This window comes from Panthera onca, chromosome C2 (genome assembly GCF_046562875.1).
Source record: "Panthera onca isolate mPanOnc1 chromosome C2, mPanOnc1 haplotype 2, whole genome shotgun sequence".
Taxonomy (NCBI): Eukaryota; Metazoa; Chordata; class Mammalia; order Carnivora; family Felidae; genus Panthera; species Panthera onca.
In genome coordinates this window covers 71973016-72045104 of record NC_138347.1, presented here as the reverse complement: position 1 = coordinate 72045104, position 72089 = coordinate 71973016, and the positions used below count along the sequence as shown (strand labels likewise).

The following is a 72089-nucleotide window of genomic DNA, read 5'->3' as shown; positions in this document are numbered from 1 at the left end:
TTGCTGGGGAATGTGGGGAAATAGCAAGGGTGGAACCCATAGTTTGCTGTGGGAGAGGATATTTTGGAGAAGCATAGATTGTTCAGAATAAATTCTAAAGTAGTCACGTAGGAAAACTAGTGATATTATCAGTGGAAAGTATTAGAGTATTAGAGTCAAGAATGAAGCCCAAGTTTTTGGTTTCAGTGACTGGGTGGATCCTACGGCCGTAATTTCAGGTAGTGAGCACAAGAGGATGGGCAGGTTTGACTACTTAGACCTACCTAATCTGCCCTGACTGGCCCTTGCCATTCTGGTGTCATGACCATCATCTCCAAAATGGCATATAGGTGTTGTTATTAGTTAGGAGTCTGGTTGCACTGGAGAGGTCGGGGTGATTTGGAATCTTACTGGACTCCTTAAGCCAGAGTGGGAACTAGGCAGACATTTTCTCTTTGTTTCCCTTAAACCTTTTACTCTTAGACTTGCTCCTTTCTTAATAATATACTCTAATTTTCTAATTGATGTTACTGCTATTCATGAAGCATTACTTTTGTTTGGTTCTTAGAATTTTCAAGATTTTCCTTTCCTGCATTGCTCTGTAGAGGTTCAGCGCCCTCTAGAGATATAATCCACAATTTTCCTGGTTGTCAGAGATTTTGATAGCCTCAAATTAGTCAAATAACTTGATTCATCCCTACCTGAACTTTCTTGGTAATAACAAATTCTTCATGGCTCTAAGTAACCATTATTTAAATTTAGATATCAATTTAAAATTATTTTTTGGTCTACTTAGACCCCTTTAAAATTATATTTTGAACTTTCAAAAGTTTAAAAAATTATTTTCCAAAAAACATTATTTTCCATGGTTATGGAATCCTTGGTTATTATTTCTGAAATGTCATTCAGCTCTACTATGCTACCACATATTTTCATTGTCTATGATATTCCCATCATTAGATATGGCTGTTTCTTCAAAGGATGACTTTTTCTTCAAAGCTTGTGTCCTCTGAGATGAAGGTGTCTTCATAATCTTAACTGCAAATCAGATTCACCAATGCAGATTTTTAAAATATCCAGATGTCTGGGTCCTATCCCACAAAACCCAATTCAGCACTGATTATAAAGGTTAAATATGTTGCAGGTCAACTCACCCTCCAAAATTACCAAATAATTTGGGGACACCAGGCTGGCTCAGTCAGTGGAGCATGTGACTCTTGATCTCAGGGTTGTGAGTCTGACCCCATGTTTGGTGAAGAGATTACTTAAAAAAATATCATTAAAAATATACTAAATAATCTGAATGAAATATTTTTAATTGATTTGCATGCCTGTAAGAATGGCTAAAATAAAAAATTTGGTGACAACACCAAATGCTGGTAAGGATGTGAAGAAATTAATCTCTCATCTGTTGATGGTGGGAATGTAAAATGGTACAGATACTCTGGAAAACAGTTTGCATTTTCCTATAAACAAAATATGCCAGAACCATATGAGCCAGCAGTTGTTCTCCTGGGCATTGAAACATACGTTCACGTAAAAACCTGTGTACGAACATTTATAGCAACTTTATTCATGATAGCCCCAAACTCGAATTAGCCCAGATTCCTTACACAGATAAATGGTTACACAATCTGCGGCATATCCATACTGTGGAATACTACTGAGAATAAAAAGGAACAAACTATTGATGCATGTAGCAAACTGGATTTCATGTGTATTTTCAAGCTTATTGTCATGAATTTGTTTATAATATCCTCTTTTACTGTTCTTGTCAGGAGTTTTTTAATATTTATAGCCCTTTCAAAGAACCAATATTTGTCTTTGATAATCCTTTGTTTTCTGTTTATTTGTTTTTTGTTTAATTCCCGCCCTAATTGTATTTCCTCCATTCTGCTATCTTTAGGTTTAATTTGCTCTTTTTCTAACACTTTGAGATGGATGCTTAGTTCATTGATTTTTTAGCCCTCCTCCTTTTTGGTGTATATGCATTTAAGGCTATAAAATTTCTTCTAAGTATGGCTTTAGCTATATCCTTCTAGTTTCATATGCCATACTCATTAACTTCCAATATAACATTTTTTTCAATGTAACATTTTAAATTTTCATTGTGATTTATTCTTTGATACATGGATTATTTGGAAACATGGCAAATATTGACACATTTCTCCCTGATATTGGGCACAAGAGATGAAGGATATGTTCACCATTATTTCTATTTGACATTCTACTGGAGGTCCTAGAAAGTACAATATGATAAGAAAAAGAAATTAAAGCCATAAGATTAGAAAGTAAGAAGTAAAACAGTTATTTATAGACATGATTCTGTATGAATAAAATCAAAAGAATCTAGAGATGGATTGCTAAAATTAAAAATGGATTTAGTAAGGTTGTTGAATAAAAAGATAAATATACAGGGGCACCTGAGTGGCTCAGTTGGTTGAGCATCTGACTTCGGCTCAGGTCACGATCTCACAGATTGTGAGTTCGAGCCCCACATCGGGCTCTGTTCCTACAGCTCGGAGCCTGAAGCCTGCTTCAGATTCTGTGTCTCCTTCTCTCTCTGCCCCTCCCCTGCTCGTGCTCTGTCTCTCTCTGTCTCTCAAAAATAAATAAATGTAATAATAATAAAAAGTTGACAGTACCTAGTGTTAATGAAGCATGGAGTAACTGGGACTCACATACAACTGTACATGAGCATGAAAGTTGGTACAACTATTTCGCAAAATTAATTGGCAATATGTATAAACCTGACTATATGCATAATCTATCCAGCAATTCCATTTCTAGACATATGCCCAACAGGAGTTCATATACCAAAGGACACGTATAAGAGTGTTTATAACAGCATTATTTACAATAGCTCCAAAATGGAAACTACTCAAATGTCCAACAATAGAATATATAAGTAAATTGTGATATATTCAGTTATATAATACCATATAGAAATAAGAAGTGAGCTAAATATTTCACTCAACAATAAGCATGAATCCGCAAACATAATATTGAGCAAAAAGGGAGCCAGTCAAAAAATAACACACACATCTAGCCATGACAAAGTAACTGGTACCAGACTAACTCTCCTGTCATACACAACTGGATAACTGTACCATAATGTGAAATAGTTATTCTCCGTCATTGGACCAAGGCAGCACAGGACAGTCATTACTGAGAGAAGGGGGAACAAAATGAAGTGAGTCCTACGGTTTCCTTAGCTGTCTTCCTGATGTCGTTTACCAAATATCAGCATAGGAAGGAGGATCCCAAGCAAGGCATGGCAGACTTGATGATCTGAGGAGAAAAAAGAGCCTGTAGAGACTGAGACAGCTAAAAGTTATAAAGCAGAATACCAGAGAGATGGGAACTATACAGAGAATGAGATTCAGAAATCTGCACGGGAGTTTCCCTGTCTTTGGTCAAATACAAAGCTGTACAAGAGTAGAATGGGACCCTATGAGGCTGAGCAAAGAAAACCTACTGGAGAACTGCAAGCTGAACAGCCATCAGAGAGACCTTGGTATTAAGAGATCTTGTTGGGAGACTGGTGTTGAGAGACTTTGATGACCTGATGCATTCAGTAGGACTAAGTTAGACCTATAGAAAAGGCTACTCTAGAGCTATCATCACAAAGCTTAAAAATAGGGGTGCCTGGGTGGCTCAGTTAAGTGACCGGCTTTTGGTTTCAGCTCAGGTCATGCTCTCACATTTCGTGAATTTGAGGCCCACATCAGCGCTATGTGCTGACAGTGTGGAGCCTGCTTGGAATTCTCTCTCCCTCTCTCTCTCTGCCCCTCCCCTACTCGTGCCCTCTGTCTAAATAAATAAATAAACAACTAAATAAAAGAAAAAGACGAAACAAACAACAAAACCCAGAAAGGTTAAAAACAAGCCTTGAAAGGACCACTCTGATTTATACTAAATAGCCTACCAAAATAAAATTCAATATTTAAAAAAAAATTTTTTAATGTTTATTTATTTTAGAGAGAGACTCATACAGAGTGTGAGTGGGGGTGGGACAGAGAGAGTGAGACACAGAATCCAAGGCAGGTTCCAGGCTCTGAGCCGTCAGCACAGAGCCTGACTTGGGGCTTGAACTCATGAACCATAGTTCATAATCTGAACTGAAGTTGGACGCGTAACCAACTGAGCCACTCAGGCGCCCCTAAAACTCAGCATTTTAAAAGGAACACAACAAAATCCATAAATTCAACAATGTAACAGACATAATGACCAGAATCCAATCAAAATCACTAGATAATGGCAAGAATAGGCAAATTTATAGAGACAGGAAGTAGATTTGTGGTTGCCTAGGGCTGGGGGGTGAAAGGATTGGAGAGTGACTGCTAATGGCATGGTATTTCCTTCTGGGTGAATGAAAATGTTCTAAAATTAGATTTGGTGATGGTTGCAAAACTTTGTGAATATACTAAAATCTATTGAATTGTCACTTCAAATGGGTGACATTTTAAAAAAATCCTCTAGATATTGAAGAATCAAGAAAATGACCTATATTTAGGAGAAAAATTAGTCAGGAGAAACAGAAGTTTATATGAAATATATGATAGAATTAAATGACATTTAGTGTCTGTTTTTATATTTATTTATTTAAATATTTTTATCTTTTTTTTTGTTTTAAGTAATCTCTACCCTCAATGTGGGGCTCAAACCCATGACCCCAAGATCAAGAGTCACATGTTCTACTGACTGAGCCAGCCAGGGGCCCCTAAAATCTTTTTTTAAAAGAGCTATTATAAATGTTGTAATAAATAATGTAATATAATGTAAATATGTATATAATGTAAATAATGTAAATAAATAAATGTAAGGAGGGGCTCCTGGTAGCTCAGTCAGTTAAGCGTCTGACATCCGCTCAGGTCATGATCTTGTGGACGGATTTCAGCTCCAGTCATGATCGTGGTTCGTGCGTTCCAGCCTTATGTCAGTCTCTGTGCTGACAGCTCAGAGCCTGGAGCCTGCTTTGGATTCTGTGTCTCCCTCTCTCTCTGTCCCGCCCCCACTCATGCTCTGTCTCTCTGTCTCTTTCTCAAAAATAAATAAACATTAAAAAAAATTTTAATAAATAAATGTTGTCAAGGATTTAAGGAAAAGATGAACAAATAAGGACAGAAATGAAAACTATAAAAAAAACTGTTATGAACTGAATTGTTCCCCTCAATATTCACAAATTCACGTGGTGAACCCTTAATTCCAAATGTGACAGTATTTGGAAATAGGGATTTTATTTATTAAGTTTTATTTATTTTGAGAGAGAGAGAGAGCATGAGCAGGGGAGGGGCAGAGAGAGGGAGAAAGAGAATCCTAAGCAGGCTTGTGCTGAGGCTGACAGCATGGGGCTCTGTCCCACAAACCGTGAGATCATAACCTGAGCTGAAATCAATAGTTGGACGCTTAACCAACTGAGCTACCCAGGCATCCCTCAAAGTAGGGCTTTTAAAGAGGTAATTAAGGTTAAATGAAGTCATAAGAGTGGGACCCTAGTCCAATATGATTACTGTCCTTATAAGAAGAAGAGACACCAGAAAGATGAATATACAAGAGAAAAGGCTAGGTGAGGACACAGCAGGAAGGCAGATAGATGTCTGCAAGCCATGGAGGATTTCAGGAGAAATCAAACCTGTAAAACTTTAATTTCAAATCAAACCTGCAAAACCTTAATTTCAGACCTCCAGCCACCAAAACTATGAGAAGATGAAATGCCATTCAGCCTATGTGTATTCTGTCATGGTAGCCACAGAAGACTAACACATATGGCTAAACCACATTTTACCTATTCGTCAACTGATGGACAACATCTGGGTTGTTTCCACTTTTTGGTTATTGTGAATAATGCTGCTATGAATATTCATTACAAGTTTTTATGGTATATATTTTTGATCAACCATGTTGAGTATAATTTACATAAGTAAAAATTTAAGTATATAGCTCAGTGAGTTTTGACAAATGTTTACAACCATTTATCTGCATTACTATCATAGAACCACTATCTCTCATGATAGATTAGTTTTGTCTATTCTTAAACTTCAGGAAAATGGAATCATACAGTATAGCCCCGTTTTTGCCCTTGGTATAATGATCTTGAGATTTTCATATTTTGTTATATTTATCCATAGGATATTCAATTTTTTTAATATTATTTTTTATTTCTTTAAATTTACATCTAAATTAGTTAGCATATAGTGCAACAATGATTTCAGGAGTAGATTCCTTAGTGCCTCTTACCCATTTAGCCCATCCTCCCTCCCACAACCCCTCCAGTAACCCTCTGTTTGTTCTCCATATTTATGAGTCTCTTATGTTTTGTCCCCCTCCCTGTTTTTATATTATTTTTGTTTCCCTTTCTTTATGTTCATCTGTTTTGTCTCTTAAAGTCTTCATATGAGTGAAGTCATGTGATTTTTGTCTTTCTCTGACTGACAAATTTCACTTAGCATAATACCCTCCAGTTCCATCCACATAGTTGCAAATGGCAAGATTTCATTCTTTTTGATTGCCAAGTAATACTCCATTGTACATATATACCACATCTTCTTTATCCATTCATCCATCGATGGACATTTGGGCTCTTTCCATACTTTGGCTGTTGTTGATAGTCCTGCTATAAACATGGGGGTGTATGTGTCCCTTCGAAACAGCACACTTCTATCCAGTGGATAAATGCCTAGTAGTGTAATTGCTGAGTGGTAGGGTAGTTCTATTTTTAGTTTTTTGAGGAACCTCCATAGTGTTTTCCAGAGTGGCTGCACCAGCTTGCATTCCCAATGGGATATTCAATTTTAATGGTGAGTAATATTCCATTGTATGAATATACCACATTTTGTCAAGCTATCCACCGATTGGTGGAAACTTAGACTTGTTTCTAGTTCAAGCTATTATGAATAAAGCTGCTGTAAACATTCATGTATATTTGTAGATATACATTTAAATTGTTCAAGGGACACATGGCATATTAATTTCTTAGGACTGCCATAATGAAGTACCATAAACTGAGTATGTCTTAAGAATTTTCTGGAGGCTAGAAGTCTACAAACAAGGTGTCATCAGGATCTGAAGCCTGTAGGGGAGAATCCTTCCTTGCATTTTGCTAGTTTAGCAATCCTTGGCATTCCATGGCTTATAGCTATAGGATTACAATCTGCCTTTGTTATCACATAAGAGTCTGCCCTTATGTGTTGTCTGTGTGTTTATCTCTTCTTTTCTTATAAAGATGCTTACTATGGTCTGAATGTGTCCCCCTAAAATTTACATGTTGAAACCTAACCCCAAAGGTATTAAGAGGTGAGGTCTTGGGAATGTGCTTAGGTCATGAGGGTGGAGGCCTTATAAATGGGATTAATACCTTATAAAAGAGACTCCAGAGAAATCCCTAGCCTCTTCCACCATATGAAGACACAAGAAGGCACCAGCTATAAACAGGAAGAGGGCCCTCACCAGAAGGCAACCATGCTGGTGCCTTGATCTTTGACTCTACAACCTCCAGAACTGTGAGAAATAAATTTCTATGTTTATAAGCTAGCCCATCTATGGCATTTTTTTAATAGCAGTCTGACAGGACTAAGACAATACTAGTCTTACTGGATTAAAGTCCCACCCTAGTCCAATCTCATCTGTTTTGTTTGTGAATGTCTTTTTATTTCACCTTCAGTTTTTAAGGTTATTTTTGCTGAATAGAGAATTGTAGGTTGGTAGGCTTTTTCCCTTTGCTTTTGTTTTGTTTTATTGTTTTCAAATGTCAATCCAATTCCCCCTGGTTTGTATTGTCCCTTATGCGAAATCAGCAGAAATGTTTATTTTTGTTTCTCTGTATGTAATGCATCTTTTTTCTTTGGTGCTTTTTTTTTTTTAATGTTTATTTATATTTGAGAGACAGAGAGAGACAGTGCGTGAGCAGGGGAGGGGCAGAGAGAGATGAAGACAGAATTTGAAGCAGGCTCCAGGCTCCGAGCTGTCAGCACAGAGCCTGACACGGGGCTCAAATTCACGAGCTGTGAGATCATGACCTGAGCCGAAGTTGGACACTTAACTGAACCACCCAGATGCCCCTCTTTGGTGCTTTTACAATGTTCTCTCAATCACTATCTTTCAACTATTTGATTTTGATGTGCTTTGGTATGGTTTTCTTTCTTTTTTTTTTTTTTTTCAGTGTTATTGACAAATAAAATTGTAAGATATTTAAAGTGCACAATATGATGATTTGATATACGCACACATTGTCAAAGGATTCTCTCCATGTAGTTCATTATCACGTCCATGACCTTATGTATTTAATTTTTTTTCCCAATGAAAACATTTAATTTCTACTCTCTTAGCAAATTTCAATTGCACAACAGTGTCATCGACTATAGTCACCTTTGGTATGCTTTTCCTTATATATATGATGCCTGGGCTTCTTTGAACTTCTTGAAATTACCTATGTCATCAAATTTGGAAATATTTCTTTCATCAAATCTTTTTTCTACCTCCCTCCCTCTCTTGCTAGAACTCTAATATAGAAATGTGAGAACTCTTGATATTGTCTCACACATCACTGAGACTCTGTTAATTATTTTTCAGCCTTACTTCTCTGTGCTTCAGTTTAAAGAGTTGTTATTGACCTGTCTTCAGATTCATGGATCCTTTCTTTTTCATCTCTAGCTCCTAATTTATCCAGTGCCTTTTTAATTTCAGATGTGGCACATTTCAGCTCGAGAATTTCCATTTGTTCTTGTATTAACCTCCTAGGGCTGCCATAACAGAATACCAGAGACTAGATGGCTTAAAAAACACAAATTTATGTGTCACATTTCTGGAGGCTGGAAGTCTAATATCAAAGGGTTTGTAGGTTTGTTTCTCCCAAGACTTCAGTCCTTGGCTTGCAGGTGGCTGCCTCCTCATTGTGTCCTCATATGGCTTTTTCTCTTGTGCATGCACATCCCTGGTGTCTCTTTTTCTTATAAGGACACTAGCCTTATTGGATTAGGCCGCTACCCTTATGACTTCATATAACCTTAATTACCTCTTAGAAGTCCCTATTTCCAAATATAGTCACATTGGGGGTAAAGGTCTTAACATATGAATTTTGAGGGATACAATTTAGTCCATCACCACATAATGGGATATTATTCAGCAATAAAAAGGAACGAAGTAGATATATGCTATAGTATGGATGAACCTTGGAAACATTATGCTAAGTAAAAGAAGCAGTCACAAAAGACTACATTGTATGATTTCACTTACATGAAATGTCTAGAATAAACAAATCTACAGAGACAAAATGTAGATAAATGGTTGTTGGTGCTGGGGCAGGGATGGGGGGATTAGGAAGAAGGGAGAGTGCTGATGAGTACAGGGTTTCTTTTTGTGGTGATGTAAATGTTCAAAATTGATGGTGGTGATGATTGCACAATTCTGTGAGTATGCTAAACACTCTTGAATTCACATTTAAAATGAGTCAGTTGTATGATATATGAATTATATATTCATAAAGCTATTAAAATATGTACCATATGATTCCATTTACAAAAAGGTCAAAAATAGGCAAAACTAATGTATAATGAGACATGGTAGTTATCTTTTGGGAAGAAAAGGAGAGCAATAGTAGGGAGGGGCCGTAGCAATAGTAGGTCCGTGCCTATTCTGGCATGTAGGTAATATTTTATTTCTCAACTTTGGTTAAAGTTACATGAGAGTGTTCACTTTGTAATAAATCATTCAAAGGAAAAACACCCAAGCTTAATACTGTGGCACCATATGTGTGGGGTTTTCCACACCAAGCAGTTCTCCAGTCCTTGGTGATACTGACGTGTCCTACAATTTAATATAATTCTAAAAGTAACTCCCCAGAGTTAGCACAGATCCCAGAGGTTAAGAGCTCAGTCCGACAAGACTGCCCCCACTTCAGAATCCAGTCATAAGTCCCAAGTTGTCGTGTGTACTTCTGACTGATTATAAATCAGGGGTTCCCATTACCGCCTCCTCAAATTTGATAATTTATTAGCATGGCTCACAGAATCCAGGGCAACAGTTTACTCATTACTGATTAATTACAAAAGATATATTAAAGAATATAAATGAATAGCCAGGTGAGAGATACCTAAGGTGAGGTCCAGAAGGGTCCCAAGTATGGGAGCTTCTGTCTCTGTGGAGTTTGGGCTACACCACTCTCTTGACATATGGCTGTGTTCTTGTCCACCAACCCAGAAGCTCTCCAAATGCTTTTGGTTAGGATTTTTATGGAGGTTTCATTAGAGTAGGCATGATTGATTAAATTGTTGGCTATTAGTGATTAACTTAAACTTCAGGGGCGCCTGGGTGGCTCAGTCAGTTAAGCCCCTGACTCTTGATTTCGGTTCAGGTCATAATCTCACGGTTTGTGAGTTTGAGCCCCATATTGGGCTTTGTGCTGACAGTGCAGAACCTGCTTGGGATTCTCTCTCTCCCTCTCTCTCTGACCCTCCCCTGCTCACTCTCTCTCTCTCAAAAAATAAATAAACTAAAAAAAAAAAAAAAAAAAAAAAAAAAAAATTTAAACTCCAGCTCTCTTCCCTCTCCAGAGGTTGAGGAGTGGGGCTGAAAATTCCAACTCTCCAATCACATGGTCAGTTCACTAGCTACCAGGCCTCATCTTTAGAAGCTTTCTAAAAATTGCCCCATTACCATAAACTGAGGTGTGGTTGAAAGGGGCTTGTTATAAACAACAAAAGGCACTCCTTCACTTTTACCATTCTAGGGCTATTTCAGTAACAAGGGGGAAAAACCAAATATTATAGTGAAAGATGCTCCTTTCACCTGTTTTAGGAGCTGGGGACAAAAAATATATATAACAGAAGATGTTCCTATGGTTCTTACCACTTAGGAAGTTACAAGAGTTTGATTATCTCTGTGCCCAGAGCTGGGACAAAGACCAAATATAAATTTCTTATTATATCACATCATAGTCATCAAGCTTATGACATAACAGTTTTCTGTGTATATGTTGTACTTCAATTTTTAAAATGTCTTATTAGGGTGCCTGGGTGGCTCAGATGGTTGAGTGTCAGACTCTTGATTTCAGCTCAGGTCATGATACCAGAGTTGTGGGATTAAGCCCCTGCTTAAGATTCTCTCTCTCCCTCTGCCCTTCTCATGTACAGGATCTTCTCTCTCAAAAATATAAAATAAAATAAAAATAAAATAAAATAAAATAAAATATCTTATTAATTTTAAAATATTCAGGTAAATAATTTGTATGTTTTTTTAATCAGTTCCTTAATGGAAGCTTCCATAAGAACCCTACTATCTACAAATATGCCTACATTTGTAAAATAAAATTGAAACTAACACACATTTTAAAGTTAATAGTTGATCTAATTAATAGGGTCTGCCAAGGTTCTTTGAGATTAATGCTTGAACAAAAAACATCACACAGTCAGTAGGGATGTAGTCTTAATCTGGTTTAGAGCAAGACCTAAGAAGAGAATTGCACAAATTCACATAAATGAGAACTGAGGCGATTCCAGGAAGCACGTCGTACAGAGGAGAAGAATGAGACAGAGAAGGGAAGGAACTCAACACAGAGCAGTACATGAATTGTAAATTCCCCCTGTGAGTAACTGAGGCTCAACCCCTCCAAAGGTTTTTTGCTACTGCTATGATCCACATTTTATAAATCTAGAAATAGGGACTGAGAGATATTAAAGTACTCTTCAGAGGCGCACAGAGCTAAGAAGTGGTGGAACAAGAATTTGTATCAATCTGATCAGAGCCAAGAATAATTTAGTCTGCAGGAGACTAAACCAGGTTTTAGAAACTGGAATCTAGAAACGGGGGAGAAGGAAGCAAACACAAGCAGGTTGCAAGCAAATAGAGTGAGTGCCTAGAATCAGCACTGCTGTCTGGATCTTGTTTTTATATGGTGACTGGGCCGGGTGCGGTTTGAGTCTGGTGATGGAACTGATAAAATGTATGGAATTCTCGTTCTAGAAAGAAAGCTCAGACATTGTAGATGAATCCTTCTGTAGTCTGTATAAATTCACAAATTGAGGGACTCCTTTCTCTGATGTATTGGTGTAGGTAAGTATCTGGGCTGAATGCATCTTCCGGAAGATTGCACTAAGAGCAAAGTGTTAAGTGGAAAAAACCAGGTTGGCAGCTTGCTGACAAAGTATCATTTTAACAAATTCTCTTTCTATCCACATGTGCTACTGTTACAAAACTCTTGGGGCAAGGTGACCATTAGCAAATTTACTAATGGCAAAAACTCCTAGATCTTTTCCCCTGAGTTGGAAGCCTTTGCAAGTAACATTACTCTATTAGTATCTGTGCTTGGAGTTCAGCACTTTGAGTTTAGCACTCAAAGCATAGGACTCAAAGTATTCAATTGTTAGTACTTGATTCAGCTCTACAACAAACAGCAGAAACCTGCTGCAGCTTTAGATGCTTTGTCTTAGCAGAGCAAAGTACTGTTTATCTCTCAGCACTGCTGCTTAGCTTTTGAATACAGCATTCTTCCAAAGATCTATACCCTGTGACAAAAAGCAGGAAGGAATCCTGGCTGCAGCTTTGTTATAAAAAAGCTTGTGAGAGAAAATATTTGATAAAGATACAAGTGATAAATATGCCAAGAACGCTTAAAACTCAACAGTAAAAAACAAGCTGATTTTAAAAAGGGCAAAGCACCTGGACAGCCACTTCACCAAAGATATACAAATGGCAAGTAGGCCATGATGTTCAACATCATTTGTCATCAAGGAAATGCAAATTAAAATTATAAGACACAACTACACACCTATTCAAATGGCCAAAATACAAACAGTGACAACACCAAATGCTGACAAGGATGTAGAGCAACAAAAACTATCATTCACTGCTGGTGGAAATGCAAAGTAGTACAGTCACCTTGGAAGACAGTTTGGCAATTTCTTTTTTATTTTTATGTTTGTTTGTTTGTTTAGTGATAGAGCATGAGTCAGGGAGGGGCAGGGAGAGGTGAGAGGGAATCCCAAGCAGGCTCTGCACTGTCAGCGCAGAGCCTCCAACCCATGAACTGTTGAGAGATCATGACCTGAGTTGAAATCAAGAGTCAGATGCTTAACCGACTGAGCCCCCCAGGTGCGCCCAGTTTGACAGTTTCTTTTCTTTTCTTTTTTAAAGTTTATTTATTTTGAGAGAGAAAGAATGCCAGCCGGGGAGGGACAGAGAGGAAGACAGAGAATTCAAGCAGGCTCCGCACTGTCAGTGCAGAGCACAACTTGGGGCTTGAACCCATCAATTGTGAGATCATGCTCTGAGCTAAAATCAAGAGTTAGACACTTAATCGACTGAGCCACCCAGGTGCCCCCAATTTGGCAGTTTCTTACAAAACTAAACATACTCTTACTGTGCAACCCAGCAATCATGCTCCTGGGAATTTACTCACATAAACTGAAAACTTATGCACACACAAAAACTTGCACACAGGTTCATAGCAGTTTCATTAATGATTGCCATGACTTGAAAAGACTCATCCTCCAGTAGGTGAGTGAATAAAGAAACTATGGCACATCCAGACATTAAATATTATTCAGCACTAAAAAGAACTGAGCTATCAAGCCATGAAAAGACATGGAGGAAACTTAAATGCATAGTACATGTGAGAGAAGCCAATGTGAAAAGGCTACATACTGTATGATTCCAGCTATATGACATTCTGGAAAAGGCAAAACTATGGAGGCAGTAAAACGATCAATGGCTACCAGAGTTTTGGGGGTGGGAGGGAAGGACAGGCAAGTAGGCAGAGCACAGAGGGTTTTTAGGACAGTGAAACTATTCTGTATGGTACTGCAATGATGGATACACGGTATTATATATTTGTCAAAACCCATAGAATGGACGACACCAAGAGTGAACCCCTAATGTAACCTGTACACTATAGGCGATCATGATGAGTCAATGTAGGTTCATCAGAAGTAATTAATGTAACCACTGTGGTGCAGGGTGTCTATAGCAGGGGGAAGTCATGCCTGTATAAAGGTAGGGGTATACTTTCTGCTATACTTTCTGTTCTTTTGGCTGGGAACCTAAAATTGCTCTTAGTTAAGCAATATGACAGGGGACCAGGCGGGTCTGAGAGATGAGCCTGGCAGAAGAGATGAGGAAATCATAAAAGTTTGGACAGACAAAAGGCAATATAGAGAGGCAATCAAGGACAGAGTGATCAGCGGGTACTGTTCAGGTCTACACAGACAAGAGGCAGTCGATGAAAGTGGGGAGAAAAAAAACAAATACTGGGTCTGGATAGGCAGCATATTAGAGGAAACAGTACCGGCGAGTGGAATTGGTAGGCTCTGATCCCAGAGCAGAACTCTACTCTTTGCCCTGTTCTAAACATTCTTCTGGGGGACAGGGTTCCATAATGGCTTATTCTGAGTGAGAAGACAGAGAGATACCAGGTTAAATCAGAGTCTCCACTATTCTCTCCTTCCTTCTCTGTTTTATTTCCTTGTCAAGGTTCTGGCCACTGATCTACTATAAGAAAACTAGTATTAGTTCCAGAAAAATGAAGGGCTTCAGAGGAAGCCTCAGCAAAAAGGAACCTGATAAAGTATCCTTCACTGAACTGTTCACTCCTTAAGAACAGAAGCCCAACTATAAAAGGCTTAACTGATAAAGCAAAGTTACTCCTTACAGTAAGCACATTAGCAATGGAATTATCCTAGGGGAGGTTAATTCAGTGACAAGTTTTTTGTTTGTTTTCTTACCCTTTTACCAACCTCTCCCTATTTGCCCCACTCACCACCCTGGCAAACCACTTTTCTACTCTCTTGTTTCTGAGTTTGGCTTTTTATTTAGATTCCACATGTAAGTGATACCCTGCAGTATTTGTTTTTCTTTGTTGGGATGATTTCATTTAGCATAACGCCCTCAAGGTCCATCCATGTTGTCATAAAAAGCAAGATTTCCTTCTTTCTGGACAATTAGGTTGTTTCCATCATTTGGCTATTGTGATTCAATGATGCAGTGAGCATGGGAGTGCAGATCCCTCAACACCGTCTTTTTATTTTCTTTGAACATATCCCCTGAACTGGGATTGCTGGACCACAGGATAGTTCCGGTTCTAGTTTTTTGAGGATCTTTCATGCTATTTTCCATCGTGACAGGTTCTTTTCATCTGTCTGCTCTGTTGACCTGGCTTGCTCTCTGTGGCCGGTTCCCCTCATGTCATAAAAGGGTGAGCGCTGCAGTATCAGGCATTACAGGAAGACTCAGTAATATGAGGGATGAAGAGAAACTATTTCTACTGTGTGTGTGTTTTATCATTTGAAAAACTTTCCTTCCAGTCACGAAAGGACAAATATTGTACAATTCCACTTACAGGAAGTAAGGACTTAGAGGAGTTAAATTCATAGAGACAAAAAGCAGGATGGTGGTTTCAGGGTGGAGGAGAGGGGAGAATGTACAATACAGGGTTTCAATGGATACATGGTTTCAGTTGGGGAAGATGAAAATGTTCTGGAGGTGGATGGTGGTGATGACTGGGCAACAGTATAAATGTGCTTAATGCCACAGAGATGTACACTTAAAAAAGGTTAAAAAATGGTTACATTTTAAAAATTAAGATTTAATTGACATACAACATTAGTTTCAAGTGTACAGCCTAATGATTCAATATAAATATATATTGTGAAATAATCACCACAATAAGTCTAGTTAACATCCATCACCACACATAGTTACAAACTTTTCCTTTCTTTTTCTTTCTTTCTTTCTTTCTTTCTTTCTTTCTTTCTTTCTTTCTTTTTGTTTTTAAAAAGTTTTGTTTATTTAAGTAATCTCTACACCCAACGTGGGGCTCAAACCCACGACCCCAAGATCGAGTCACATGCTCTTCCAACTGAGCCAACTAGGCACCCCAAACTTTCTTCTTGATATGAGAACTTTTGAGATCTATTTTCTTAGCAACATTCACATATACAATACAATATTGTTAACTATAGTCTGTATGCTGCTTATTACATCCCCAGGACTTATTTATTTTACAGCTAGAAGTTTGTACCTTTTTGTACAAAAAGGGGGTATACTACCTTCACCCAATTTGTCCATCCCCACCCAAAATGGTAAATTTTGTTATATGTTTTATAACAAGTAAAAATAAGCTTTTCTCAGAAGTCCCATAGTAGACTTTCTCTCATATTTCATAGGCCAGAATTCTGCCACCTGTCTATTCCTAAACTAATGATAATGGCAACAATAGTGAAATTACTATGATTGACTTAATCTAATCAAGATTCACCCCCCTTGTGACTGGGGAGGGGTCCAGCCTCCCCGAAAGCACAGGCTGCCCAATACTTGAACAATATTTGAATTCTGTTGAGATAAGTGAACAAATTATTCATCGAATAAGTAAATCCATGACCTGGATCTTATTAGTTTAAATGTTATGGTTTTTTTTTAATTGTTGTTTTTCTTTTCCTCACATGACTTTTGCTTAAGGCATATCCATTCATTATTTCCTGACCACATCATGTACCTTGCCTCTCTGATTTTGCTCATGTAATTTCTCGTTTTAAAATACCCTTTCTCTCTTCTCTGATAATCAGACACCTACATTTCCTTTAAGGCTAAGCCCAAATCCTACCTTCAGTGTGAGCATTTCTCAATTATCCAAGACTTCAGTGACTTAGTCTCTCATCTGTGATTTTTATGGTCTGTACCTACTAAGTGCACAACATTTTATATACATTTTCTTTTTAAGTATATGTCCTTTATTCCCAATTAGAATGTAAACATGTTGAATTCAGGAATCCTGTTTGATGTCTGTTTCCATTTTCAACACTTAATCTAATACTAGAAGCTCTTAATGAATATTTATTAGTTTCTAAGGACGATTAGATTTTTAGCATTGATATATCATAAAAGGTCTGGGGCTCCCTTTAAACCTCATTTAGATTATAACTAAATAATTAAGCTGTTAAAATTTGAGAGTAATATTTCCATAAAATTTAATCCTAGTATATGTACATATTTGTATACCGATATATACATTTATCAGAATATACATAGAGCCACAATTACATCTGATGGTTGTGCTATGTTGATGTACTACAGCTCACTTTACAAAGACAAACATTATAGTGGGTTCTAGGACACCTGTGTTCACAAGATCAGTTCTCTGAAACTATATTTGGATGTACAAGCTATTAAAAGCTTCTTGTACTGAGTGACCTTTGAGGCAGAATTTAGATCAAATAGTCACACAAGCTGCTGCTTGTTGCTGAGTGGAAGACAGCAGAAAACCCTCCATTAGGTTTTTATTTTCCTTGTTTTGTTTCCTTTCATTTTGCCTTAAGAAGATGAACAATGAAACCACAACCCTGATATCCTTGAAGGAGGCAATGAAAAGGTTGCTAAGGGCTACAGGGCGGGAACAAACATAGGTCTGCTTTTCTGGGAAGATGGGTAAGAGAAGAATAAGGAATAAAAATAGGCAAAGAAGTATAGACATGCTAATTAAAATTCTGTCTCTGTTTAAAGTGGTTTAAGTCTTCCAGGTTAAAATATATATATTTGCTATATATATTTAACATATATATTTAAACACATACATTTAACATATATATTAAATATATATTTAACTTCCATATATATGTGTAAACAATAAAGAAAAATACACTCCCAGGTGAATTCCATTCAATTAATGTATGTGCTATATTCTAGGTATACAAAATAAGTAAAATGTGGTTTCTATCCTCAAGGATCTCAAAGCCTATAGAGAGAATTATTCAAAAATACTTAGAATTTAATGTGATTGACCTTGTAATGGTGATGTTCATAAAGGGCTATGAGGACAGAAGAGAGGATCAATTTATTTGCCTTTGACACCAGAAAAAGGAACCCTTCACAGAGGGACATTTATTATTTTTTTTAATTTTTTTTTTAACGTTTATTTATTTTTGAGACAGGGAGAGACAGAGCATAAACAGGGGAGGGTCAGAGAGAGGGAGACACAGAATCCGAAACAGGCTCCAGGCTTCGAGCTGTCAGCACAGAGCCCGATGCAGGACTAGAATTCACAGACCGCAAGATCATGACCTGAGCTGAAGTTAGCCGCTTCACCGACTGAGCCACCCAGGCGCCCCTCATAGAGGGACATTTAAACTGATCTTAAAGTGTGAGTAAAAGGCTATGAGAAAAAAAAATATGGGAAGGAATTCTAGGCTGAGGAAACAGTACATGGAACACATAATGGAACATGGAGGCCGCAGAAGCCTGGAATCACATACTGTGTTCCGTCAGCTTCTAGATGTCTCGTGTAATTACCGACTAGGGTATGAGAGGATTGGCAGAAGATGGGAGCAAAGGGTTAAGGGCTTTATGTTTCCTCCTGAGAATAGCCAATTTGGCTATAACTGTGTCTTTGGACAAGTCAGGGCAGCACAAAGCATACATAATCAGTTGAGTCACATGATCAGAATTGTATTTTAGAATCACATTTCTGGAAGGATGGATTCAAGGTGGCAGAAATCGAAAGCAGGGATCCAGTTAGGCTACTGTAATCCTAAGTCAAAGTGAAAGACAGTTATTAACTGGTTTAGTGGTGATGGAGAGGAGGGTATAGTTTAGAGGCATTAGTGGAGAGGAAGAAAAAAAAGGTAAGAATTATTCTGAAATTTCTAGTTTAAGCACTTGAATAGATGGTGATGTCACTAACTGAGCTGGGGAATTATAGTAAAAAACAGACTTGGATTTGCAGACATGTTGTTCAGCATTTATTTCAAATGGTGTGGGAATGCCTTTTTGTGAGAGGCTTCCAAAAAGCTATTAACAACTGTGAACTTTTATACTGACTGACAAGCTAGAGTTCAAGCTAGAGAGGACCTATAAGCAATATAGTCTCAAAGGTGTCAAAGTTGCTACAGACAGTACACCAGATGACATTGTTTTCATATGTAGACAGAGATTGCTGGCATATTAGGTCACGCAGGCTTACACTCCTACGAAACACATTTCGTAGTGGGCCTTATCTATATATAAGTAAAATATCCAAAGCAGTGAGAAAATTCTAACCATAGTAATTTCCGAAGATGAGGGAGAGGGATAGTGAGTAGGTTCAGTTTAGAACGGTTGGGTTTGGAGACGCACAAAACATAAAGATACAGCTCTAGAGGGGCGCCTGGGTGGCTTGGTCGGTTAAGCGTCCGACTTCGGCTCAGGTCATGATCTCACGGCCCATGGGTTCGAGCCCTGCGTCGGGCTCTGTGCTGACCGCTCAGAGCCTGCAGCCTGTTTCAGATTCTGTGTCTCCCTCTCTCTCTGCCCCTCCCCTGTTCATGCTCTGTCTCTCTCTGTCTCAAAAATAAATAAACGTTGAAAAAAAAAAAGATACAGCTCTAGAGCTTAGGAGGTGGTACCTGAAGCTGAATTAGCCTTGAGATAAACTGAGCGCTAAGAAGAGAACATGATCAAGGACGGAACCTGGGCAACCACAAAGTATTCAGGTCACTGAGGACATAGAAGTGGTACCTGAATTCGTGTATCACTTCTTTCATGAAAATGTGGGTGCCTTCAGGCAAGTGAGTTGTGTGGTTCCAGTTCTGTGTGATTCAGTTTGACATAATTCTGGTGCCACAGTGCCCTCTGATGATTAAGGTTGTTCAGAGCTACTCAAATGCCCTTGTTGGGTTACACGGCTCAGTGTCTCATTCACATTATTGATGTCGATAATATGAGACATATTTTCTTCTGTGTAAGGCCTTTCTTTGCTAGGTATTGGGGGACAGGCATAAAGATGTCCAAGAAATAGTCTCTGATTCCCCCTCTCCAACAGTTTACAATTTTGTTCATGAAATCCTAACTCTAAAAATAAAGCAGGAGGTGAGGAGTGACAGGTAATAGAGGCAGTCCCTGTGAAAATGAAGTAGGCAGGGCGATCTCCAGGCAGAAAGGCTAGGGGATATAAGTGAGGTAGGATACAATTTGGGTAGTCAGAATAGAGAAAGGCACCTTTTTAAATAGTGGTCCCAGCACTGAGTAGCTATGACATTAGATCTCAATCTTTGTGAGACTCGATTTATCTGTAAAATAATAAAAATGACTGCTTCGCTTCTTATGGTTGTTGTGAGAATCAAAGTAATGCTTGTGTTTAAAATACTTTTGGGGGCAGGCACCTGGGTGGCTCAGTTGGTTAAATGTCTGACTCTTGATTTTGGCTCAGGTCATGATCTCATGGTTCGGAGTTCAAGCCCTGTGTCGGGCTCTGAGCTGGCAACATGGAGCCTGCTTAGGATTTTCTCCCTCTCCTTTCTCTCTGCCCCATCCCCACTCTCTCGCGAACACGTGCTCTCTCTCAAAATAAATAAACTTAAAAAAATTAAAAATAAATTAAAAATTAAAACTTTTTTTTTAAAGTAGGCTCCATACCCAATGTGCAGCTTGAACTCACAGCCCTGAAACTGAGAGTCGCATGCTCCACTGACTCAGGCAGCCAGGCACCCCTAAAATACTTTATTTAAAGTATAAAGTTCAATACAAAAACATGATATGTTAGATAATCCAAGTAATTCGACAATTCAGAAGTTTGGCAATATAAGGAAGAACTGGGATGATGGCTAGAGAGAATTAGCAAATGGAAACATCTGTTCGTAAGCTTAAATGTAGATAGCTACCCAAATTAATAGTGGTTATAAACAATGTAATAGAGCCCTATCTTAAGGCAAAACCTTAGTACTGTCTCTCGACCTAAAGTGCCCCTTGATTCTTTTATCCTGTAGAGTAGACCACAAACTCCAAGTTTTAGAAGCACAGTTTAAAGAACTGGACTTCACCAAGGATAGCCTGACACAGAAATTTGAACATCATAGCAAGGCTTTGGCAAACCAGGCAGCCCATGATGAACTGTGGACAGCAGTGCTGGCACTCAAGTGAGTATCCAATGAGAAATCAGTGGAATTTCGTGGCTTTGTGAGAGCTTGCAAGGGACATTCTAAACTTGAATTTAATATGGTTCTAACATGGCTTGTGAAGAAATCGTATTATCTTAGGTTAATTGATTCAAAAGAGATTAATTTGAGCACCTGTTGATATGCCAGCACTGCCATATACATCTCATCACAGAGTCTCTTGCTTGCCAATGTCTTACTAATACAGAGATGGCTGACATAACTCCCCTGCCATTGAGAAATGTGTAGTATGAGTGGCCTGAGAACTAAGCTATCCAGTATAGTGCAGGCCCTATTTCTAAAGTATTTTCTAAAATACAGCAGCTGGTTCTTCTAGTGGGTTTGTATTCTAATAGAATTCATTTTATGTTTGTACGTAGAGTTCCACCGCTCACAAAGCTCTCCACATTTTTTGTAGATTCACTTCAATGGAACTGAGTATTTTATATAGCTACGTCATGGAAGTACTCATCTGCTTGCACACTCGTGTGCTTGAGAAGCTGCCAGACCTGGTGAGAGGTCTTCCCACCTTAGCCTCTGTCCTAAGACGAAAAGTCAAGAACCAGCGTATTAGAGGTGTTTGGGAGTCTGTCCTGGAGGAAAGTGGGCTGGAAGAAGGAGATATCACAGCACTTTGTACCTTCTTTATTGCATATGGTAACAAGGCAGAATACTATGTTGCTAATGTGAGGCAGATGTATATCAAGGATGTCACTTTCCTGATCACTAACATGGTAAAGAACCAGGCTTTGCAGGGTGGTTTGCTCAGGGCTGTGCAGGTCATTGAGAAGGGAAAAGCAGTGAAGGCCCCTGAAAATGAAAAGTCCCCCCTAAAAGAGTTGATACCATTAGCCAGAAACTAACTTTACTCTATGACCAAGGGATTCTACTTCTAGTAGTTTATCTCACAAAAATGGGGGGGGGGGGTAGGAAACGTATGTACAATTTATTATACACCTATTTTTATAGCAAAAGTGAGGGGAGCCTTAAACAAAATATGATAAATTGATACAATGGATACTTTCTGTGTAAGAGAATGAAGAAGCTCTTTGTGTAACTGTACAATGATACAGAGCTATCACCAAGATGTGTTGTTTTAAAATATTTCCTATATATTGTTAAGTGGAGGAAAAAAAGGGCAAAAACGAATATCTACACACACACATATACAAGCTAATATACCCATAAACTTCATAAGCTTCTTCTGGAGAGATAGAAAGTGGTAACTTTGGCTGTCTCAGGGAAAAAACAAAGAAAGAGGCTAGGGGTCAAAGGTAGGAGGAATTCTTTTCACTGTTAAAGAATGTACTGTTTTGTACATTTTGAATTTTGAACCATATGAATGCACAGTATATTAAAAGACAAACCAATACAAACACCTAATATATATTATATGTTGTACATTTTCTCTCTGGTACAGAACCACAGTTATTTTACACTAGAAAGGGAACTCTAATACATTGACTATATATTAAAATATTTATTGAACATCAAATGCCATGTGCTAGATGCTGTGAATTAACAGAAACATTTAAAAATGTGGAGTCTGTCTTCCAGGTAAAGGTTGAGTGCTTATGCTTTATTTGGAAGGTACAAATTCAAACTTTTTTTTTCTAGTGTTTAATTTTTTTTTACACTTATTTATTTATTTAAAAAAATTTTTTTAATGTTTTATTTATTTTTGAGACAGGGAGAGACAGAGCATGAACAGGGGAGGGTCAGAGAGAGGGAGATACAGAATCTGAAACAGGCTCCAGGCTCTGAGCTGTCAGCACAGAGCCTGACGTGGGGCTCGAACCCACGGACTGGGAGATCATGACCTGAGCCAGAGTAGGACACTCAACCGACGGAGCCACCCAGGCACCCCTACACTTATTTATTTTTGAGAGACAGAGATAGAGCACAAGTTGGGGAAGGGCAGAGAGAGAATAAGACAGAGTCTGAAGCAGACTCCAGGCTCTGAGCTGTCAGCACACAGACCGACGTAGGGCTTGAACTCACAAACCGTGAGATCATGACCTGAGCCGAAGTCGAATGCTTAACCAACCGAGCCACCTAGGCGCCCCATATTTATTTTATTTTTGAGAGACAGGGACAGCATGCTGGCAGGGGCAGAGAGAGAAGACACAGAATCTGAAGCAGGCTCCAGGCTCTGAGCTGTCAGCACAGAGCCTGACACGGGGCTCGAACCCATGAACTGTGAGATTATGACCTAAGCTGAAGTCAGACGCCTAACGGACTGAGCCACCCAGGCACCCTGGGAGATACAAATTAGGCAGAGGATTCGAAATAATACAAAATAATGTTACCTTGCTGACCCCTCCTTGAAAATGGGCCATGAGACATAGAAGCTTCCTTGGTAGATAAATGCACTCAGTGTTGGGGTGCCTGGCTGGCTTAGTTGGTAGAGCATGAGACTCTTGATCTCAAGGTTGTAAGTTTGAGCCCCACGTTGGGTGTAGAGATTACTTAAAGTCTTTTAAAAAATGCCCTCAGTCTTGTCCTTCTCCAGACACATTGTTTGGAGAAACCATGCCTTGGAAGAAAGATGGAAAGGGAATTTCTCTGTCATGCTCACTTAGTCTATTGTTTTCAGTTGGTCAAAGTTTGTTCCATGGGGAATGACCTCCTCCCCCCCCCCCCCCCCCACCCTGCTGCCCATACTTCCAGGATGCACCATCTAAGCCCTCCCAGCAGGCATTTGGAAGCCGGTGCCTGCATTGTTCAGTGCAGTGTTTCACTGGAGTCCAGAAGTGATAGGAAGAGCCAGAGACTCTAGAAATGTAACTGCTCAGCTCCAGACAGAGCAAGGGACTGTGACTGTGGGCCCAGAAAGTAGACAAGAACAAGGAAATCTGAAGAAGCACATAAAATATATCCATTATACCTGACATAAGTACCTGAACATAGAAATCATAATGCAGGGGTGCCTGGGTGGCTCAGTCCAGTTGGTTGGGCATCTGACTTTTGATTTTGGCTCAGGTCATGATCCTGGAGTTGTGGGATCGATCATGGAGGATGCTTGAGATTTTCCCTCCCTCGCTCACTCTCTGCCCGCTCCCCTGCTCGCTCTCGCTCTAAAAATAACCAAAAAGGGGCACTTGGGTGGCTCAGTCAGTTAAGCGTCCAACTTCAGCTCAGGTCACCATCTCTCCATGGGTTCGAGCCCCGCGTCGGGCTCTGGGCTTATGGCTCAGAGCCTGGAGCCTGCTTCCCATTCTGTGTCTCCCTCTCTCTCTGCCCCTCCCCCATTCATGCTCTGTCTCTCTCTGTCTCAAAAATAAATAAATGTTTAAAAAAAATTAAAAAAATAAAAATAACCAAAAAAATCAAAGTGCAAGAGTTAAATAATAAGACTACAATAAAAACCACTATTACTAGGCAATATATGATTGGGTGAGTTTGGGAGGGTTATCACTATGTGATTGAGAAATACTATGGGTATTTCCTGGAGGAAGTACATTGAAGTGATCCTTCAAGTAGGCAAAGCAACAAAGTAACTCATTAGGATGAATTATGATTTCAAACAATGGCCTGAAAGCACAAGATTTGGATGACAGGGAATATAGATCATGGTTTAATGTTTAAGAGAATAATGGGAGATTCCACAGGACCTATCAGAGAGCCTGGAATTGCAGGCTAAGGTGTTGATACCATGGACAACTGGATGACAAACAAAAGTTTCTGAATTCTCATTAAAACAAAACAAAAGCTCCCAAGGCTCTCTACCAAGGACCTACAACCTCCTTGCTTTGGCTCCATCCAGAAACCATGTCGCCACCTGAATGACCTCAGCAAACCCAAAAGACTTAAAGACTATATTCATGCACAGTGATTTTTTTTTTCTCTTTCTCCACATCTATGTAACATTTCCTCAAAAAACTCAGACCTTGTTTTGGTTGGTTTTCAAAATTTTTCTTATTGTGGTAAAACACATAGAATTTACTATCTGAACCGTTTTTAAGTGTACAGTTCAGTGTATCATACACATTCATAATTTTGTGCGACCATCACCACCATCCATCTGAAAACAAACTCTGTACCCATTAAACAAGAACTCTCCCAGCCCTTGGCAACCATCATATTTTCTGTCTCTAGACTTGGTTCTTAGATAACAGGTATCAGTCTATTTAATCCCCTTCATTTTCCTAGCCAAAATTTACTTTTTGCATAGAATTCAATACAGTAGGATTCAATACAATAAGCACAAGAACTTAATACCAAAGTGGAAAAACTTATTTTAAAATGCATATTATTTTTTACCTCCTTTGTAATTTTGATTGTTCTAGATTGAAATTTAATAATACGGGAATATATCATAAATGATGCACATGACAGCTAAGCCCCAGGATCGAGGCCGCCCTGCAGTGTTTTCCAAGCCCTTATGAAACCGCTATAGAAATGTCAAAGTGGATAGAAGTGAAGATGGACACGCTAATGCAAGACTTGACTTTAAACGGAACACATTTTTCTCTTCCTCATTCTTGAAGACCCCCCCCCCCCCTCACTTGTTTTTCTGTAGAATCTTTTGTTCCAAGAAGTGGATATCGATGTGTTGACACTTAGTAAGGAGCCTTGGATGGCCAATGGCAGCACTAGTTATGAGACGACCTTGAACACCTGTGGAACGTGGCGGGCAGCACGGATCAGATTCCTTTAGCTACTGCTTAGATTCTGTATTTTCTTGTCGAACCCTCTCAGCCTCTTGCCCTGGGCAGGCTTGCAGTCCTGGAGGCATTAGCCTGCTGCCTCCTTTCCTAGGCAAAGTAATCATATACAAACATAATTCGGCCCCAGAGCACAGAAGTCGGTTTTGGACAATACTTAGAAGGGAAGGCAATCTTAAAACAACCTATCTCTGGGCCTCAGACTGAAGAAGGGGTGGGTTAGAGAAGGAAGTGTCAGTGCGTGTTAAATTGGAGCAAATCTGCGGATTCTCTGACCACAATCTTTCTAGGAGATCAACCTCCGAGATGCCTTCCTCAAAACTCTAGAAAGCGACCTAAGAGGCTTGGTACAAGGTAGAAACAGACAAGTAGTCTGAGAAAATTTTAAAAAGAAGAGGGAAGAATTTTTAAAATTACTGTTGGGTCTTTCATTTGTCTTGAGGTTTCCCTTTTTCTGCCAGAGACCAACCTCGCGACCCTCCCGGTTTCCGCAGCCTCCGGGCGCACATAGCTCAAGGGGATGGTAGGTCGTTGCTCCAGCTGGAGCGAAAGGGACTGCAACGCAAGGGGCGGACCCTCTGCGGGGCGGAAGGGAGCGGGACTGGGCGGGAGGCGCGCACAGGACCCGGAAGTCCCACCCAGCCGAACGTCAGATGTGTCTGCTCTAGGGCTGTTCTCTGGGTGGGAGGGACCGTTTGGGTGAGCAGTTGTGACGTCACCAGCCCTCGTCGGGTTGCTACAGCACGACTGCAAAGATTAGGCTTTTTGGCTGACCGAGGAAAGGGGAGTGTGGGTTCAGAGCGCTGGGAAACCGCTCCCGGTGCACGAAAGCTGGAACGTGGGGTCTCGCGTGTTACCCCCACAGCAACGGTAAAACGGAAGTCCTACTCCCGCGCAGCGCGGCGTCTGGGCGGAAACGGCGTTCCTCGGAGTTGAGGCCCCGTACCTTCGCGCCTGGGCGGTCTCGGGCTTGGCTGTGCTGAGCTAAGGGAGCATCCTCAGCTGGTAAGAGGGAGGAGGGCAATTGGGCGCACCTCCCGCCGCGCGGGAGAGCTGGAGCCCACAGTCAGCCCTCACAAAGGTGGGGTTAATGTCTAGGTCTCCCGACGAAAACGTTCCTTTCCTTACCCGACGTTTGTCTGAAACATGGACAAATACGCCGCCTTCCAGGGTAGTACTGTTTACCTGGATCACAGCGTGCCTTTTTATTTCGGGACGCTGTGTGGTGTTCCCAGTCTCTGAATTCTGATACGCAGCTGGGCATAATATTTAAACACAAAACTGTTAATTCTCTTTCTCCGTAGTTGGGACGGAAATGAGACTCTTTCTCTTTCAGGTACTGATGCTGAATATGCCTTGTTAGCATATTAAAATGGCTGTGACTCAAAACGCCATCCCTTCCTTGTCGGAATGTCAGTGCCGCATCTGTGTGGAAATCCTAATTGAGCCCATAACACTGCCTTGTAACCACACGCTCTGTAATCCCTGCTTCCAATCGACTGTCGAAAAGGCAAGTTTATGCTGTCCTTTCTGTCGCCGCCGGGTCTCTTCGTGGACCCGGTATCACACCCGAAGAAATTCTCTTGTCAACATGGAACTGTGGGAGATAATCCAAAAACACTATCCAAAGGAATGCAAGCTTAGAGTCTCTGGGCAGGAATCAGAGGAGATCGGTGAGTAAAACCCAGCGTGTTTGTTGTGTGAAACATCAAAATTCTTTAAGTGAATTACCACTAATCCATTTGAGAAAAGGATTAAAAAGAAACCGACTAATATTTGTCTAATTTTTTTCTCCCCGGTTTGGGTTTCATGGGCCCCAAAATGTTGATTGAAGTCGATAGCAAGATTGTGTTCATTGTAATAATGCCCAGGCTGCGTTCAATTGGTGTTAAAAATGAAAACAAAGAAACAAACAAACCCACAAGAATGGCCCACATAGAGCCTTCAGTCATGTGAAAGTTACATAAATATCCACAGATCAGCAGTAGTCAGTACAGCAACATGAGAAGTATAGAAGGTACTGGATTGCTGTAGTACTGATTCTTTTACTTTCATGTATTTTCTTTAGCCTGCTTGACTGTACAGCTCCATTTATTTAATTCCTCTCTTAAGCATGCAACCTAATAAAATAGCTTTCAGTGACCAGTTCCATCTAGATCAGTCATTTTTATTTAAAGCTCTCCACCCTGTAGACTCAGCAGCTGTGTGCCCCAAGCTGAACATTTGACTCTAGCACACTTAGGTGTGCTAAGCCATGCAGTTTCTTGTCTAGGCTTTGAATAAGGTGCCTGTGCTCTGGTGTACTTGCCTTGTTTGGGGGGAGTTAACCTTTATTGTGGTAAATATGTATAACAAATTTGCCATTTTAATGATGTTTTCAACAGTAGTTACACTTTATTAAAACAGCTTTATTGAGATATTCACATAGAATTGATACATTTACATTGTACAGTTCTGGGGCATCTGGCTGGCTCAGTGGGAAGAGGGTGCGACTCTCGAGGTCGTGAGTTCAAGCCCCTTGTTGGGTATAGAGATTGCGGCTGTGACTCTCAACTCTTGAGGTCATGAGTTCGAGCCCCTTGTTGGGTGTAGAGATTACAAAACAAAAAACAAAAAAACCCAGACAATAAACACTTAATAAAAGAAAGTGTACAGTGAAGTGGTTTTGGTATTTTATTATCAGTTTTTTCAAAGTTGTGGTAAAATATATATAGCATAAAATTTGCCATTTTAACCATTTTAAATTACAGGTCAATGGCGTAAATTGTCTTCACAGTGTATAACCATCACCACTATGTTTCCAGTTTTTCATCACCCAGATTCTTTTTTCTTCTAATTTATTTATTGTTTAATTTACATTCGAGTTAGCATCTAGTGCAACAATGATTTCAGGACTAGATTCCTTAATGCCCCTTACCCGTTTAGCCCATCCCCCCTCCCACAACCCCTCCAGTAACCCTCAGTTTGTTCTCCATATTTATGAGTCTCTTCTATTTTGTCCCCCTCCCTGTTTTTATATTATTTTTGTTTCCCTTCTCTTATGTTCATCTGTTTTGTATCTTAAATTCCTCATATGAGTGAAGTCATATGATATTTGTCTTTCTCTGACTGGCTAATTTCACTTAGCATAATACCCTCTAGTTCCATCCACATAGTTGCAAATGACAAGATTTCATTCTTTTTGATTGCTGAGTAATACACCACTGTGTATATATACCACATCTTCTTTATCCATTCATCCATCAATGGACGTTTGGGCTCTTTCTATACTTTGGCTGTTGTTGATAGTGCTGCTATAAACATTGTCATCACCCAGATTCTTTAACCATTAAGCAAAAACCCTACATTCTTCTCCTTCCCCACCCCTCCACCCCCAGTTTTTATTTACTCTGTCTCTATGAATTTGCTTGTTCTAGATATTTCATATAAATGCATTCATACAATATATGATCTGTTGTGTCTGGCTTCTTTCAGTTAAATGTTTCCAAGGTTATTCACAGTTGTGACATATATCAGTATTTCATTCCTTTTTAGATCTGGATAATTTTTCATTTTATGGATTATATTTTGTTTATCCCTTCATCCACTGATGGACATTTGAGTTGTTTTCACTTTTTGTCTATTTGAAGTAGTGCTGATATGAATATTCATGTATAAGTATTTGAATGTCTTTCTAGTTCTTTTGTGTACGTACCTAGGAGTGGAAGTGCTGGATCATATACTAATTCTAGGTTTAGCTTTTTGACGAACTGCTAAACTTTTCCCTGGTGCTGTGCCATTTTGCATTCCCACCTGCAATGTATAATGGTTCCAATTTCTCCACATCCTCACCAACACTTATTTTCTGGTTTTTTGGTTGTTTTTTTAAATAGCCATCCTAGTAGGTGTGAAGTGGTATCTTAGTATCTGTGTCTTTTTAATTGTGGTAAAGTATGCATAACAAAATTTACAATTCCCACTTTTTTTTTTTTTTTTAAGATTTATTTTTGAGGGAACACAAGCAGGGGAGGGGCCAAGAGAGGGGAACAGGATCTGAAGTGGGCTCTGCGCTGACAGGCTGACAGCAGTAAGCCTGATGTGGGGCTCAAACTCACCAACTGTGAGATCATGACCTGAGCCAAAGTCAGACACCCAACCAGCTGAGCCACCCAAGTGCTCCCGATTCCTGTTGTTCTTAAGTGTACACTTCAGTGCCGTTAAGTACGGTCACGCTGGTTTACAACCATCACCACCATCCATCTCCAGACCAGTTTCATCTTCCCAAACTGAAACTCCATACCCATTAAACAATAACTCCCCAGTTCCTTCTCCTTCCAGTCCTTTTAACCATAATTCTACTTTCTGTCTCTGAATTTGACCATTTTAGATATCATAGTAAGTATTTGTCCTTTTGTATCTGGTTTATTTCACTTAAATGTCTTCAAGGTTCATCCATGTTGTAGCATGTGTTAGAATTTCAGTCCTTTCTATGGCTAAATAATATTCCATTGAATGTATTTACCACATTTTGTTTATTCATCAGTGGACACTTGGGTTACTTCTACCTTTTGGCTGTTGTGAGTAATGCTGCTGTGAACATTGGATACAAATATTTTTTAAGTTCTTGCTTTCAACTCCTTTGAGTATGTACCCAGAAAGGAATTGCTGGGTCATATGCTAACTATATGGATTTTTTTGAGGAACTGCCATACTCTTTTCCATAGCAACTGCACTGTTTTACATTCCCACCAGCAGTATGCAAGGACTCTTTCGTTTTTCCACATTCTTTTTTTTTTTTTTTAATCCCTCCCCTCGTTTTTCCACCTTCTTGTCAACACTTCATTACTCTTAACTTTCTGTTTGTTTGTTGTTGTTTTTTTTTTTTAAGATAAAGCCATCCTAATGAGTATGAGATGCTATCTCATTGTGGTTTTGATTTTCATTTCCCTAATGACTGATGATGTTGAACATCTTTTCATGTGTTTATTGGCCATTTGTATATGTTCTGTGGAGAGATGTTTATTCTAGTCCTTTGTTTATTTTTAATTGGTTTATTTATTTTTTGTTGTTGAGTTGATGGTGTTCTTTATTTATTCTGGATGTTAACTCCTTATCAGGTATGATTTGCAAAAATTTCTCCCTTTACATAGGTTGCCATTTCACTCTGATTATGTAGTTTGATATAGTCCTATTTGTCTATTTTTGCTTTTGTTGTTTGTGGTTTGGTGTCATATCCAACAAATCATTGCTAAGTTTCAATATCATGGAGCTTTTTCCCTGTTTTCTTCTAGGAACTTTATAGTTTTAGGTCTTCAATTTGCTTTGAGTTAAGTTTTTTTATATGATACAGGGTAAGGGTTTAATTTCATTTTTTTTTACATGTGGATACCCAGCATTCCTAGTGCCATTTGTTGATAAGATGGCTGTTTTAAAGTTTTTAACTAGTAAGTCTGATGTCTGGACTTCCCCAAGAATGGTTTCTGTTAATTTATTTTGTTCCTATGAATCGTCCATACTCTTTCTTGTTTCCTTGTATGCCTTGCGTTTTTTGTTTGTTTATTTGTTTTAGAAAATTGGACATTTGAATATTACAGTATGGTGACCCTGAAAGTCAGATTCTTCCCTTTCCCCAGAGTTTACCTTTTTTTTTTTTTTTGATTGTTGAAAGCTGTAACAGTTCATTGGTTTGCTAATTTTCCCAAACTATTTTTGCAAGGACTATACCTCCTTGTGTGTGGTCACCTAAGTCTCTGTGCCTTAACTTGTGCTCAGTTAGTGTTTTGACAGATTTCCTTGAATTTCAGGAGCTAAACAACAACAACAAAAAGAAATGAAACAAAAAAGTGCCTTTTTGTCTTGGAACATGGGCTCAGTGCCAAGATGGTCCTTCAGCACTTAGCCAGGCTTACACTGAGCCTAGGGATCAGACCAAGATGAAGTTTGGACCTTCAACACTTAGCCAGGCTTACACTGAGCCTAGGGATCAGCCCAAGGTGAAAGTTTGGAGTCTTCTCACATGTCTTCCAAACATGTGTCTTGCCTTGGGTCTGCTGCACCCCCTCCAGAACCAGGGACCAGTGTCCCATTCTGGGAATGTGGGTTTCCTTCTTCAAGACTGCCACTGTACTGAGGAGGAGGTGGGGAGAGAGTAAAACTGCCACAAAACTTTCCTACTATTTTGAAGTTGCCTTTTTCTTGGTTCATCATTTTCTTGGCTGCTGTTAACCTTTGATTGTTTTCCAGAGTTCTGACAATATTGGCGCTGATAGTTTCTGCTTGTTTTTTAATGTTTTTGTGGAAGGATGAGAGCTTGGAACTGCCTGTTCTGCCATTTTGTTGGCAGCACTCCATCAGCCTTAAGTGCTTTACCACTAAAACTGACTTGATTTTCTTTTTTTTTTTTTCAACGTTTTTTATTTATTTTTGGGACAGAGACAGAGCATGAACGGGGGAGGGGCAGAGAGAGAGGGAGACACAGAATCGGAAACAGGCTCCAGGCTCCGAGCCATCAGCCCAGAGCCTGACGCGGGGCTCGAACTCACGGACCGCGAGATCGTGACCTGGCTGAAGTCGGACGCTTAACCGACTGCGCCACCCAGGCGCCCCTGACTTGATTTTCAAGAATGCCCTTATGCTTGAAATTCTCCACATTCTCTTCTATATAAAGTCATTTTCTTTGAGGGAGATCTTTGGAGCTCTCGGTTCTTACGGCCTGCCTCTTTCCCTGGGCAAAAATCTGAGTCACTGCTCTAGAGCAGGAAGCAGAGACGATGGCTTACTTCTCTCTTTGTGAATAGGCTAGTAGGCAGACATAGTAGCCTCCAGTCTTGGCTTGCCTGCCCTAGAACCTTTGCCCTATGAGTGAGTTGTGATGAGGGTGATGGGGCCCTAGTATTCTCTACCTGCCGTGCCTGGGGTCATGTTTCCCTTCTGTGAGTGGGAAGTGGATAGAGGAAGGTAGCCCACAGTCCCTCAGGTCCACTCACCTGGAATTCAGTCTCTGCAACAGTGAGTTGGAAAGGATAAATGCTGGCAGTTTGTTCCTCCTGGAGGGTTGCTGTGGCTCTTCACCAGGAGCTGGGGAGACTGGGAGCCCTGCCTTGGCACAGCCTCCCTCTTATATGGCTCAAGTGCCACAGATTCTCACTTTTCTTACTGAGATACAGTAAAAATTTTGGAAGTATTTCTTTGCTGTATGCTCGTAGGGCAATTTCAAGGCATTTTATATGACCAGAGATTTATACCTTTCTCCGATTGAAAAACAGGTCTGCAGATCTCCTCACTTTACCGTTCTGGAAGCTGATCCTTCTTTGTTTTTCATGTAAATTTTTTTGAAATGTAACGTATATACAAAAGTATATAAATCATAAATTTGCAGTTCAGTGAATTTTCAAAGTGAAAATGTATATGTAACCAGCATTCCGGTCAAGACCTAGAACTTTCCCAAAACTCCTAAGTCCTCCTTGTGGCCCCCTTGCAGTCTCTGTTCGCTCACCATTGCTGTAAATACTATTGTGATGTGTAACACCGTAGATTGCTTTTACCTATTTCTGAACCTTTTAAAAAATGGTATCTTGTGGGGTGCCTGGGTGGCTCAGTCAGTTAAGCATCCGACTTTGGCTCAGGTCATGATCTCGTGTTCGTGAGTTACAGCCCTGCATCGGGCTCTGTGCCAACAGCTCAGAGCCGGGAGCCTGCTTTGAATTCTGTGTCCCCCGCTCATGCTCTCTCTGTCTCTCAAAAATAAATAAATGTTAAAAAATTTTTTTTTACAAAAAGGAATCTTGTATCTTTAGCTCACCATTATATTGGTGATATTGGTCCATGTGATTGGGGTTTCTTTATTTTCTTTGCTGTATGGTACTATGTTGTGTAGATATTAAATGGTAAAAGCAATGAAAAATTTTATGTCCATTGACATTAGGCATTTTAGGCTGTTATGAATAGTGCTACCATGAATATTTTTATACTTACATATTTTTTTAATATTTATTTTTGGGAGAGTGCAAAAGAATGGAATTCGGGAGCCACAGAGTATGAGTGAAAATAAATCCTTTCCGTGCTAGATGAGAATCCATCCTTTGATTAAATTTCTAGTTTTGTTTCCCCTAAACCTGAGGATAAGAATGTTAATGTTTACTAGGCAACGTTGCTTACTGAGAAAAATTATCCCCAGTTGACAAATTGCTTCCCTGTTGGAGGGAATTATAAATACTGATTGGGATATTGTGCTTTGTGCTCTAGCACACACTAGCATAGTGACCATTGTAACTGAGCATGTTCCTTGTGGGGAGCCTGTGCCTGTATTGTTGCCATAAGAAATGTTTGCTGCTGTGGAGAAAGGATATCTGGCTTCCTTGCTCTCATGTTGTTAGATTGATGCCAAATGTGGTCCTGTGGTCATTTTTGGAGTCTAAATGTTTAGTAAAGCCTAAGACTACCCCTTGGTGGGTGTTACAGGTAGGGTAAGCCTTAGGAGATATTGCCAGTTTTCCAAAGTGGCTTTTACCAATTTATACTCCTGCCAGTAGTGTATGAGAGTTGTAGTTGCACCACATTCTTGCCAACATTTGGTCTTTCTTCCTTTTATTTTTTCTCAAAGAAATTTTGGTAGTATACTTACTATTTTCAGCATTTTATTATGAAAGATTTTAAACATATAGAAAAGTTGAAAGCATTTTATAGTGAACTTTCATGTACCCGTAACCAGATATGAGAATATTTTACTGTGTCACAGCTCTTTCATCTATTCATGTCAGTCTTTTTTATTTTTTTCATTTAGTTCACTTTCTCTTAAATATGTAAGCATACATATTTTGAAGATCAATGTTAGCTTATAACTTTTCTTTTAATATTAATTTACATATAATATGCAAGTCTTTTTTTTTTTTTAAAGTTCATTTATTTATTTTGAGAGAGAGAGAGCAGGGGAGAGGCAGAGAGAGAGAGAGAGAGAGGGAAAGAGAGAATCCCAAGCAGGATCTGCACTGTCAGCACAGAGCCTGATGTAGGGCTCAAACTCATGAACCGTGAGATCATGACCTGAGCTGAAACCAAGAGCGGGATCCTTAACCGACTGAGCCACCCAGGTGCCCTTGTAATGTGCAAATCTTAATCGTGCCTTCATTGAGTGTTCACATAGGTATAACCTTTTGTAACATGAACTCTTATAAAAATACAGAATATTACCATTACCCTTGAAAGTACTGTCATATCCTTTCCAGTTAATCTTTCCCCTACCCTCAAGTCAACCAGTGTTTTTATTTTTCCCCACCATAGATGAATTTTGCCTTTTCCAGAACTTCATATAAATGGAATTCTGTTAATGTACAAGAGTTGACATAACAAAGTACCACAAACTGGGTGGCTTAACAGAAATTTATTTTCCCACAGTTCTGGAGGCTAAAAGGCCCAAAATCAAGATGTCAACAGGAACGTGTTCTCTTGAAGGCTCTAGAGGGGAATCTGTTACATGCCTTTCTTTTAGTTTCTGGGTGTTGTTGACAGTCCATGGTATTCCTTGGCTTACTGCTGCACAACTCCAATCTCTGCCTCCATAGCCATATGGCATTCTCCTGCTGTGTCTGTCTTCACATTGCTGTCTCTTCTCTGTGTCCCTCTCCTTTATTAAGGGCCCACCCTACTCCAGTATGAACTCAATTATGTTTACAAGTATTTCCCAATAAGGTCCCATTCTGAGTACAGGGATTAGAATTTCAATGTATCTTTTTGGGGGATACAATTCAACCCACAGTAGTAATCATGCCATGTATATTCTTTAGTGTAAGATTCTTTTACTTAGTATAACAATGTTTGAGATTCATCTTTGTTGTGGGTACTAGTAATTTATTTCTTTTTATTTAAAAAAAAATTTTTTTTAATGTTTGCTTATTTTTGAGAGAGACAGAGACAGTGTGTGAGCGGGACTGGGGCAAAGAGAGAGGGAGACACAGAATCCAAAGCAGGCTCCAGGCTCTGAGCTGCCAGCACAGAGCCTGATGTGGGGCTCGAACTCACGAGCTATGAGATCACAACCTGAGCTAAAGTCAGACGTTTAACCAACTGAGCCACCCAGGCACCCCAATTTCTTTTTATTTTTAAATATCATTCTACCATTTGACTGTATTATACTTTGTTGGTGGTTCTCCAGTTTATGGTGTCCCAGCTATTTCCAGGTTTTGGCTCTTATGAATAAAGTTGCTGTTATTAAAAAAAAAATTAAAAAGAAAAAAAAAGGGGCGCCTGCTTGGCTCAGTCAGTTGAACGTCCGACATTGGCTCTTGCGGTTCATGAGTTGGAGCCCCATGTCAGGCTCTGTGCTGATAGCTTGGAGCCTAGAACCTGCTTTGGATTCTGTGTCTGCCTCTCTCTCCGCCCACCCCTGCTTGTGCTGTGTCTCTCTCTGTCTTCCAAAAATGAATAAATATTTTTTAAAATTTAAAAAAAAAAGTTGCTGTGAAGATTCTTATAATAGTTGTTTTTTTTTTTTTTTTTTTGTGGTCATATGTTTTCATTTTTTCTTGGGTAAATACAAGTAGAATTGCTTAGAGTAGGTATATGCTTAGTTATATAAAAAACTATCATTTTCCAGAATGGTTGTATTATTGTCTAATACCAGCAACAATGTTTGCAAATTCTGGTTTCTGCACATCTGTCTTAGTTTGGGTTGCTATAATGAAGTATATAGACGAGGTGGCTTAAACAGAAATCTATTTTTTTACAGTTCTGGAAGCTAGGAAGTCTAAGATCAAGTTACTGTCTGAGTTAGTTCTTTGTGGGAGCCCTCTTCCTGGTTATGGCTTTACCTGGTGGAAAGCTAGCTAAGCTTATTAGCCTCCTGTAAGGGCACTAATCCCAGTCAGGAGGGGTCTACCCTTCTGACCTAATTACTTCCCAAAGTTTCTACCTCCAAATACTATCCAGTTGGATTAAAGTTTCAACATAGAATTTAGGAGGTGATACGTTTAGTTCATTTACAACATGCTCATCAATATTTGGTGTTACCTATCTAACCGTACTGATAGATTTGTAGTCGTATCTCATTGTAGTTTTAATTAGCATTTTCCTGGTGACTAATGATGTTGAATCTTCATTGTTTATTGATGATTTATATATCTTCCATTATTAAGTGTCTGTCTGAATTTTTTGCCTCAGGTTTATCTTTGTATTATTAAGTTGTAAGAGTTCTTTATATATTTTGGATACCGGTACTTTGCAAGTTGTTTTGTGAATATTTTCTTACAGGCTGTGTCTTGCTTATTCATTTTCTTAATGGTGTCTTCTTGATGAGCTGAAAAAAATTTTTTAAAGATTTTATTTATCTAGTTTTTAAGGTAAACTCTACACCTAATGTGGGGCTCCACTCACAGCTTTGAGATCAAGAGTTGCATACTCCACTGAATCAACCAGCTAGGTGCCCTGTTGAGCTAAAATTTTTAATTTTCATGATGTCTAGTTAATAAACTTTTCCTTTTATGATTATTACTTTCTGTGTTCTGAAAAACTTTATCTTCTGTAGTAATATAAAAATATTTCTATGTTTTTTCTAAAAGCTTTATAGTTTTAGGGACACCTGGGTGGCTCAGTTGGTTAAGTGTCCAGCTTTGGCTCAGGTCGTGATCTCACAGTTCGTGGCTTCAAACCCCACATAGGACTCTGTGCTGACAGCTCAGAGCCTAGAGCCTACTTTGGATTCTGTATCTCCCTCTCTCTGCCCCTCCACCGCTCCTGCTCTGTTTCTCTCTGTCTCTCAAAAATAAATAAACGTTAATTAATTAATAAATAAATAAATAAATAAAAGCTTTATAGTTTTAGCTTTTCTGTTTATGTCTATGGACCATTCTAAATGTTGTGAATATTGTGTGCGATAGGGGTTGAGGTTAATTTTTTCCTGTGTGGATTTCACTTCCTCCTGTACCTTTGTTGAAAAGACTTTTCTTACAAGCCTGTTTGGTTGATTTGTTGATTTTAATGTTAAAATTACACTGTTGAGGGGCACCTGGGTGCTCAGTCAGTTAAGGGTCCAACTTCAGCACCAGGTCATGATCTCACGATTCGTGAGTTCAAGCCCTGGATTGGACTCTGCTGTCAGCGCAGAGCCTGCTTCGGATCCTGTGTCTCCCTCTCTCTCTGCCCCTCTCCCTCTCTATCTCTCTCCCTCTTGCTTTCTCTCTCTCAAAAATAAATAAACATTAAAAAAGTTTTAGAAAAGACTTTATAAGAAAAAGAATCTCACACTGTTGATTACTGTGGCTATATAGAAAGTCTTGAAGTCACGTAGTGATAATTCTCCAACTTTATAATTATTTTTCATGTTTGGATATTCTAGCCTCTGTTTTGTTTTGTTTTTTAAATTACAGTTCTCTCTGCTTACTGTAGTTAAGCATCTTTTGTAAATTGTATGTTTCTTTGCCCATTAATGTAGTGTGTTTTTCTTAATCTGTAAAAGTTCTTGTTATATTCTGGACATTAAATCTCTATTGATTTATGTATTTGCAAATAACTTCTCCCAGTTTGTGGTTTGTTTTTAATTTTGTGATGTTTGTCATCATACAGAAGCATTTAAAAAAATTAAACCAAGTAAATTTGAAGATCTAATTGACTTTATTAAATGATTCATGAATCAAGAAGCATCTCATCTAACCAACAGTGGAGAGCTCCACTGAGCTACAGGAAAGGAAAGGCAGAGAAGAGGCATTAAACAAACAAACAGAAAAACCAGGGGTGCCTGGGTGGCTCAGTCGGTTAAGCGTCTGAAATCTGCTTAGGTCATGATTTCACCGTCTATGAGTTCAAGCCCTGTATTGGGCTCTATGCTGACAGCTCAGAGCCTGGAGCCTGCTTCAGATTCTGTTCTCCCTCTCTCTCTCTCTGCCCCTCCCCTGCGTGTTCTCACGCATGTGCACTCTCTCTCTCAATAAAAAATAAACATTAAAAAAATTTTAAAGAACACCATAATTTATTAGCAAGGACTGCAGTGTTTAGGCAAAGTTGTCCTCCTAAGAAGGAAGGGCTCTCTCAGGATGCTGCTTACAGGAAATTACAGTTTGGGTAGTTAAAGGTTACGTTTGAGGGGGTTGAAGTTGAAGTTAGGTTAGATATTAAATCTTGATTTACTGATGTGGGGCCTTTAGTGGCCCCATTATGGCTCCTCTGTGTTTTTCTTTTTTCTTTTCTTTTTTCGTGTTTATTCTAAAGCCATTTTACTATTATTTATTTATTTATTATTTATTTATTATTTTATTTTAGAGGAGAGAGAGAGCACACAAGCAGGGAAGAGGGGCAAGAGGGAGAGAGAAAGAGAATCTCAAGCAGGCTCCACACTCAGCGCAGAGCCCCACATGGGTCTTGATCCCACCACCCTGGGATTATGACCTGAGCCAAAGTCGAGTTGCACACTCTACTGACTGAGCCATCCAGGTGCTCCCTGAAAAGCCATTTTAAATCTTTAAGTAAAAATCCAGTGTTGCCACACAAGATTAACAATGGGTGATTATCCAAGATGGTCTTTATTCTACAAAATGACCACAAAGAGCATGCGACTCTCTAAGTGGAAGGAAACAAGCCATCATTCCGTGGTTTTCTTTTTAACAGAAGTTTTGCTTCTTCTTGTTATTGGGTTTTTTTTTTTTTTGTGGTAAAATACAGATAACAGAAAATTTACCGTTTTAATTATTTTTAAGCGTACAGTTCAGCAGCATTGAGTACAGTCACATTGGTGTGCACCCATCACCACCATCCATCTCTAGAACTTTTTCATCTTCTCCAATTGAAACTGTACCCATTAAACAATAATTCCCCAATTCCCCCTTCCTCTAACCCCTGGCATCCACCATTCTACTTATGTCAGATTTGAGTACTCCAGGTATCTTGTGTAAGTAACATTATAGTGGGTGTTTGTCCTATTGTGTCTGACTTATTTCACTTAGCATAGTATCTTCATGGTTCATCCTTGTTATAGCATGTATCAGAATTGGCTTCCATCACTGTATGTATTTACCACATTTTATTTATCCATTTATCTGTTGATAAATGCTTGGATTACTTCCACTTTTGGCTGTTGTGAATAATGCTGCCGTGAACATTGGTGTACAGGTATCTGAGTTCCTGCTTTCAACTCTTTTGACTGTGTACGCAGAAAGGAATTCCTGGGTCCTATGGTAATTCTGTTTAATTCTTTTGAGCAACCACCATATTGTTTTCCATAGGGGCTGTACCATTTTACATTTCCACCAGCAGTGCACCAGGATTTCAGTTTCCCCATCTGCTTGTCAACACTTACTATTTTGTTTTATAATAGCCACCCTACTGGGTATGAAGTGGTATCTCTTTGTGGTTTTGATTTAAATTTCCCTAATGACTAGTGATATTGAGCATCTTTTAATGTGCTTGTTGGCCATTTGCATATTTTTTGGAAAAAAAAAAATCTGTTGAAGTCCTTTGCCCATGTTTTTAACTGAGCTTGTTTTGTGTTGTTCAGTTGTTGGAGTTCTTTGTATATTCTCGATATTAATGCCTTATCAGATCTATGATTTGCAAATATTTTTCTCCATTCTATGGGTTGTCTTTTAATTTTCATAATATTCTGGCTATTTTTATTCTTTATTAAGTGAACTCCTTTAATGATAAAAGGAAACAGTTTTCCTTTTCCAGTTGCCTACAATTGTTTAATGTTCACCACACCACCGCACATGTGCGCTTATGTGCGCGAGCACACACACACACACAATTTCTGAGAACTTTTGTCATCCACAGGCCAAATTTGGCCCACATCTCTTTTTGTAAATGAAGTGTTTTTAGAACAGAGGCACTGTACTCATCTATGTCAATGATTCCTTTTGCGCTTACAGTGGCAAGAGTTGAATTACTGCAACAAAGGCTGCATTGCCCACAAAGCATAAAATATTTATTATCTTGCCCTTTACAGAAAAAGTGTGCCCACCACCTAAGCTGTCACATCTGATATTACACTACCTCTCTACACATACCGTGTCCTCCTTTATTAGAAATGCTATAATTAAAGTGCTGTCCCTCCTGGCTTCTTGCGCTTTGTTTATAACCCCTACCAATTTTTCAGGAGCCTTACACTTCTCTCTCCTGTATTTCCCACTGTATTGTCTCAGATGAATCCTCGTCAGCAGCTAAAATAAGAATTTAGTATACTTCTTTGCTACTGGTAATGGAGTTGCATTACTGTTTTTAGTTCCTCTGTTGCAGAATTTGCAAACAACTGGCCTGCAAGCCATGTAAAGGCTACAGACATGCTTTCTGTTACCCATTCAGTGCCAACATTTAAAATTTAGAGATTTTACACTAACATATAGATTTCTGGATTGTCTTGAAAAAATCAGAAAATATAACAAAGACAGACCTAAGTTTCCTGGTGGCAGTAGTCAGCTGGAGTTGAGTAACAGCTGCCCCTGTAAATAAGCAGTTGTGTTCTCTTTTTCTGGATTCAACTCAGGATTATTTTTTCCTTCTTTGCATCTTAGTGTTTCTGTAGTCCTGTAGATTTGTTTGAAATGTCTGATGATTCTTGGTTTTGCTTTCATATTTAAAAATGAGGCCCTAGAATAAAACTCCTTGTGCATACATTGGCATTGGTGACTGGCAGATAATGTTTGAGGTTAAACCTGGCCATTATGCTTTGCTGTCCCTGAGTGCCAAATTTTAGAGGGCTTTGCTCTGGGTCATCACCTCTCATATTAGCTGCACTGGCTCTGTCCAGACAATTTAGTTTCTTTAAAAAATAACTTTTGTTTGTGATATGTACACTTAATATCTAGGAAGAAATGCCTACCAACCAAGTATTCTGATTTAACAGATTATGAACTTTGAATTTCCTGTCCTACACTCATTCATTCTGGTCTCTATTATGCGTTGTGGTTTTGAGCCTGCCTGAGCTGCCTTTCAGGTATATGGGGCAGGTCTCGCACTTCCAAGGGTTGCATTTTTCTTCATTCTGCTATATAAGTCACCTCTTTTATATCGGCCTCTCATTTTGTAGAAATTTATTAAAGTTTCTTTTTTACTCATGGACCCTTCCCCTAATCTCTTTGATGTTGTAGGATTACTTTTTAAAACTGCTTTCACTGTTATTTTAACAGATTCTAGAACAGGAGTTAAGTATATGTACTTATGTGCCATTTTGAACCAGAAAATCTATGGACTTTTCTTTTAAAATGGAATTCTGTAGAGAAGATACTGCTATAACTGTTAATAATTGTACATTTAATATCACATGTTCAGGTTAATATAGGTTCAGTGAAAGACCAAAGCTAGCCATAAAATTCTTTGTTGCCTATAATATTGTTTTCTTCCTTGATCTCTAACAGTTGATGACTATCAGCCAGTTCGCTTATTAAGTAAACCTGGGGAATTGAGAAGAGAATATGAAGAGGAGATAAGCAAGGTAGGTGCTAAATAGTTACTTTTTTTGTTTTTAAGTTTATTTATTTACTTTGAGAGAGAGGGAGGAGCAGAGAGAGAGAATATCCCACGCAGGCTCTAGGCTGTCAGCGTGGAGCCCAACATGTGGCTCGATCTTACAAACCATGAGATCATGACCTGAGCCCAAACCAAGGGTCGGGCATTTAACCAACTGAGCCACCCAGGTGCCCTAAATGGTTATTCTTTTTTGGAAAAATTCTCTGCTGTGTTTTCAAGTTTAGGTTTTACATACAGTTTTATGTGCCTATGTAAATAATATATATTGTAATAAAATTAATTTTAGTGTACTTTAAAAGCTTTATTTTTTACATGTTCAAAATGTAGAAAGTAGCTTTAATTTATTTATATATAATTGGTACTCTTATGTGATAGTGATTTTTTTTTCATTTTCCCTTCCTTAAAAAAAAATGTTTTTTTAATATTTATTTTTGTGAGAGAGAGAGCACGTGCGCATGAGCAGGAGGGGGCAGAGAAAGAGAGAGACACAGAATCTGAAGCAGGCTCCAGGCTCTGAGCTGTCAGCACAGAGCCTGACACGGGGCTTGAACCCATGAACTGCAAGATCCTGACCTGAACCGAAGTCAGATGCTTAACTGACTGAGCCACCCAGGTGCCCCTGAATGTGTAGAATATTAACATGCACCCAAACATAAAAATTACATAAAAGTTACTCTCAGAATAACTCCCTCCTGTATCTTATCCACCCTGTGTCCACCCACCTTGTAGATAACTAATTTTATCACTGGGTAGTTTATCCTTCCTTTGGTATCTTTTATAAGAGTGAACATATATATAACTGCTCATTTATTACATATTGCATACTATATATTTTCTAATTACATATAGTACTGCAATACTGTGCATGTATATTTTAATATTATTAGAAGTATATCTTCAGGGCAGATTTCTAGATATGAGATTGCCAGGTTAAAAGGTAAATGATATATAGATTTGTTAGAACTGTCAAATTCTCTTTGATTGGGGTACATTTTGTATTCCCAAGGAGAGCACCTGTTTAGAAACACACTTGTCAACAGAGTACTATCAGGCTTTCTTTGGCTCAGGTCATGATCTCACAGTTCATGAGTTTGAGACCTGCATTGGGCTCTGTGCTGAGAGCTCAGAGCCTGTAGCCTGCTTCAGATTCTGTGTCTCCCTCTCTTTCTGCCCCTCCCCTGCTCTCGTGTGGGCTCTCTCTCTCTCAAAAATAAATAAACGTTAAAAATTTTGAAAAAAAAAATACAGTACTTCAGGCTTTTGAATTTTTGCTAATCTGATGTATGAGAATGGTATTGGCATAGTGTTTCTTTAAAAAAAAAGCTTTGTTGAGGTAGAATTTATCTATGGTAAATTTCAGTATAGGAAAATTTACTTATTTTAGGTATATAGCTCGATAACTTTGCTTAACCCAAGGTCACAAAAATTTCTGGAATTTTAGTTCTTATGTTTTGATATATAATCAGTTCAATTAGTTTTTGAGTATGACATGAGGTAGAGTTGAGATTCATTTTTTACTCATACAGATATTGTATATTCTACCCCCATGTATTATAGTGAGCATCTTTTCCCCAGTAAATTCTCTCTGAACCTTGTAGAATATCAAGTGACTCTAAGTGTGGGGTCAGTTTCCACCAGTGTCAGATTATGTTAGCTCTAGGCTTAAAGGCAGGAGGAGCAGTTTGTCTGATTATGTTCACTCTCCAGTTCCTTCGGTAATTGCTTATCATGCCCAGGTTTTTGGTTTTTTGTTTTTAATGTTTATTTATTTTTGAGAGAGGAAGGGAGACAAAGCACAAGAGGGGAAGGGCCAGAGAGAGAGGGGAGACACAGAATCCAAAGCAGGCTCCAGGCTCTGAGCTTTCAGCACAGAGCCCAACTCAGGGCTTGAGCCCACCAACTGTGAGATCATGACCTGAGCTGAAGCTGACACTTAACCAGCTGAGCCACCCAGGTGCCCCAGTATAATGTCCAGGTTTTAAAGTCGGTTTTTGTTGGAAGATATCTTCTACCAGTGTTTTGCTCTATCATTACTGGAAGCTGGAAGTCCTATCTCAGTGTAGATTTAATTGTTATTTCTCTTATTATGAGAAAGATTATCTTTTCATATAATTAAGGGACATTTTTATAATTTTTGGGGGGTGAAATGTCTGTTCTTGTCTTTTGCCGTGCTCTGAGACTGGAGCTTGCTCAAGATTCTCTCCCTCTCTCTGCCCCTCTCCCCAGCTCGTACTCTCTCTCTCTCGAAAAGAAAAGAAAAAGAATTGCTTTTAAGAAAAGAGAAATATTGCAAGTATAATCAAAAGTTCAGAGAAGTGTTCTTTATTATTTTTTTAAGGTGGAAGCAGAGCGACGAGCCAGTGAGGAAGAAGAAAACAAAGCCAGCGAAGCATACATACAGAGATTATTGGCAGAGGAAGAAGAGGAGGAAAAACAACAGGCAGAAAAGAGGCGAAGAGAGATGGAAGAACAACTGAAAAATGATGAAGAACTAGCAAGAAAGCTAAGCATTAATATTGTAAGTTTTAGGAGAGTACTTGGAAGTACGTTCCTCTTGCTTTGCATGGTTTTCAAAGATCTGAGGAAGTTTTTCTGACATTTGCTCTACTTAAAAGCAAAACACGTTTTTGTTTTTGTTTTTTTGCATGTTGTTATATATTTGCTCTGATTGAAGTATTCTTCCTGGTATGTTAGTAAATTCAGAATATATAGGAAAGCTTCCTCTCTCCCCTTCCACATCTATATTCCCATTCCTGTTCCATCAGTCTCTTTCCCCAGAGGTTAGCACTATTAACAGTTTATTATTCTTTCTTATTCACCTAAAAAGGATGTATCAAGCACACTGTTCTTTTTGTCTTTTTTCACTTGATATGTCTTAGAGATTTTATGTAACTACACAGTCTTTTTATTTTTAATTTTTTTAATGTTTATTTTTGAGAAAGAGACACACAGAGTGCAAGTGAGGGAGGGGCAAAGAGAGAGGGAAACAGAATCTGAAGCAGGCTCCAGGCTCTGAGCTGTCAGCACAGAGCCCGATGTGGGGCTCAAACTCATGAACTGTGAGATCATGACCTGAACTGAAGTCAGACACTTAACCAACTGACACTGGGCACCGAGGCACCCCAGTGTAACTACACAGTCTTATGTAATTTTTTTTTTAAGAGTGGCATAATATTCCACTCTATGGATGTAAATCACTTTTTGGGAGTGAAGCACATTAAAGCTTTAAATACTACAGTAGACATGAATTTTATTACCTTGCTGTAGTTAAATTATTGCCTTAGGAAAAATGAATAGAAGAAAAGATGATAAAGCCATACTTGTAAGACCTGAGGGTACAGTGAGATCTAGTGATTTGAAAGAACGTGGCAGAATTCATTTGGGGTTCTTTTAAAATACAAATTCCCATACCGTTTCTAAATCTACTCAATCAGAATTTCTGGGGATAGGATTTAGGGAGTACCATTCCCAGAGGCATCTACGGAAGTCGGATGTGCCTTTGGGTTTGAGAGCCTCTAAAAACAATTCCTCTGCTTTCAAACAACAAATATCCTAAAATATAATTACCAATAAGAAGTATATCCAGAACTGCGATTTTTTTTTTTTGAGAGGACCACTGTTCATAATAGTGTACCCAAGTTTTATTTTATTTTATTTTTTAAAATGTTTATTAATTTTTGAGAGAGAGAGCGTGAGTGGAGGAGGGGCAGAGGGTGGGGGACAGAGGATCTGAAGCAGGCTCTGCTGGGACAGCAGAAAGCCTGATGTGGGGCTCAAACTCAGCCGAAGTCAGATACTTACTGGACTGAGCCACCCAGGTGCCCTATTATTAGTGTATCCAAGTTTTAGATTATATACTCTTTTTAATATATTTTTTCTTTTAAAATTATAGTAGAATAGTTTTAAAAACGTACATAATTAGGAAATTAAATAAAAGACATTGACCAGGAGAATAACAAATGAGATCAGTAAGAAAATACATCGAAGAGGAGAATCTGGGGTTATCTTTACCTGTCTTTTAAGAATCTTGTTCTGATCCCTCTTGTTTTTAACAGGGATTGTAAGAGTAGAACTGTTGATATTTTAGAAGAATTCTTGGGGTGCCTGAGTGGCTCTGTCGGTTAAGAATCTGACTTTGGGGGCACCTGGGTGGCTTATTCTGTTAAGCGTCTGACTTCGGCTCAGGTCATGATGTCACAGTTCGTGAGTTTGAGCCCCGCGTCGGGCTCTGTGCTGACAGCTCAGAGCCTGCTTCAGATTCTGTGTCTCTGTCTCTCTCTGCCCCTCCCCTACTTGTGCACTCTCTCTCTCTCTCTCTCTGTCTATCAAAAAAATAAATAAAATGTAAAAAAAAAAAAAAAAGAATCTGACTTTGGCTCAGGTCATGATCTCATGGTTTGGGGGTTCAAGCCCCACATCAGGCTCTGTGCTGATAGCTCAGAGCCTGGAAGCTGCTTCAGATTCTGTGTCTCCCTCTGTATCCTTTCCCTGCTCACGCCCTGTCTCTCTGTCTCAAAAATAACATTAAAAAAAATTTAAAAATTCTTGGGTTTACTTGGAAAAGTTTGTGGTCCAAAACCAAATGTCTACCACCACCAATTATATTAATTTTTCCAGTAGTGTAGTAAGAATATTATGAGACTGGTAACAGCAAGTAAATATTTATGATATTGGTATGTTCTTAAATCCCCAATGAAATTATCTTTACATAAAATTAGCTTATATTCCAGGCATAGCCACAATTTTCCCCTATAGATTAAGGTAGCTATAATTATATGAAGCCATTCATTAGAAAAATGGATATTAGTAATATCATGCCCTTTGTGCTTTTAATGTAGAGTAAAAATGCAATTAATGTAGACCAATTTGGATGGATTGAATCTTATTTATACTAATTTTTGCATGGTCACTATTATTCGAAGGATATGTAGAATTTAAATGTGTGCATAATTCCTGAAAAATTTTGTTGTGGAGTCTGAAGTAGTCAAAATAATAGCTTATTTTATTATAATTTTAAAAATAATGTCTGTTATGCTTTTTCTCTTGTTGAAGAACAATTTCTGTGACGGAAATGTCTTGGCTTCTCCCTTGAATTCCAGAAAATCTGATACAGTCACAACCAAGTCTCAAAAGAAAAGTAAGAACAAACAAACAAACACTGGAGATATTCAGAAGTAAGTGAACATGACTATTTATCAACTACTTATTGATCACTTACTGTATGCTGGTGTTTTTGTTCATATAGTCCACTGATAAATAAAATTCAGTCCATGAAATCTGTGAAAACTCTCCAGATGGTCTGAGATGGTCTGAGATTGATGTAAAGTGAAAATAAGGCTGCTACTCACATAGCTTAGACACCTGGCTAGCACGAAGAGAGGTACGAAGTCTTTTTTATCTTGATTCTTCAGGATTTTCGTGTTCCCATTTTCTCAAAATTAACCAGTTGGATTCCCTTTTCTCCTGGTCTAGATTCAGATAAGAAAAAGCTAGTCTTACATAAGGTCATCCTTACTGAAGGAGGTTGTAACTTGGCATCTAGGTCATTCCCCTGCCCTCTTTTCCCCAGTCTATGCATTATATTTCTTCCCTATTATACAAAAAGCATGAGTCAGGTAGTCAGTAGTAGAGTGATTTAGTCTCCTCACAGTGCCCCTCCAGCAGCAGGTAGAGTTGATGATTTTATGAGGATATAAGCTTTCCCATAGTAATTAACAATTGGAAGAGTTAAAGAACCGCAATCTAGACTTTAAAAATAGGGGCACCTGGCTGGCTCAGTTAGTAGAGCATGCAAGTCTTTGTTTGTTTTTAGTATTTATTTATTTTTGAGACAGAGAGACAGACAGACAGAGAGTGAGCAGGGGAGGGGCAGAGAGAGAGGGAGACATAGAATCTGAAGCAGGCTCCAGGCTCTGAACTGTCAGCACAGAGCCCGACATAGGGCTCGAACTCACGAACTGTGAGATCATAAACCGAGCCGAAGTCAGACGCTTAACCCACTGAGCCACACAGGCACCCCTAGAATATGTAAAGAATTCTTAATATAACTTAACAAAAGACAAACATTCCCGTTTCAAAATGAGCAAAGGACATGAATGGACATTACTCCAGTGATGTGCATATGGCCAATAAGCATATGAAAAGATGCCCAAGATCGTAAGTCATGCAAATCAAACCACAGTGAAATACCATCTCACATTCACTAGGATGTCTGTAAACCAAAAAAATGAAAATAGTAAGTGTTGGCAAGGATTAGAGAAATTGGAATCTTGCACATTATTGGTGGGAATATAAAATGGTGCGATTTGGCAGTTGCTCAGAAAATTAAACAGAATTACCATATGACCCAGCGGTTCCACTCCTACCCATGTACTCAAAAGAATTGAAAACAGGAATTCAAACAAATACTTATACACAAATGTTTGAGTCAGTACTTCAAACAGCCAAAGGATGGAAACAACACAAATGTCCACTGAGGGATGAATGGATAAACAAAATGTGGTATAATCCATGCAGTGGAATATTATTCAGCCCTAAAAAGGAGTGACCTACTGATACATGCTGTGACATGAATAAACCTCAGAAACATGCTACATGAAAGAAGCCAGACAAAAAGGGCTGCCTGTTATATGACTTTATTTATATGAAATAGCTAAAGTAGGTAAATCTGTAGAGACCGCAGGTTAAAAGTTGCCAGGGCCTGGGGAAAGCTGAGAATGGGGAGTTACTGCTTAACATATATATGATTTCCTTTGGGGATGATGAAAATGTTTTGGAACTAAATAGAGGTGATGGTTGTACAACTTTGTGAACATACTAAAACGCCACTGAATTGTATACTTCAAAATGATTGATTTTAGGGGCACCTGGGTGGCTCAGTCGGTTAAGTGTCTGACTTTGACTCAGGTCATGATCTCGCAGTTTGTGGGTTAGAGCCCCACATCGGGCTCTGTGCTAACAGTTTGGAGCCTGGAGCCTGCTTCAGATTCTGTGTCTCCTCTCTCTGCCCCTCTCCTGATCCCTCCCTCTCTCCCTCTCTCTCACCAAAAATAAATGAACACTAAAAAACATTTTTTTAAAGGAAATAAATGGTTAATTTTATGTTATACGGATTTCATCTCAGATGTCAAATGATTAGCAAAAAGGCTACACAAGTGTGAAAATTAAGAAAAACTGCTAAGTAACTCGTTTTAGTTAAAGAATAAATTTTGATGGGAGGTGCCTGGGTGGCTTGGTTGGTTAAGCATCCAAGTCTTGATCTCAGGGTTGTGAGTTCAAGCCCTGTGCTAGGCTCTGCACAAGGTATGAAGCCTACTTAGAAAAAAAGAATAAATCTTGGTGGAAATAATAGGACTGAAAGTATTATATACATCAAAACTTTTGGGAGGTGGCTAAAGTAATATTTAGAAAACTTTAAATGCCATATCAGAAAATAAGAAAGGCTGAAAATATACTCAAAATGATAACTCCAGGAATACATTGCTGGCCTAACATTAGAACATGAATTAATGGGGATGGGCAGGGACCACCTTCGTAGCTGGCCGCTGACAGTACCATGGCGACCCAGAACCCCCATTCCCAAGGTGTGCAAGACTTTTGTTCCAGAAAGTTGGAAAGCTTGCAGCAGCTGTAATACGTGGTAGCCTTCTTCTTCAGATTGCCGGTCACAAGAGAGTTGAAAAAGATGTAAACAAAGTGAAAAGATTAAGAAATGAGCAAATACGGCAGCACCTGGAAGCAACAGAATTTTTCAAACAGAACATTGTGACATCCAGTGGATTGTGGGAGGCTTTTTTGCTAGGCCTTGCATCTTAAGGAGATGAATATTCTATCACAGTGGAGTCACCTGTAAGAAGGGAAATTGTAGCAACAAGATGATTTCTTAACATTACCCACCAACAGAGTCTCCAGGGCAGTAAGAAACAACTAGGTGGACACTACCAAACTCATGACTTAAGAGTTTTGCCATTGAAGTTTGGCAAACTAGTATTTGCTGTAAAAACAACCTATGTGGTATGTGTATAATAGTATTCCTGAGAAAAACATGGCTCTCATTTATCTTTTTAAAATTTGCATTTGTTTTTAAATTAGCCTATAAAATACCACTATTGGATGTAGATATATAGAGAAAAAATGTGTTGGATATATTCCCCAGTGAAATATTATCCTTGTTTTATTTAAATAAGATGTTCTTTACTATGCTTTGTAGTATAGTGCCAGTAATTAAAAATTTGTATTACAGCTTCAACATTAAGGTTGGCTTTTTTTTTTTTAAGGTACATTTGCAATAAACTGAAGAACTACAATGCCCTTTTGTGGAAGATTTAGAAGTAATAGAATTATTAAAGATATTAAACATATTTAATACCAAGAAAAAGAAAATGAATTAATGTTAAGCTATTAACTTTAAATATGAAAAGCATGGGAATGATCATTTTTTTAATGTTTATTTTTTAGAGAGAAAGGGAATGATAATTCTTAAGTAGGAATAGGAAGAAACTTAACCTGTTACAGGATATCTACTAGAAAATTTATATCAGATATCATACTTCATGGTAGAAAATTGAAATCATATCCTGTTAAGACTGGGAAAACACAAGGGTGGTCTGCTGTTTACCACTTCTGTTCAGTGTGTGTTAGAGATTTCAGTCTGCACAGTGAGATGATAAAATGAAACAAAAGATAAGAGCTTGAAAAAGAAGCCATTGTTAATTAGGAGAGTTTGGGTAGCTCAGTCGGTTGAGCGTCCAACTTCGGCTCAGGTCATGATCTCACGGTTTGTGAGTTCAAGCCCCACGGCCGGCTCTCTGTTGCTTGCACAGAGCCTGCTTTGGATCCTCTGTCCCATCCCCACTCATGCTTGCTCTCTCTCTCTCAAAAAATAAACAAACATTTAAAAAATAAGTAAATTACCATTGTGGATTTAAAAAAAGAAGAAGAAGAAGCCATTGTTATTAGAGGTGGAATGTAGAAAATACATTGAAAAATCCAAGAGTTCAGAGATACATTTTTTAAATTAATAAGAGTTTGGGGCGCCTGGGTGGCTCAGTTGGTTAACCATCTGACTCTAAAAATTTGTATGGAAGTGGGGCGCCTGGGTGGCTCAGTCGGTTAAGCATCCGACTTTGGCTCAGGTCATGATCTCACAGTCTGTGAGTTTGAGCCCCACATCAGGCTCTGTGCTGACAGCTCAGAGCCTGGAGCCTGCTTCGGATTCTGTGTCTCCCTCTCTCTCTGCCCCTCCCTGGCTCATGCTGTGTCTCTCTCTGTCTCAAAAATAAATAAAAACATTAAAAAAAAATTTATATGGAAGAGAAAGAACTTTCAGATACCACCAAAGAGAAATAAAATGTGTGGTGGAGAGTTGGGTGCTTTTAATTTATAAGTAAATATATGTGATATTTTTGCACAAAGATAGATAAAATGATTAAGGCAGTGTAATCGCTTAGAAATAACAGTTTATAGTGCCTTCATGATGGCTTTGGTATTTTTAAAATATGTCCACAAATTCTTTGATATTCATCCCTTAAAAAGACAGAGCCCAATTCCCTTCCCCTTGAATGTGGGCTGGACTTAAGTATACAAATAGAATTACCCAAGGGGATGTTGTGTACTTGGGAGATTAAGTCCTGAGAGGCACTGTGACTTTTCTCTTTTTTGGGTTACCTGCTCTGGGAAGTTTAGCTGCTCTGTTGTGAGCAGCCCTGTGGAGAGGCCCACATGGTAAGGAACTAAGGCCTTCTGCCAGCAGCCAATAACGACATGGGACTTCCAGAATAGCCTTTTACATAAGTGAGCCTTCGTGGAAGGTGATCCTCTAAGCCCAGTCAAGACTTCAGATGACTAACATCTTCCCTAGACCCTAATGAGAGATCCTGAGCTCGAACCACCTAGCTGAGCTGCTCTTGGATTCCTGACCCTCAGAAACTGTGAGATAATGTTTGTTGTTTTAAGCCACTAAGTTTTGGGGTACTTTGGGTAATACAGTAGTAGTCATTTTAATCAGTGGGAAAAGGATGAACTTGTCCATAAGTGCCACAGTGACAGTTGATTATATGAGGAAAAAATGAGCTTGGACCTCTACTCATACCATATATAAAACTTAAGGTGGATTAGGGCGCCTGGGTGGCTCAGTCAGTTGAGCATCTGACTTCGGCTCAGGTCACGATCTCACAGTTTGTGGGTTTGAGCCCTGCATCAGGCTCTGTGCTGACAGCTTGCTCAGAGCCTACAGCCTGCTTCAGATTCTGTCTCCTCTCTCTCTGCCCCTACCCTGCTCATGCTCTGTCTCTCTCTGTCTCTCAAAAATAAATAAATGTTAAAAAAATTTTTTAAAAATTAAGGTGGATTAAAGGTCCATTAAAAAGACAACCAATAAAACTTTAAGAAGATAATGAAGGAGATTATCTTTGGGGAAGGATATTGTAGAGAGCAAAACATGATTAGATTATAAGATTAAGAATGCCTTTATCAAAATACCTTTAGAGAATAAAATGATAATCTTCTGTCTTTTAAGAAGATATTTTAAGGTATTTAACTGAAAAAAAAAAAATGTGTGCTGTTAAAAAAATACCCACCTATGAGGAAGAAAAGATCAGTAGAAAAAGAGGCAAAAAATTTTGACTTTACAGAAAATGAAACCCTGAAAGTTAATATAATATTTGAAAAGAAGGAAACACAAAGTCACAGTGAGGTAGCATTTCATACTCATCCTATTGGAAAAATTAAGGTTTCCGGTAATATAAAATGTTGTAGATGATAAGAAACACTTATGTGTTTAGTGTGAATGTAAAAGGTTGATACTCTAGGACTCTGGGATACAAACACTGAAGAACCCCAGAAGAGGGGCACATGGGTGGCTCAGTTAGTTAAGTGTCCAACTTGCTGCTCAGGTCACGATCTCATAATTAATGACTTTGGGCCCTGCATCGGGCTCTGTGCTGTCAGCATAGAGCCTGCTTCAGATCCCCTCCCCTCTGTCTCTGCCCCTCCCCCCACTCATTCTCTCCCTCCCTCTCTCTCTCTCTCAAAATAAATGAACTTTAAAAAAAATGTTAAAAAAAAAAAGAAACCCTAGAAGACATGTACAAAAACGTTCCCAGCAGTACTATTTGTAACAGCAAAAAGCAAAAGCACCCAGATGTCCAAAAGTAGAACTGAATACTGTCCAACAGTCAAAATGAATCTAGCTGAGGACAACAGGCATGAGTCAGGAAAATGGGTGAAGAAAAAAACTGTAGAATGCATGTAGTACGATTCCATTCAAAATCACGCAGCGCTAAGCAATACATGTTAAGGATACAAATGTGTGGTAAAACTATTTTTAAAAGCAAGAGATAAGAAACACTCTGAGGTGGAGGACAAAGAGGAGGCTACATAAAGGATTTTATTTATTTCTTTATTTATTTAAATGTGGTTTAAGACCCTGAGATAAGGAACACAACAGGGATGTCCGCTCTCACCACTGTTGTTTAACATAGTGTTGGAAGTGCTAGCATCAGCAATCCGACAACAGAAGGAAATCAAAGGCATCAAAATTGGCAAAGATGAAGTCAAGCTTTCACTTTTTGCAGATGACATGATATTATACATGGAAAATCCGATAGACTCCACCAAAAGTCTGCTAGAACTGATACATGAATTCAGCAAAGTTGCAGGATACAAAATCAATGTACAGAAATCAGTTGCATTCTTATACACTAATAATAAAGCAACAGAAAGACAAAGAAACTGATCCCATTCACAATTGCACCAAGAAGCATAAAATACCTAGGAATAAATCTAACCAAAGATGTAAAAGATCTGTATGCTGAAAACTATAGAAAGCTTATGAAGGAAATTGAAGAAGATATAAAGAAATGGAAAAACATTCCGTGCTCATGGGTTGGAAGAATAAATATTGTTAAAATGTCAATACTGGGGCGCCTGGGTGGCGCAGTCGGTTAAGCGTCCGACTTCAGCCAGGTCACGATCTCGCAGTCCGTGAGTTCGAGCCCCGCGTCGGGTTCTGGGCTGATGGCTCGGAGCCTGGAGCCTGTTTCAGATTCTGTGTCTCCCTCTCTCTCTGCCCCTCCCCCGTTCATGCTCTGTCTCTCTCTGTCGCAAAAATAAATAAAAAACGTTGAAAAAAAAAAAATTAAAAAAAAAAAAATAAATAAAAAAAAAATGTCAATACTACCCAAAGCTATCTACACATTCAGTGCAATCCCAATCAAAATTGCACCAGCATTCTTCTCGAAGCTAGAACAAGCAATCCTAAAATTCATATGGAACCAACCACAAAAGGCCCCAAGTGGCCAAAGTAATTTTGAAGAAGAAGACCAAAGCAGGAGGCATCACAATCCCAGACTTTAGCCTCTACTACAAAGCTGTAATCATCAAGACAGCATGGTATTGGCACAAAAACAGACACATAGACCAATGGAATAGAATAGAAACCCCAGAACTAGACCCACAAACGTATGGCCAACTAATCTTTGACAAAGCAGGAAAGAATATCTAATGGAAAAAAGACAGTCTCTTTAACAAATGGTGCTGGGAGAACTGGACAGCAACATGCAGAAGAATGAAACTAGACCACTTTTCTTACACCATTCACAAAAATAAACTCAAAATGGATAAAGGACCTGAATGTGAGACAGAAAACCATCAAAACCCTAGAGGAGAAAGCAGGAAAAGACCTCTCTGACCTCAGCCGTAGCAATTTCTTACTTTACACATCCCCAAAGGCAAGGGAATTAAAAGCAAAAATGAACTATTGGGACCTCATGAAGATAAAAAGCTTCTGCACTGCAAAGGAAACAATCAACAAAACTAAAAGGCAACCAACGGAATGGGAAAAGATATTTGCAAATGACGTACCAGACAGAGGGCTGGTATCCAAAGTCTATAAAGAGCTCACCAAACTCCACACCCGAAAAACAAATAATCCAGTGAAGAAATGGGCAGAAAACATGAAGACACTTCTCTAAAGAAGAAATCCAGATGGCCAACAGACACATGAAAAGATGCTCAACGTCGCTCCTCCTCAGGGAAATACAAATCAAAACCACACTCAGATATCACCTCACGCCAGTCAGAGTGGCCAAAATGAACACATCAGGAGACTATAGATGCTGGAGAGGATGTGGAGAAACGGGAACCTTCTTGCACTGTTGGTGGGAATGCAAACTGGTGCAGCCACTCTGGAAAACAGTGTGGAGGTTCCTCAAAAAATTAAAAATAGACCTACCCTATGACCCAGCAGTAGCACTGCTAGGAATTTATCCAAGGGATACAGGAGTACTGATGCATAGGGGCACTTGTACCCCAATGTTTCTAGCAGCACTCTCAACAATAGCCAAATTGTGGAAAGAGCCTAAATGTCCATCAACTGATGAATGGATAAAGAAATTGTGGTTTATATACACAATGGAGTACTACGTGGCAATGAGAAAGAATGAAGTATGGCCCTTTGTAGCAACGTGGATAGAACTGGAGAGTGTGATGTTAAGTGAAATAAGCCATACAGAGAAAGACACATACCATATGTTTTCACTCTTATGTGGATCCTGAGAAACTTAACAGAAACCCATGGGGGAGGGGAGGGAAAAAAAAAAAAAAAAAGATTAGAGTGGGAGACAGCCAAAGCATAAGAGACTCTTAAAACTGAGAACAAACTGAGGGTTGATGGGGGGTGGGAGGGAGAGGTGGGTAGGTGATGGGTATTGAAGAGGGCATCTTTTGGGATGAGCACTGGGTGTTGTATGGAAACCAATTTGACAAATTTCATATATTAAAAAAAATAATAAAATAAAAAAAATGTGGTTTAAGACTTTAAAAATTGTAACATACATATATTAAAGTGCACTAATCTTAAGTGTACTTTTGGTGAATTTTTACATATGGATAAACTACTTTCCAGGTTTAGCTACAGAATATTTCCAAAATCTTCACTGTTGCCCTTTCCCTCAGTATTTCTCTCCCTGAACCACAGTGTGTTGTGATTCTTAGGATTCTTTCATATATTTGTAACTGTTCTCTTGTAAACTATTTGTTTTTTATGAAATAGGCACACGCACATACACTCTCTTAGATCTTTAAGACATAAGTGAAAAAAGGAAATCAGAAGGATGTGATTGTTTTAAAAAAGCACTGTATCGAAATCATGCTTTTTAAAAAAATTGGTTACATGGGAGGAAACAAAGAGGAATGGAAAAGGGTATATGTCTAACATTTCTATTTACTTTTTTTTTTTTAATGTTTATTTTTTATTTTTGAGAGAGAGAGAGTGGAGGAGCAGCAGGGCGGATACAGAGGATCTGAAGCAGGCTCTGCACTAAGAGCAGCGAGCCCGATGTGGGGCTTGAACTCATGAACTGTGAGATCATGACCTGAGCTGAGTCGGGTGTTCAACTGACTGAGCCGCCCAGGTGCCCCTCTGTTTACTTTTTTACAATGAGCACATATTCATACATTACCTGGTTATTATAAAGAATACTCACTGGGGCGCCTGGGTGGCTCAGTCGGTTGAGCATCTGACTTCAGCTCAGGTCATGATCTCACCGTCTGTGAGTTCGAGCCCCGCGTCGGGCTCTGTGCTGACAGCTCAGAGCCTGGAGCCTGCTTCAGATTCTGTGTCTCCCTCTTGCTCTGCCCCTCCCCTGCTCATGCTCTCTCTCTTTCTCAAAAATAAAAACATTAAAAAAAAAAAAAAAGAATACTCAAGACAAGCTCATAAATCTTTCCTGATGATGTTGAGTAAGTATCTGGTCACATTTTGTTCTCTACATGTGGATTTAAAAAAAAACTGTTATGCTATAATAATTCTATCTTGGTAACTAATATCCAGCATTAGCAGAAGAGTTTCTTCAGCTATGAAAAAAAAATTTAAATGAGACTAAACTGGGCTCCTGTTTTCTCTTATCAGTTGAAAAGGTAGTTCTTGTACTTATAAGTTTGCAGAGTGTTTAGAAATGATTCAACTAAATACGTGGTTTATATATTCTAGTTTATAAGGGATGTTATTTGTTCTTTATATGAGATCTTGGACTAGATTTTATCTTATTGTTTCACACACTATTTATGGTGTTTTAGACACAATGGAACTTACATATTATTTGCAATCAGATGTTTTTCCATTGTTTTCTTTAACTCTAAAAACAATAGCTAGCTACTCTTTGAAAATCACCCGATGTTACCGTTGCTTGAAGACAGCCAGCATTTTAGGAGATTTTAAGCATAGTTGTGTATGTATTTGGATTTTTTCCAGTTTTAAAAATATGCTTAACCATCTCATAACCTGTCCTTTTATTCCCATTTCTTTTACAGCATTTTTCATCATATTAGAAACTTCATGTTTTCAGTGACAAACAGCCTATTAAAGATGCTTAGAAATTTAGAGAAATGCTCTTATACTGATAAATTGATAGATATGTATTTTTGTAGGCAGATAGTTTATATAAAATGTGTATCTAACAAAATCTCTATGCCAGAATAGTAAAGAATCTAATCATGGATACTTTCTCGATAGTAACAATTCAAAATGTAGTAAACAGGGGCACCTGGGTGGCTCAGTCGGTTAAACGTCCAGCTTCAGCTCAGGTCATGATCTCATGGTCCACAAGTTCGAGCCCCGTGTCAAGCTCTGTGCTGACATCTCAGCTTCGGAGTCTGCTTCAGTTTCTATGTCTTCCCTCTCTCTCTGCCCCTCCCCTGCTCATATTCTGCCTCTCTCTAAGAGAAGTAAACATTTAAAAAACTGCTTTTTAATGTAGTAAACAGCCATAATTTCTGGCATTAAAAAGAAACTAACATATCCTTTCTCCTGATTTAAAATTTAATTTCCATTACTTTTGGGAAGACTATATAGTCTTGAGTTGTTTTGATGCTATGTACCTTTTGAATTTCTGTTGAGAATTAAGAAATGTTTAGATTTTACTTCCTTTTCTGTTTTTCACTAAAGTATCAATATTCGGCCTTTTAAGTTTTGCTCTGGAATTAGGCCAAAATACCTGAGACAGGGAGATGGACTATACTCTTTCTGATAAATCAGCCAAGCAGCAAACAGACAACCTTCACCTTCACATAAATAGCTAATGTGATATATTGGTTACATCCACTTGTCTGTCAAAGCATTCAAACTTTGGTAAAGCTTTTTTTTTTTTTTTTTTGTTAAGGTATTTGTCACCTAAATCTCAATTTGGATCAGCATCGCAGTGTGAAGTTGTACAAGAAAGCAAGAAAAACTCCATGTCCAAGGTATGTCGGTACTAAAGACGTTCTTAGTTTGGCAAGTTTACTAACGCTATAGATTGCTAATACTTGTAGTTTCCTCATTTTTTTTTTAAATCACTGTTGTATATGGAACCCCCTTTCTTAGTCATCTTAGGCTTACCTACACTAGGAGTCTGCAAACTTCTCTAAAGGGCAAGATAGTAAATATCTTTGTGGCCTGTATGGTCCATGGGCCATGGTTTATGGATCCCTGACTTAGACAATCAAACTCACAAAATTAAACAGCCTGCGCCTGGTACTAACTTCACTTTCAGTGAAGATTACAGGATGGGAAACAAAGCATGCTGGTAGGGCAGCATCAGCCATATCTGTGCAGCAAAAGTCTTCACTGCAGAGCTCCTAAGGGACAGCCTACAAATGAGACAATGCAAATGAGTTTGGAAACCACCCCGGCTTAGAAGCTGTGTGCCCGTTTGTTGTAACAGCCCATGGGTGTAGCTTCCAGGGGTCCTGGTAAGGAATACACCAAAAGAGTTGTAAGTCACTTACAGAAGCCCTAAGATTTGGCTTCCCGCTAAGTGCTTATAGATCATTCACAGTTCTTCCAGTATAGATGCAGTTCACAAGTAAGTTCATTTTTACCATAAGCTCTGTAGCCTAGTAACACAGGTGACATTTCACTTTTATCAGGTTTCTAGGAAAATAGAACCAGGAAAAAAAAAAAGTGAACTGACACCAAGGTTGATTTCCTACAGAGAAGTTTTGTTAACACTTTATTAAGAGGTTCCTAAAATTTTTTAAACTCACCTGTCATTTAATTGTCATTTACCATGTGCCAGATAATGTATGTATTATTTTCTTCAGTCTCCATCACAAGCACCAGCTCTGTAAGGTAGGTATTCATTCTTGTTCCATCTTACAGTTAAGAAAACCAAGGCACACAGAGATATGAGACTTGTACCGAGTCCCTTAAGTAGAGATGATAGAGGGAGGATTTAGGTCCACATGGTCTGGCTCATAATGGAACTGAGGATGGAATAAGCACTGTAGGGTGGGATATTTTTCCTGTTCATGCCCACAGCAAAACCAGGTAAGCAACCTGGAATTTGTCCAGTCCAACCACATTGGTTCATACGAAATGCTATAAGGAATGCAAAGCAGAGTAGGTAAAAAATTTAAGGTCAAAACTAATCCTAGGTCTTTACTTACCTCAGACCTGTAGGTGAGAAGAAATATACTGGCAAAAACAAAGTTTCTTAACCTGAAAAGGTCTACAGTTAGAATCCGGGGAGTACATACGAACCTCAATGGAAGAAAAGGTTTATCTTTACTTTCACCTAACCTGTCATTCCTTTAATTATGAATGTAGACTGGAAACCATAATACTATTAGCAAAAGCTGTACCTTTGATCATCAGTGGAAAGCACAGGTTTTTATCACTACATTTATAGCAGGTTTCTTGAAATATTGTTATTCATCCCTACTTCAATATTACAAGTTATTAGACTTGCCACTAGGTCGTAATATTTTTTTTTTTTTAACGTTTATTTATTTTTGAGACAGAGAGAGACAGAGCATGAACGGGGGAGGGTCAGAGAGAGAGGGAGACACAGAATCTGAAACAGGCTCCAGGCTCTGAGCTGTCAGCACAGAGCCCGACGCGGGGCTCGAACTCACGGACCGCGAGATCATGACCTGAGCCGAAGTCGGCCGCTTAACCGACTGAGCCACCCAGGCGCCCCTAGGTCATAATATTTAGTGTATTGATGGGTACACATTATTACATCAGAAAATAAAACATTTTTAATAATTGTGTTGCAATACAGGTTGTTCCCTTTGTGATCCTAGGTGTTTATTTTTATATTGAAAAATATTCAGTAGACATCTGTAAACTTTACCAAAATGCTGAAAGGTAGAGAGTCCATAGCACAAAAAGGGGCTAAAAACCTCTGGGCTAGAGGAAGTTTGTAAGGTGAAAGAGAGGTCAGGTCCTAGTGCCAGTTTATTGGCCATATATAGAATCCAGTTTGTACATTTTAATCTGTAGGTATTCATGGGAGTGAAAATGAGGGAATGCCTTAATCTAAACTGGCACACAGAATAAAAATACTATTTCAAAAATTTTTTTGAAGTTTTTATTTATTTTGAGAGAGGGAACTCATGCGCACAAGCAGGGGAGAGGCAGATAGGGAGAGAGAGAATGCCAGGTGGGCCCTGTGCTGTCAGTGCAGAGCCTCATGCAGGGCTCAGTCTCAGAAACTGTGAGATCAAGACCTGAGCCAAAGTCAAGACTCGGACGTTTAACTGACTGAGCCACCCAGGCACCCCCAGAATAAAAACACTATTAACAATTAATGTATATCATTAGTAGTAACGCTATGTTTTTGTTGTTTTTGTTTTTTTTTTTCTTTTTAAGAGAGAGTACAAGCATGGGGCGCCTGGGTGGCTCAGTCGGTTAAGCGTCCGACTTCAGCTCAGGTCACGATCTCACGGTCTGTGAGTTCGAGCCCTGCGTCGGGCTCTGGGCTGATGGGCTGTGTCTCCCTCTCTCTCTGCCCCTCCCCCGTTCATGCTCTGTCTCTCTCTGTCTCAAAAATAAATAAACGTTAAAAAAAAATTTTTTTTTTTTAAAAGAGAGTACAAGCAGAGGAGAAGGGCAGAGAGAAGGAGAGAATCTTTTTCTTTTTTTTAAGTTTGTTTATTTTGAGAGAGTGAGTGAGCAGGGGAGGGGCAGAGAGAGGGAGAGAGAATCCCAAGCAGACTCTGCACCATCAACACGGAGCCTGATGTGGGCTTGAACCCACGAACCACGAGATCATGACCTGAGTGGAAACAGGTGCTTAACCGACTGAGCCACGCAGATGCGCCAAGAAAGGGAATCTTAAGCAGGCTCCACGCTCAGAGATCCTGACACGGGGCTCGATTCCACAACCCTGGGATCATGACTTGAGCTGAAATCAAGAATTGAACAATCCACTGACTGAGCCACCCAGGCACCCTTAATGCTAACTATCTTATAGTTACAATTAAGCTAGAGTATCAGTATAATTAGACTTCTATATTATGACTAGATGTTTTCCCCTGGTTCACTCAGTCTTTTTCTGTTTTCTACAGGAAACTAACGGTACTATTGTAAATAGCCCAACAAGGCAAGATACAGAAATTGAAGAAGATATGCCAACACTTTCTCCGCAAATAGGCATGGACGTTCAAGAACAAGGTGCAAAGTCTTCAGTAGAGTCACCTATGCCTCAGTTATATGCCAGTGGTAGAGAGTGGTGCCTTGAAGCAGAAGTCAAAATGAGACCAAGCAATCATGATAAAGAGTTATGTGTCCTAAATCATGAGGGACCTGAAGCCAGAGTTCCATGCTCTGGAGAAACAGAGAGCGCATGCTCTGTATCAGGTATGACACAGATAATTGAAAGTAACACAGTTGAGACAGAAAATGAAGACTCTTGCCTCCTGACCAGTAAAGATACTTCCAAAAGAAAAAACCAGGAATCTTCATTCGAAGCAGTCAGGGATCCCTGCATTTCTGCAAAAAGAAGGAAAATGTTCCCCAGAGCTTCCTCAGACCAAGAGGAAACAGAAATCAATTTTACCCAAAAACTGATAGATTTGGAACGCTTACTTTTTGAGAGACATAAACAGGAAGAACAGGACAGGTTGTTAGCATTACAGCTTCAGAAACAAGTAGATAAAGAACAAATGAAGCCAAACCGGCAAAAAGGATCCCCAGATGAGTATCAGTTACGTCCTACATCTTCACCACCAGACAAGTTGCTAAATGGACAGAGGAAAAATTCCAAACACAGGAACTGCAAAAGACAGACTGATATAGAGCATTCAGAATCTCGGAGAGGCTCAAAAAATGAAAACTGGCAGCCATCTTTTAAGATCCAGTTGAAACATTCAGTTAATGTTAATGGGAGAAAGATGCCAAATTCTTCTAGAGATGATTGTAATGTATCTAAAAGTGCTCATTCCCTACAGCCTAGTAAGTCACAGAAAAGTATTTTTCAGATGTTTCAGAGGTATACGAAGTAATGTGTGGGTAAAGGGAGTGTTTCATAATCTAGCAAAGCTGGATTGTGAAGCTCTCTTCTATCATAGAATCTTTATAAATTTTTTCGTTAATTTTGCTCTGTGGTCACACTCATTGTCCTTAATTAAAGGACTGGTGATTACGAGAGAGAAATATATAAATATGTTTCTGCCAAACTCAGTGGTAAGCAGGAGTCCCAATCCTTTCCTTTTTTAATAACTGTGATATACTGTTGGACAATCCTTATGGATATAAGAATGCCTTGGTGAACTCCCAAGAAATTTTCAAGTGCCATTCTCTTTCCAAAAAATGCATGTTTTATGGCCTTTGCCTCCTTCCCTTTTTGTCCTAACTAGTAATCAAAGTAAGATTATACTATACCAGGTAGTTAGGAGTTTTCTTACAACTTTCCCATATATTTGCAGAGCACATGACATGCATCTTCCATAACACTAAAGTAATCTAGTTTTCATCTCCACTTTAATTATTTTAAGCATTATAGCATTTTCTTCCATTTAAAATGGTTTATGATCATTGTGAAATCAGAAAAATCAGAGTTTCTTGGAAAATTAGGAATTAGTTGACAAAGGAAACTAGACTCTTGTTGCAAAAGGAGTTAAGAGTTGGGGTGAGGCTCAGTGGGGTGGATTGACAATTTGGAAACACTAGAACTGAGTGAATAATTAGAAACAAGGTCTAGGATGGAGTAGCAGGTGAGGTTTGGCAGAGGATTCCCCCTCCTCCTTTCTCTGCTTAATGACATGGAAAACATTTGGGTTTAGGCTTTTCACACCACAGTATCTGGTGTCAAAATAAAAATCAGTTACTAAATTGCCTGAAATTTGGGGAATTCACATTTCTATTATTCTGGTATTCTAGGGGAATAAATGGGAATTAATATCATCTCATATTATGGGACTTGAGACATAACCATGTGTTTATTTCCTTATATTATCATTTATATTGATGCTGACTTTTATTTGTGTTTATGGACAGAAAAAGTCTGATGCTTGAGTTTTGCCATCTTACCCTGAAAGTTAAATCAGAAGGCAGTGATTTCATTTTGTGAAATTTAACTTAGAGATGTAATCTCTTGTTCATTAATATGAACAGCTTTAAGCAAATAACAGTTTTAACAGCATTTCTGCTGATCTCTAGTTATTCATCCTTTTAAAATAAAAGTATAATAAAATGTCCTGGAGCTAATTCTAGCTTAAATTTGTCAGTATTTTTATACCCTTATTATTTTTCCCTCCAAATTTTGTAACTGAAATTCTGTTGATCTTTGCATATTTGGTGGCATCTACTTCAGTATTGATTGGGTAATTATGGGTAGAATTCTGATGTTAATTTAAAATTTAGTTTGCCCTTTCTCAACAAAAGAATGATTGCCCTCTGAGTAATGATCGTGCTGAAATGAAGTCTAGTCAGAAGCTAACCAGATTTCTCTAAAATAAGCTAAAATCTATTTTCATGAAACCAGTATTTTTCTAAGAGCAATTTCACTTTACATTTTAGGTTGAATACTCTTGGAACTCCTCAAAAATTGTATAATTAAATTTTCCTGGAATAGTCCATGACCAAAAAGGGAAATAGTGTGACATCTTTAGGATTTATACATTTAACCACTTAATTGTCAGTGAAGAAGTCTTCCTGACCTTAAGATAAGTTTTAATTTCTCTCTTAGTTTTTTGGATAATCTGACCTTATATGTCTTTTTGTTAGAAACTACTAAATGTTATGTCAGTCATTAGAGTGTATCGCTACTTCTCTCCTTTTTGTGGAAGGGATGTGAGAGTTATTAACTTCTCAGAGAGCACCTAGGACCGCAGAAGTGGAGAATCTGAAAATAAAATAATTAAAAATGGACTATTACATGTATTTTACCACAATTAAAAAAATAAAAATTAACTACATAAAAATTCAAAGTTCTGCATAACTAAAACTATTAGCATAATGAAAACTGGAAAACATGGCAAACTGGGGAAGAAATAGATACAATGCATCACAAAGAGGTCATTTCCTTTATATGAAGTGTCTGCCAATACATTATGAAAGTGACTAATAACTCAAAGGGAAAATTAGAAATAATCCCAAGAAACATCCTTCCCAGGAAAGGAAATACAAATGACTCTTAAATATGTGAAATTCATAATATCACTTACACTAATGTGCATACATTTTTATTTTTCTACCCTTCAAATTAATTAAGATAAAGGTGTTTCTTGTTTTGTATTTGTGTCTGTATGTGTATTTTGGGTTTTTTTTATTTTTTATTTTTTTATTAATTTTTAAAAATGTTTTTATTTATTTTTGAGACAGAGAGAGACAGAGCATGAACAGGGGAGGGACAGAGAGAGTGGGAGACACAGAATCTGAAGCAGGTTCCAGGCTCTGAGCTGTCAGCACAGAGCCTGACGTGGGGCTCAAACTCATGGACTGTGAGATCATGACCTGAGCTGAAGTCGGACGCTTAACCAACTGAGCCACCCAGGCGCCCCTGTATGTGTGTTTTTTTAATCTTGTCAAGAGTGTGGGAAAGTAGGCACTCTTATCCTGTTGCTTGGTATCAATAGAAAATTTAAAATCCCAATTCTGAACTTAGCAATTCAACCTCTAGGAATTTCCTAAAACTCTTCACATGTATGTAGAACGACCTGTACAAAACATTTTTGTATGGCATTGTTTATAATAATAAGCTTAGAAACAGACTTAATGTCACATCAATAGATACTAAATAAATGATGGTACGATGAAATACTATATAGCAATCAACAGCAACAACAGAATCACTTTACTGATGTGAAAAGATATCTACATGTATTTGCATACAATGTCTAGAAAGAGACTCGGTAAATGTTGCCAGCAGGAAGAGAAACTGGGTGGCTGGGGGAAAGGGGGGGAAGAATAACTTTTTTTGATCAATCATATTGAATATATCATCTAGTCAGAATTTTAATGTTATTAAAATATTGCAAGATGGGGGCATCTGGCAGTCACATTTGGAAGAGCATGTGACTCTTGATCTCAGGGTTGTCAGTTTGAGCCTTACGTTGGATATAGAGATTACTAAAAAAATAAGTAAACTTAAAAAACATTGCAAGATAAAGGAAGTTTATTCATCTCAGCCTGCACCACTCTAAATGGTCTTTTTTGCCTTTAAATTTTAAAAATCGTAATTCCGGAAGATTATTTCAGTGTGAAAAAAATACAGCATTGTGAGTGAATTTGAACGTATTTAGCTTTAAGGTACTATTTTAAAATCATTTGAAAAGCAAGACTTGGGGCACCTGCATGGCTCAGTCCATTAAGCGTCCGACTTCAGCTCAGGTCATGATCTTGCAGTCTATGAGTTCGAGCCCCATGTCGGGCTCTGTGCTGACAGCTCAGAGCCTGGAGCCTGCTTCAGATTCTGTGTCTCCCTCTCTCTCTGCCTCTCCCCTGATCATGCTTGGTTTCTCTCTGTCTCAAAAATAAATAAAAACATTAAAAAATAAAATAAAAAAGCAAGACTTATGCTTTCCAGGTAACATTACAGCAAACCTATAATCCTGCTGAGAGCAATGAGAAAAGCCAGGTAAAAATGTAAAGGGGTAACTGGGTGGCTCAGTTGTTTAAGCATCAGTTAAGCGTCTGACTCTTGACTTTGGCTCAGGTCACGATCTCAGTGTGAGATCAAGCCCCGAGTCAGGCTTTGCACTGACAGCATGGTGCCTGCTTGGGATTCTCTCTAGAGCTCCCTCTCTCTCTGCCCCTCCCCTGTTCACTTGTGCATGAGCTCTCTCAAAATAAACATGAAAAAAAGTTAAAAGTGTAAAATTGCCTACTTTTTGAAAAGCATCAGACAGCTACTGAAACAATGAGGACTAAATTGGGGGCTAAGATTCTAGAGAAGGGAGACGTCAGAAAAGTGAACTGATGTTTGCAACCAAAAAGTGGTTTTGCTGGTCGCAGGTGCCTGTTTTGAATGCAGGACAAGAATCAGGGCTGGTGCTGGTGAACAGAAACTAACAGAGCTCTTGGCTTTCTGATGAAGCTGGAATGAAGATAGTGGAGACTTGAAAGTCCTAAAACACAATGCCAGTTTTCCCATCAAGGTGTAATTGCAGAATTTTGAAACTGCTTGGGGCAGAGGCTAAAAGGCTGAAAATGGCTGAAAAGCAGAGAGAATTGTCATCAGGCTCACACTGCTGATGAGACCAAAGAAAAGCATTCATGACCTACCAGGGGGAAAGAAGCCTATTAAACACACCAGGAGTTCAATTGGAAGCCCTGGCACAGGAGTCTGGTAAAGTATATCCCAGGGGCCAAATCTGCATACTCTTTGTTTTTTAGGGCCTGTGGGCTAAGAATGGTTTTAATTTAGCTTAGTTCACAAATATTTAATCCATAAGGAATTTAACTATGGGGCTAGTAATTTGGACATGTTTTGGACTGCAAAAACAAGGACGTATATAGTGCAGGAAAGAAGAAAAGAATTCCCTTCTTAATTTGGTCACTACCTGTATGACTTAGGTGAACTACTTGCCTTTCATTATCTCACTTTCTTAATTTCTATATGGGAATCATAATGTAACTAACCCAGTTGCTATCAAGTGGTAAGCAACTAGCACAGGCCTTAACTCAAAAAAGAACCAGAATAAGTGATGGTCCCTTCCCCCCTGGCTGTTCTCTGCCCATTTCCTGGAAGGGTCTCACTTCATGCAGTGACTTTGTGCTCCCATCAGTCTCCAAACGTGGCATCCAATAAATTGCAATCATCTTCTGTCTACTGAGGAAGACTCCACTCACCTCTCCTCTGCCAGGCATGTGTGACAGCTCCCAGGTCACAAGAGACCTTGGCCCCAGAGATAACGAATTCCCAGAAATCCTAAGTGGCTTCCGCAGATGCCGATACTAATTCATAGTTGGTGTGCATAAAGGTGTGAGAAACACTAACCATTTTGAGATTAAAAAGATGGGAGTTGAGCCACTACTGTATGTTTACCCATTTCTTATTCCTTGCATAGACATCTTAATAAACAATTACGACTTTGAATTTTGAGTTTGATTTGTTTTTTCCAAATGTTACCTTGATGTTGGCAGGACTTGAGGCAACTTGAACCTTGAGTTCAACTGAGGGGACTCTACATTTTACTGACTTTACATTTCTCTTCAACATGTCCTTTGTAGCTCCAGGCTCTCCACTGTTAGGCTCTTGTCCCCTGGAACTAGTTCAGTTCAGAAGGCTTTCAGTTGGAGGTCATACACTGAGTGTCCATTTTTTGTATCCTTCCGCTCCATCTTAGACTGACTTACCATGGACTTTTCTTGAGGATGAGAACCCACCCCACTCCCTATTCAGTTTGTACTAGATATATTTAGTGTATTGATCGGGGTCCAGTTAAGAAAAGAAAAACCACAATCAATACTTCAACAGAGGGTACACAGTATAGGGAATTGGTTAGACAGGTGCTCGCGCAAAAGAGAACACTGAGATAACTCAGAGATGATAACTGCAGGAAGTGGCTACCGCCCTCAAAGCTGGAAAACAAAAAGAAAGGGTTTCAGTTACTAGAATGAGGCGCTTAAGAGTTAGAGGAGGGCCGATGGTACGGAGTTGGTGTTTAGAACTCTGAGAAAGACCCTTCTCAGGTTCTAGTGCTGTGAAAGGGTCCAGTGAATCTAGTTCTAGAAAAGTTAAAGGAATTTGGTAGCTGGAGTCAACTGCCACTGCTGGGGTAACATTGAGAGGAACAGCAAAAAGCAAGACGCCCCCTTTTTCCCTTTTGTCACTTGTTAATAGAACTGAGCAGGGAGCTTGCTGATGGAGGAGCGTGGGAGAGTCTGGGAAAGTGTCTTTTATATCACAACTGAGTTTGGAACGGCAGGCTTAGGAACTGAAAGAGAAGGTGGGGGAGGGGAACCACACCAGAGATGATTTCCTTCAATAGATTCTGGGTCTAGGACGTCTTGAAATTTTTAAACTTTTTTTATGTTTACTTATTATTTTTTTATTTTTAAAAAATGTTTATTATTTTTGAGAGAGACAGAGTGCAAGCAGGGGAGGGGCAGAGAGAGAGGGAGACACAGAATCTGAAGCAGGTTCCAGGCTCTGAGCTGTCAGCACAGAGCCTGATACGGGGCTTGAACTCATGAGCCGTGAAATCATGACCCGAGCAGAAGTTGGAGGCTTCACGAACTGAGCCACCCGGGTGCCCCTATTTATTATTATTCTTTTAATGTTTATTTTTGAGAGAGAGAGAGAGAGAGAGAGCATGAGTGGGGTAAGGGGCAGAGAGAAAGGGAGACACAGAATCTGAAGCAAGCTCCAGGCTCTGAGCTGTCAGCCCAGAGCCCGATGCCTGGCTCAAACCCAGGAACCATGAGATCCTGACCTGAGCCAAATTCGGTTGCTTAATCGACTGAGCCAGCCTTGATATTTTGAATTTTCTAAGGCAAAATTGTGGAAAGTTCTTATCCTGACAAGATGGAGTAAACTGTGTGGGAAAATGATGCTTACATGCAAATGTGCAGAAGTAAAACTTCGTTAAGGATCTATGGAAGACAACTATGGACAACCTTCCCAAGTACCTGAGGAAAGCCCTCCCAATTATTCAGTTTCTATCACCCTGATGATATCTGAATGTCCCCCATGTTGATCAGAGTTGATAATTCAAAATTTTGTGTGTGCCACTCCACACAGACTAACCTCACCTAAAGCCACCATTGTCCTGACTCCCTACAAGCTTTCCAGTTCCTCACCTATCCGGATGCCAAGAACCCCTCTCTGACATTTCTTATATAGAAAATTGAGGCCTCAGGCATCATCACTAAATTCCCAGAGCTCCTAGGAGTGTATTTCTGGGTACATCTCAGAGATAATAGAGTTAGAACACCTGGATAAAATTTATAAGGAGGGCATTTGAGTAACTGAAGTAGATCATGATGAAGTAACTCTCCGGGGTAAACCTAGATTGCAAAAAAAGTAAGATGACAGAGGAATTATATAATTTTAGCAAGAGACACTAAGACAATACTAGATCAATTTTGGTTCTAACGTGTGACAGAATTTTTCCACTTCCAAAGAACTAGAAGTGCTGTAGTTTATACAACTGTATTTTAAATTTATTGAATTGAAAACAGTGTTCAAAACTCTCAGGATTTCAAGAATGATTTACTATTTAGAAAAAAAAAGCATCTTGTAAACAAAAAAAAATCTACTTGATTCCTTCTACTGGCAAATGCTTAGCAAACTTTTATTTAAAGCCTTTATTTGTATAAACTAAAATGACATTAATTTAATTGGTTTATTTTTTAAAGCAGAGAATTTTGGAGGTGTGCTGATAAGAGCAGGTCACAAAACAAAAAATAGATAAGAGGCCTAATTACCCAAGTCTTTGGGGGGAGGGAGAAAAGTAGCAATTTTAATGTTGCATAATAGTGAAAGAAACCAAAAAAATGAGACCTGAACCAAACTATACCTCTTTTCTTTGGCTTAAAAAAAAAATCTTTGATGTATCTATCTTGTATTTTTCTGAAACATTTATTCTAAGTTTGGTGGCTTTTGCATTAAATTGTCTTTAAAATGTCAAAGAGTTATTTTGACATTTCACCTTAATTTTATGGAATGTAGTTTGTGTTTTTCTCCAGGGTCTTAAGAGCAATTACTATAGAAAATACTTTTTTGAATAAGGTTGAGGTGTTTTTGTTTTTTTTTTTATTAATGTTCTAAGAACAGTATTTATTTTTGTTTGCTTTCTTATTTTTCTATTGAGTTGTTGGACTTCTCCATTTCTAGGGGCTTTTTATGTATTGGGAAGACCGACCCTTTCTTTGTAATAAGTTACAAAAAAAATTCCCAATGGGAATAAAAAAGTCCCCGCACTCTGAGAAAAAAGATTGATTGTTCTATAGCCATGGTAACAAAGAACCTTACCAGAACAGGTTATAAGCCTGTCTAATCAATCAATGACAACTTGGTTCATTGAACACACCTCTGAGAACCAACCAATCAGTGACAGCCTCATGCTTTGAAAGTCAGCTGATCATTGGTGGTCTAATGCCAGTAAACACTTTCCAACACAGTCAATACTATCACACTTCCCCATATGAGATTGGCAGTTTGCTTTGTGAAATGCTGATCACTGATCACCTACCTGCATAGCTGCCCCTTTCATAAGTAATAAACTCAGATTTGGGGTCTTAGTTATTTAATGTTGATCTTATATTTTGACACCAATTTATCCTAGACAAATTGGCTTTTTTTTTTTTTTTTGGCCATGCTTAAATTTTTTATCTTTATTAATTTTTCAATCATTAAAAAAACCCACAAATTTTGAAGTTTTTGTTAAAAGGATTTTCTCCACAGGTATAAAGGTGTTAACGTTCCTCCCCCCCTCCTAAATATGCGTGTATGTTTTACATTTCAATGTTTGACTCATTTGATATTTAACCTGGTGTAGGGGAGTAAGTATGGTCCAACTTTTTTTTTCCCCATTGTTTATCCAGGTTTCCCATCACCATTTTTGAAGTTTATGTATTTATTTACTAAGATTATTTATTTATTTTGAGAGAGAGAGCAGGGGAGAGACAGAGAGAGAGGGAGAGAGAGGATCCCAAGTAGGCTCTGCACTGTCAGCACAGAACCCAATGAGGGGCTCAAACCCACAAACCCTGATATCATGACCTGAGCCAAAATCAAGAGTTGGACACTCAAACGACTGAGCCACCCAGGCGCCCCTGTTTAAGTGTTTAGAACTAGAACTTACAAACCTGAGATCAAGAGTCACATGCTCTTCCAACTGAGCCAGCCAGTTGCCTCTCCCCCGCCCCCCTGACCATCACCATTTTTGTAAAAAGCCCATTATTGCCATTAATCTGAGATGCCTACTTATCATATGCTGAACGCTTTAGGGTCTATGTCCGGATTTCCTATTGTGTTTCATTGCCATGCTATCCGTTGATGTGTTGATAGCACACTGTTTTAGTTAACTGAAATTTTATGATAGAGCAAGTATCCTGCCTATTCTTCTTCTTTTCCCATATCAACTTAGGATCCCATTCTGTTTCTGGTGGTCTCTCACCTCTAACCACTCCCTTTCTTTCAATCACAGTGGCTGCTACTGAGGGAGACTGCCTCTGCTTTCTAAAGATTCCCACTCAAATTCGCCATCACTAGTTCACATTTTTGCATCTTGCCTCTCCACCTGCCTCCCCGGCCTCCCCATGCAATGCCTGTGCCTGGCCCTGTTTATTCCCAGATCTGCACACAGAAGTTCTTCTGCACACAGGGAAGCTTGCCTTCTCAAGATGAATGTTTGCTGATGTTTTTCTGAGATGTGCCACCTCTCGGACCCCTTGGCACCTCCCCCTTCTTGCCCAATTGCACTCTCGAGATCCGCCGCACATTTTTGGCTTTCCTGGTTGGTTGTTCTCGCGAAGAGTGTTTGGAACCCTACTGGGGAAACTCATGTAGCAAGGAAGTGTGAGTGGCCTCTAGGAGCTGAGGATAGCCTCCAAATGACAGTCAGCAAAAAATCAAAGTTCTCTGTGCTACAGCTGTCCACAACCACACCATCAGGGAAGTAGATCCTGCCTCCAGTGGAGCCTCCAAATGAGAACCCAGCCCTGGCCAACGCTTCCAACAGCAGCCTTCTAAGACCTTAAGCAGAAAATGTAGCTAAGCGGTGCCCAGAGTTCCCACTATGTAATATACGTGCTGTTGTTTCAAGACACCATGGTTACATTGTTATGCATCAATAGTTAACCGATAGGGGCACCTGGGTGGCTCAGTCGGTTAAGCGTCCGACTTCAGCTCAGGTCACGATCTCGCGGTCCGTGGGTTCGAGCCCCGCGTCAGGCTCTGGGCTGATGGCTCAGAGC

The 72089-nt window shown here is 39.0% G+C and overlaps 2 protein-coding genes across 2 annotated transcripts; both read left to right on the top strand.

Moving 5' to 3' along the window:
• The first annotated feature begins 17180 nt into the window (after positions 1–17180).
• Positions 17181–22248, top strand: SMCO1 (single-pass membrane protein with coiled-coil domains 1). Its single transcript, XM_060639634.3, has 3 exons — positions 17181–17335; positions 20703–20852; positions 21289–22248. The coding sequence occupies exons 1-3, from the start codon at positions 17286–17288 to the stop codon at positions 21731–21733; spliced, it is 645 nt and encodes a 214-aa protein (XP_060495617.1). The 5' UTR covers positions 17181–17285; the 3' UTR covers positions 21734–22248.
• A 4020-nt stretch (positions 22249–26268) lies between these two features.
• RNF168 (ring finger protein 168) lies at positions 26269–67263 on the top strand. Its single transcript, XM_078453097.2, has 7 exons — positions 26269–26542; positions 26874–27210; positions 41851–41927; positions 44301–44480; positions 47015–47136; positions 58120–58201; positions 61292–67263. Exons 2-7 carry the CDS (start codon positions 26910–26912, stop codon positions 62225–62227), a joined length of 1698 nt encoding a protein of 565 aa, XP_078309223.1. The 5' UTR covers positions 26269–26542; positions 26874–26909; the 3' UTR covers positions 62228–67263.
• Positions 67264–72089: the final 4826 nt, after the last annotated feature.

What these genes read in the sequence shown, in the direction of transcription:
- SMCO1 (XM_060639634.3), top strand. Translation starts at nt 17,286, where the DNA reads ATGAACAATGAAACCACAACCCTGATATCCTTGAAGGAGGCAATGAAA. An exon ending in TTGAAGGAGGCAATGAAAAG is followed by an intron (nt 17,336 to 20,702) that starts GTTGCTAAGGGC and finishes TTTATCCTGTAG; the next exon opens with AGTAGACCACAAACTCCAAG. An exon ending in ACAGCAGTGCTGGCACTCAA is followed by an intron (nt 20,853 to 21,288) that starts GTGAGTATCCAA and finishes CATTTTTTGTAG; the next exon opens with ATTCACTTCAATGGAACTGA.
- RNF168 (XM_078453097.2), top strand. Translation starts at nt 26,910, where the DNA reads ATGGCTGTGACTCAAAACGCCATCCCTTCCTTGTCGGAATGTCAGTGC. An exon ending in GCAGGAATCAGAGGAGATCG is followed by an intron (nt 27,211 to 41,850) that starts GTGAGTAAAACC and finishes GATCTCTAACAG; the next exon opens with TTGATGACTATCAGCCAGTT. An exon ending in AGAAAAACTCCATGTCCAAG is followed by an intron (nt 58,202 to 61,291) that starts GTATGTCGGTAC and finishes TGTTTTCTACAG; the next exon opens with GAAACTAACGGTACTATTGT.